Source organism: Haemaphysalis longicornis, unplaced genomic scaffold, assembly GCF_048455015.1.
Source record: "Haemaphysalis longicornis isolate Haplotype H1 unplaced genomic scaffold, Haemaphysalis longicornis Haplotype H1 scaffold_3, whole genome shotgun sequence".
Lineage (NCBI taxonomy): Eukaryota > Metazoa > Arthropoda > Arachnida > Ixodida > Ixodidae > Haemaphysalis > Haemaphysalis longicornis.
Window position 1 is genome coordinate 188,970,529 of NW_027526335.1, and position 72,089 is coordinate 189,042,617.

A 72,089-nucleotide genomic window follows, 5' to 3' on the forward strand; every position below is an offset into this window, starting at 1 on the left:
CCTTTACCACCTACAAAATGCTTGTTACCTTTCAATATCAAATCGTTGCACAGCTCTCGCTCATTTCACCACAAATTGAAAAATTGTTTTGTTGTTGTAAACCAATGAAACCATTTTTTCTTCACTTTGTGTACTTAGTACTAATGCGTACTGATAAGTTCTGATAAATACCGACGCGTTCTCGATCCTCTAGTATTCTATAATGATTTCACTTACCATGCGGTTGTGTTTGTGCCTATCTGTTTTTCAAGTATTTCCAGTTCTTGTATTATTATTGTTTCTACAATTTGTTCAACTAGCACACAGCTCTCGCTCATTTCACCACCTACTGAATTTTTTTGTTGTTGTTGTAAACCACTGAAACCATTTTTTTCTCACTGTGTACTGAGCGCTGATGCGTACTGATAAGTTCTGATAAGTACTGACGCGTTCTCGATCCGATAGTATTCTATAATGATTTCACTTACCATGCGGTTGTGTTTGTGCCTATCTTTGTTTTTCGCGTATTTACAGTTCTTGTAGTAATATTGTTTCTACGGTTTGTTCAACTAGCATCGTATTGCTGTCTTCAATTCCCAGCTGGCGTGTTATTTAGCAATGTACCATTTGTGATTTCAATATGAGGCCGCCATAAGTATTTATTTCGGAACCTCCTTGTGTACACCATGTACCATGTAAGCTTGTCTGCGAAAGTTCGTTTGAAATAAACCTGAAATCGAGAAAAACCGTGTGAAATCAGTACTCCCGCAGGGAACTAGAAATTCTCCCTTGTGGCCTTGAAAACCTCCTTTCGGAAGGCCTACAAAACACCCCAAGCTTTCGTCAAACTCCATTCAAAAGAAGTAAATGCTTCCCTTGAACCTCCTAAAAACGCCCCTAAACTAACATAAGTACTTCCAAAGGGAGCCGTAATAGGCTCCTATTTAACCGCCTAAAAATTCCATAAACATCACTTAAAAACGCCCTTCAGGATGTAAAGAATACTCCATTTTGACCTCCTTAAAATCTCCCAAACATTTCTTAACACTCCCTAAATACCTCCTTTCTATAACCTAAAAACGCCCTGTTTTGAGGAGGTAAACAAAACCTCCCTGTTCCATGTAGTAAAAAAACTCCTACAAGGAGGACCACTAGAGGACAGGCGAAAAAGAACCTCTAGGGAGTATATGGGAGGAAAAAAAGTTTATAGTGATAGTGCGAGATGCCCTGGTATTGGCTGGCAGTCCAGGCCCTCTTCACCATCATGCGCTGGGTCCCAGGGTCCGGAATTTTCAGGCAGGCCACCCCCTGCTCGTAAGAGGGGGAAAGGTTGGGGGGCAGGTCTGGGGCAGGTCTGTGGCTGATGGTATAGGGCGTCGGGTAAGGGACAGAATTTACAGGTGGCCGGGTATATGATGGGGTAGACGGCGTGAAGAAGGGTGCGATGAGTTTAGGAGTTTGTATTCTTCGGAGGCTGGTGCTTGTCTCGATAACTCGGGATGTGGAGCCTGGAATATTCGTCTGGTTTGGCGATCGCGGGCCAGAATATCTTCATAATCTATGATAGGTTCTGTTTTGGGAACAGCAGGCGATGTTTGTCCCTTTTAGATAATGGCCCGGCGTACGTGCGCGCGGCCAGCGGCATGGGCCGCCTCATTACCAGCGAGGGATGTGTGTCCGGGTACACAGCCGATTTTTAGATGCGACTGCATCTCATTCACTCGCCTTGTCTCTCCATATGGCGTTGTTGTTGTCCGTCCACACCCCTACCCCATTCTCCTCGCCGCGCGAGCTGCGCTCTTCGCCGCTCACCCCCTCTCCTCTCCGATAGCGAACACTCTCTCGCGAGGGGCATTGGTTTGGATTCGATTGGATTGGCTTGGCTTGGATTGGATTTGGATTGGATTAAAGTGAATTGTGTTGGATTGTGTTGCGTCATAGCCACGCCACGTTGCGTCATAGCCGCGGCAGGGGGTTCACGGCGCGTTTCACGCGATGGGAGAATCAACCTAACGGAAACAACAACGGAAACCCCTATGCGTCGCATCTACACAGGGGTTCCCGCGAGGGGAGGTGGGAGAAATTTTGTCTCAGGTAGCTGACCCTTGGTTTCGAGGATGAGGAGGGCTGTTTTGGAGATGCGTTCCCATAGATAACTGCGGCACGCTGCTTGCGAATGCGTCAGCACTGTAATGGCGTCCTCACTAGTCGTGGCGTCTACGGCCTCGCTCCGTGTCTACGGCAAGCCACTCCCTCTGCGGTTTCCGTCTGTGTTGTACGGACGGTGAGGGAGATCATTTCTTAACCTGTCGAAATGGCGTACGACAGCAGCCCACGCATACTGCGTGGGCTGCCCGCTGAAGATAAGGAGACGCGTCAATGTACCTTGTAGTCGGGTTTTGGCATTAGTTAAATTTTAATCGACAACAGGGCAAAGACTGAAGACGCATTCGAAAAGGAACAGTGTGAAGGACAGCGATTAAAATTATTTCTCTTGATAGGCATAACGTACACGCATTCGGAGACGCAGCTAGTAACAAAACGAAGAAAGTGAATGAGAACAAAAACAAAAAAGGTTTCCCGCACATTAGTTGGTTATCAATGTTCGGAGAAGAAACATAATGGAAAGACGACTTTGGTTTGTGGAGGGCCAGCACTAACTATAGATAAGTGAGAGGAGGCGCTCGAAGCCCCAGAAAGTGAGAGAATAAATGGAGATTCCGTAATGAATGGCGCCGATGTTGCACTAGGAAAGCTTGCAAGACATTTATAACGGCGCTTCAGGACTGTAAGGTGCCACTAACCTTGCAAAACCATTCAACCAACGGGCCTGGCACAGCTGCTTCATCAACTGTTTCTACCGCTGCTTCAAGCCGAAGAACAGCACTACCAAGCACAAGAGCAACATTTCCGGCGTCAACATGAACTCCTTCAGCGGCTTGTCGCGTCCCGCGCTTAGTTACGCGGCCTTGGACCTGCCGCCCGGCATTCACCCCCACCTGGTGTTCGTGAGGCTATCAGGAACTGGGTACGTGACCTTCGATGAATCCACGGACTCGAAAAATACTGTTAACTGAACATGGCTCCGCCACTTATAGTGCAAGAGAACTGTCGCGGACTGCGCCGTGAAATCTCCGCTTTTAGGCTTTACCTTCAATCCCTGCCACACCCTCCATCTATCATACTCCTGATACTCCTTCAGGAAACCCATGGTGTATACAACATTGCAGGGTACGATTCATTCATACAGCCAAGTATACCGACTCGCCGCGATCCTAATCCCCGTACCTATGTTGTGACATAGGTCCTCCGCACATTACCTACTCACCAGGTAGATATTTCCTCATACAACTCGATCACGTCGGAATCGGTGATTATCGGTCCTTACTCTCCCTCAATTTCCTGGATGCCCTGCACCACTAGTTGTGAATTCGTATTGGCTTCCTAAGGCGAGACCCGCTTTGGGGTGAGTAGGTAAGCTCCTCCCCTCCTACCGCGATCATGTTGTTGTTTGGGGTGGGGATTTTAACACCCCACATCTCGATTGGCTTTACACCTACACCTCACCATCAGGTCAACTATTAAAGCGGGTAACTCAGCAACTCGATTCTCTCTGCTTAATGACCTAACCAGTCCCACACGACAAGGCAATAGTTGCCAAAGAGATACGGTTCCCGATCTCACTAGGGCGATAGGCTTACCTTCGCCTATATGGGAGGTCCAAGATAATTCTCTTGGCAGTGATCATCATATTATTCACACAACTGTAGCCTTGAATGGTGCTTCAATTCCGTCACCGGGTAGTGCTCGCCTCACGAATTAGAGTGGTTTCCGGGTCTCAATCGACACGGCTGCGATATCTGATCTAAATACCTGGAATTCGGCCATTCTTGACGCCTCTCGACAAAACACCAAGCTTATTTCTCTCCCCGACACACGTCCGGCAGGTGATTCACATCTCTTACGCCTTTGGGATCAGCATCATGCGCTCATGCGCCTATGGAAGCGGAATAATAAGCGCAATCGCTCCCTCAAAGCACGCATCGATGCCCTCACAATCGAGGCTTTAGAATATGCTCGCACTCTTGAAGCATCCAACTGGCTGTCTTTAAACGACTCTCTGAGTGGAACACCGCATACAACTCGAATTGGGCAACTTATCCGTTTTATGTCTGGACAGGCACGATGATCCACGCACATCACATCGTTGCGGTTGCAGACAGGTCTTACCTTGGCTGATTTGGCTGGCAAACTTCAAACTTCTTTCTTTCCTTTTCCTTCCTTGGCTCCTCCTCCACCTCCTGTTACTTGTCCCACTTAAAAACCTACTGACGCAGAATTTACGTTTCTGAACTGCGTGCAGCACTGACCGATCCAAACGACGCACAACACCAGGACCGGACATGATTACATATTCTCACTTGAGGAACCTTTCGGACTCCGCTCTGAAATTCTTTTACATTTCATCAATGAAGCATGGCGAACAGGCTCTATCCCCCCTGACTCCTGAGTCGGAAACTGCTAACATCCACCCCATCCCTAAACCAGGAAAATCACTTGCTTTGGACAGTCTACGCCCAATTTCACTTACGTCCTGTGTTGGAAAACTGATGGAACGTATGGTCCTGCACCGTCTCACTTGGCTTCTCGAACATAGCCAATTCTTTGATTGGGCTATGACTGGGTTCCGCGCTCACAGGTCAACACAGGATACAATGATGCGAATCCAACATGAGGTGTACGCATATCCGGGTGCAGCCCAACTTAGAGCAATCGGGAGTCAAAACTTCCAAAAGACGTTTGATGCAGTTTCTCACTCTACCATTCTTGAGCAAATCCGGATGCTTACACCTAGCTCCCTACCGTATAACTACATTCACAATTTTCTGACCACACGACTTCACTCTCTAGTGTTAGAGGACTACCGCCAAACCCCCTGGACTCCTACCAGGGGCGTTCCATAGGGATGTCTTTTCCTCTACTCTTTTCAATTTAGCACTTCGCCCCCTGCCTCGTCTGCTTCATTCCATTCCTAATCTCTCCTTTGGACTGTACGCTGACGATATAACCCTGTGGTGTTCTACAGACAGCCCAGCTGAACTGTAAGACACACTTCAGGCTGGCATTGATGCTGTCCGCTCTTTCGGGACAAGCGTAGGTCTCACACTATCTCCGCAGAAATCTGAGTACCTCGTGGTCACTGACGAGCGTTTGCGGGCTAAAGCTAGCTACCAACTTTCTCAAATAGAACTCACGATTGATGCCACCCGTCTTCCACGTAAGGCCTGGCCGCGCGTCCTCGGCTTTGACCTGTCTGCAGGATGATGGGAAGGCCTCAGAGTGGCTCAATCGATGTAAGGTTCAAATTACCCAACTCACTCACATAAGCGGCCGGCTTACCCGACGTCGCCAAGGCCTACGAGAACACGATATTACGCGACTTGTGAACTCTCTAATACATACTCGCATTCTTTCCGCCCTGCCATACGTAAAATTAACGTCATCGCAACGATCCCAGCTTGACCGGCTCCTCAGGCCTGCCACCCGTGTGGCTCTAGGGGTACCTAGATACGCCCCCCTCGCTAAATTGCAGGCTGCTCAGCGTTCGTGTCACTGTCAGAACAGTTTGATCTTCATCTGGTGTGTGTGACAATAAAGTTTATCAGCGGCAGAATTTAGCCAAGGCTTCTTCTCAACGATGGGTCATATGTGTATCCTTACACAGGTTATTGAGAAATCCGTGAAGCATCAAAACCTCGTAACACAGACATGATATCTCCAGAAAAAAAGTTCATTCAGTTCTCCCTGTTGCAGAATTAGACGCACTGTGAGACTAAGGGACAGCGAAGACTTGCATTACGTTTTTGGAAGACATACATAGCCGACGTATGCCCAAGGCAATCCTCCACGAAAAGGTGAGGAGAGTGGCAATTTCCTCATAAGGACCGGCATCAGATAACAAGGCACTAGCTTGTCAAAAAGTTCAAGAGGAGGCATAGACGAGGTATTTAGGAACCTTAATTGCAAGCAGTAAGGTAGACGAGCAACTGGAGGTTGTTTGAGCTACTTGAGACTTGCGGCCGGGAGTGATTTCTTCAGTGAGTCGAAAGCTAAGCTGCAAAAAATGCTGCGGGAGCTAATAATGTAAAATACCAGTCCTAGGAATTAAAAAAGATATAAAGAACTAGAAAGCCAAGTCCACCAGACAAGCTATTTCTAGCTTGTTAGAAATAGAAATGCAAGCTATGCACCAGACAAGCAAAAGCCTCTTCGCTTAGATGGTGAAAGACTAGAAGAGGACGATGAATGTTACTATCTTTGTCAAGCTGAAGCTGCTGATCAAAATCATGGAAAAGAAATCAGGCGCAGAATTTCGCTAAGGTACAATCGGCAGGCACTATCAACTAAATATTATTCTACAACCTCTGTAACTAAAAAGAAAGTTATTGAAACGCGGTGCACTTATGTCATGATGTGTTGGGCAGACACTTGGGGAGTTACTAGATACATCGAAACGACATCTTGGCAGCCAAACAAGCCATAAAGGTTATGGTGGTTGAACTCAGTTTGTCGGCCTTTAAAACTGGGGAGAAGGAAAATATGGGAATGGAGGCCCGGGATTTCACTCAGAATGGAAGGCCAAGCTTCGACCAGGCCTAAATCCTAGCGGGATTTTTAAATTTACACCCTTCTAGAAGTGCAACTGAGTTCAATTTTCCTGCATAGCTTAGCACTCGCAATCCCCTGAGAATTTCTGCGACCAAACGCCTCTCTCCGCATCCCGTGTGATTTATTATAAAACTGACTAATGGGTATCCTTCACGCCTACCACATAATACTTCTCATGAGTAAGGAGTCGTTTCAGAACAGCATTGTGGTACATTGGAAAAAAGCGTGATTCCCAGCCGTTGCCCATAACCACACGCCCCGGGATGAGTCTATGTATTGAGAGCAGGGGAGATTTCCTAATTGTGAACGAGTTCACGGTGAACTACGTAAATATTGAAAGTAATAGATAATTCAACAATTGTTATACATGTTCGTGCATTCAGTATACTGACCCACCCGGTATACTAAATGCACGCAACCGGGCGATGCCTCCGTAGCGGTAGTACGTGGCCATCACGCGCGCCTGGTACTACGGCTAGTTTTACTATAAAATTTGCTCATTTTGCAAAAAATAAATACATCGTGCTTTGAGCGACAGAACTGTTTCCTGCGACTAGCAAGTTAGCTGCATTTTCTGGGGCAATATGCGTCTGTAGTGCTTATTTTGTTCTTTTAGAACACAACGAGGGCAGCGGTCAGCCAAGCAAACAAAAGCTTCCCGTGTAACCTTAATTGCCGACATTTTGCGTATGCGGGTTCCAGACTAAGGTGACCTGAAACCTACTACGCGGTATCTCGTGAGGGCATGACGAATCTTTCCGGAAAAATTACTAGGCGCAGAATTCCTGATGCAACTGGTTGTTTAGGAGGGTACCGAGGAACTGTCACATTCAGTGTGGTCGCGATACATGACAAGAACACCTGGACACTCGTTTATGCATGGCGCTAGTCACACTACTAAAACACCGGGACACTGGTTTACGCCCCGCGCTAGAACGCAACGCGTACTCAAAGAACACACAGTTACACTTGTTTTTCAACGCCTCGCGCTAGAACGCTTCATCTCCGTGGCCTACCCCCGGCGGTCTCATCACCGTTGGCAAAAACGCAAAGGCGCCAAGAATATACTTAAAAGAACGCCGAGGGCAACAAACACCCCAAATATTGTAAGGCGAATAAAAGGAGTAGGGTGCAAGGGTTCACTCCCGCCATTAACCTCATAAGAAGCCCTACTAGGCGCACATGGCCTGATGTCCGCCGTAACTTTCATGCCATGCGCACAAAAAGACCCCCCCCCTCCCCTTAAATGCTGGGGCATTCACTTTTTTGGGGGGGAGAGGAATGACGTCTGGCTGCTCATTACAGACTAGAACGAGCGGAAAGCAAAGTCGATTCAGCTAAACGATCTGAGAGTGGCTTGTGTTTGTGGTTTTATTAACACAGACAACGCATTTCAATCCCCCCCCCCCCGTTCCTTAATTCACGCTAGCCTGCTCTTATAGTAAATGTGCTGTTTTAGCGAAGAAGTCCCCGTGGCTTTAAAACCCTCAATTCTGGTATAATGCTTCACAGATTCCTCACTGGCATACAGCTTCGATGTCGCTGGGCTACTCTCACGGCTGTTGGTGCACGCACGCGCTGGCACTACCAAGTGGGCGGAATTTTATGGCTGTGTCTAGAGTGCCGTCCGACGGCACTATACGAACTGTACTAAAGCGACGTCTACCGGCGTTTTGAAAATTGCCGCGCTTGGCACTACTTAGCTCTCTATTAACGCAATGTAACGCAAACTAACGTAACATAACCTAACGCACCAAAAAAACCTTTCAAAACAACGAAAACTGATCTAAGAAATTAACATTTTAATTAAAGTGAAGGTAAAGTTCGCCGGGTATCTGCTCCTTGCGTTGCATATGTCGGCAAAAGGCGATAGTCAACCGGAGCCCCTGCCAAGTAAAGGTCTCCCTTCTCTTTTCCGCTCGCCTCGCATGCTGTTCCTTTCCCGTCTCGTTCCTCCCAATATAACACGGTAGAAGTTTGCTCAAGCCCCTTTAAATTTACCCCGTTCTACTACTACAAGTCGGGTGTCTCGATGCTAGTGCTGCCGTACGGCGGAGACGCGCGTGAATTGAGGCTCCCTAGTAGAACCACGATGGCCTACTGCGCGAGCGTTCCAAGCGGAACGTGTATCCCACCTAGTGGAAGCTGTTGTTGCAATTGCCATTTGACTTCTTAAATGACGCCAGGAGGTAGCGCTGGCAACAGCAGGCGACAGTTTCCTGCCGTTCATGTAATATTTCATTTGGTATCGTAAAAACCAAGTATTTATGAATGTTTAATAAAGGAACAGTGTATTGATATTGACCTCTTGTGTATTGATTTTGTGCATTATATTTGCGTAATATCTTGTGCAACAATGGTGACAAGTATGAACACTGACACAGAACGTAGACGTTTATATTTGGCTGTAAATATATAAGACATGCACTGACACCGGACTTGGATATTTAGATTTGGCTGTGAGTATATAAGACTATTGCGCAAATATCGTTTTACTTTCGCCGGGTGGCTGAATAGAGTAACCGAAAGACAGACCAAAATTTCTGTGTGTACGTAGCCCAAGAAAGACTGTCGTCTTTAAAAAGTAAGAAGATGGCGAGAGCCGGGCTCGAACCACCGCCCTGTAAAACAAGAAGCTCAAACGGAACCTCTACACCAGAACAGGAGACACTCTGGCATGTGTCAGCTGTCTCAAAAATTCTAATGTCGTCGGACCGCACTCTAGCCAGGTCTGTAGCGTCAGCTGGAGTGCCATCCGACGGCACTCTAGACACTGCGTAATTTTATTCCGCATACCAAGGTGTAGAATCGCGGTAGTCGGCACCAGGTCGTCTTCGCTTACCCATGCTTTCTAAGGTATGAGTCGATGGTCGTCAATGAATTCCAGCAGAACCACTCGTCGGGAACAGGTTCGCTGGCAGCAGGTACGATGGGCAAGCACAAAAGATAGTAGCTGGTCCGAAGCAGAGATGTTCTTTTCCACTGGTAATGATGATTATGTTCGTTCTTTGTTACCATCCTTTTTATCGTCTTCACATTGGTGGCTCAGGACAACAAATTTTTTTTTTGTGAAACGCTGCGAGAATTGGTGTTGATTATAAACAGATTTTGCTCACAAATGGAAGTCCTCTGCGCGGTTGGTGAAAAGAGGGATTGGTAGGTACGGGGGTGTATCGTCATCAGTAGCACACATGTTAAAGCGGCTCAGCTTGTCTCCACTTCAACACCGCCGGCAAGTCGCCCGTATACGAAAATCATGCACCCCTCCGTGTAACGACGACGATGGTTGAACGTGAAGCTTACTCATGATAAATTGCTTGGTTGGCCAATCCCACACTGCGAGTATGTGCTACTGTGGAGGTACGCACCACCTTCCTAGAATACTCACAGCAACTCCCGGGTGCACTCTGTAGGCCTGAAGTTTGGGTTTGGGGTGTACGGCGCGAATCGGTACCTGCTGCTTGGCATTCGCTTCGACTATGTCGAAATAGAGCAGTTCCACCTGGTGTCAAATCCTTTTTCTTTAAATTGCACGCCGGTGTTTTACCTGCGAAAACGTGGATGCAGGAGAAGGGCCTCTTTGTCCCGTGGGGTGTGGACTGTACCCTGTGTGTGAAGCCCGAAACAATCGAACATGTGTTCCTGGATTGCTGGGACGCGGTCTTTCTGTGGGATGTGCTACAGCGTACCCTGAAAAAGGATTTCCCTCTTGATTGTCACGGCATACGGTTGCTATGTGTAGGAGACTGTAATGGTGTACCTTATGATTTATCAATGCTTTTGGTCTTGCACGGCATATGGAGGTCTCGCATGGCTTTCCGCAACAGTGATATCGATGCCAGGCCAGTGAGGCAGTACTTCTGCGAGAACGTCAGACGTATAGTAAAGCGTGGAAGGTACAGCCGTGTGTACCGGATTGGCTTTTGGAGGTGGAAAAAGTATTGAACATGCCGCGTTCTTAATTTGAGCTACGCTAGCGACCATAGCGTTAGCGGTTTTACCCTTGTTGTTCATGCCTTTTAGATGCGACGCATCTCTTGCTCTCGGGCTTGTCCCTCCTGCGTCGTCGTCGCGGCATCCGTCCGCATCCCTCCTCCGTTCTTCTCTCCCACAGCTGTGTGCAACACTCTCACTCCGGCTCATTAGCATACCACAGCTGGCGCGCTTGTTTGGCGTGCGCTTCGCTGCGTTAACAACTGCTCCGGTGCGCGGAAGTGCGCGCATGCGCGACTCTCCTCCGTTGTCTCCTCTCCATCAATCGCTGTGAATATAAAGCGGGTATCGCGCCCCGGCGGTTCAGTCAAGCGCTCGCTCTCGCACTGACGTGACCTTGCTTTGACTACTTCGTGCTTGACTTGATTCTTCCGATGAAGACGTGATGGAAGCGACGGACCCTTCAGTGAGTGGTGTGACACAATTACGCCCATCGTCCCGCGTATAGGAACACCCGCATGTGATGGAAATGCATCATACGCGTTCACAACACGTTTCACGCGATTTGGAGAATCAACCCAACGGAAACACCAATTGAACCCCCCGATGCGTCGCATCACACCAGGGTTGCCTCACGGGAAGATGGGCGTAATTTGTGTTTTAGGTGATGTCCAAACCCGGCGATAAAGAAAAAAATCGAAATAGAGCAATCGGATATACGTTGGCTCCATAACGCGAGTGACCTAGGTTCGATTCCAGCCACGGGAAGCGAAGCGTTTTTTTACCTCACCCAAGATCTCATCATCCTCAGAGAAAGTTGGCTTTTCTGTAGCGCGTACAACCGCATCAATAAGGACACTAAAGCTTCGCTTTAATTTTGTGCCTACGGTACAATGACAAAACCGGCTTGTAGCGCGAAGATTATCTTCTTCCTTCACCACGGAGGTCACGGAAGACTAATCACAACAAGAGGATGCCACCGTACTTCACCAGAACTAGCGCATTTCACAAGACTTTTTGCCTAACACCATGGTATACAATGAAATGGCTTGCCCGTCTCGATTATGGAATGCACAAGTGTTGGTGCCTTCTCATATCACCTTTTGTAACTGTGATGAGGTAGAGGGCAGTGGTGGTGTGTGCGTCAGAAGGCGTCGACGACAAGAAAGTTTCTGATAAGATCATTTAGCAGGAAGGGGACAATCACCCTCTGTAGGTATGTGCCATATAACTTTCTCCTGAAAGGGAACCGGCAAATAGCTGAGGCAATAAAGCAACGTCGGAAAAGGAAGAAGAGGAGATGGCGGCTGATGACAGCGGGGTATTCGGAGGAACATGGATGTGAGGGCTACCCACAAGACGTGGTAGCCGTGGTCTGCCGAGGCCGCCATAGAGGACGCCAGCCAGGTCACAGCGCCAGCCACACCTACCTGCTAGTCGACAGCCGCGCATTGAATCGCCGGCTTCGACTAGGCGCCGTGGTGTTCCCGGAGCCGGACTGCAGAGCCAGCATGTCTTCTAACTTCTCGATGGCCGCACGCCGGCCTCGACTGCGCGACGTAGTGTTGCCGTGACGAGCTACCAACAGCCGCCGCATCGAAGACAACGGATCGGCTCCGCATCAAGTGCAGAACAGGACGCGAGACGTTTTTATTTTCAGTTTATTTTTGAACTCAACTTAGACTGGTTAGCTTTTCTGATTTTTCTGATAGAGTTTAGTGTGGAATTGTGCTTGCAATCATAACATCAATCTCTTTAGTAGTGTTGTCTAGATAAATGTTCGTATCCGTCGTTTACGCCCACCTCAAGCGCCTGTCTCGGTTCCGTGACGCCAGTCCCGAGGACTAGCTTCCAATACCACCCCAGTAACCCTCTCCTGCTTGGGTAGCTATGCTGCCTACAGCATTTTGAAATAAATAAAATAACTAAAACAAGGAACCCGCGGTTCAGGTGAGCTAAAGATACGGCGAAAGCTTTGGCTTGAAAGGAAGGCCTTAGGCTCGAACAAAGGGAAGGCTTGAGCGGGTGGGAGGCAAACGCCATGTACTCTTCACTTTACTCTAACAAATCCCGGCTCTCCAAAATGTTCCCTCAAACACACACAGACGCATGCAATTAATGCGGAAACCCTTCCAACTTATTTCATGCAACATGGGCCTGCCCTATCATCTGGCCTTCAGTAAACAACAACACAAACAAGGTTGCGCTCTGGGAGGCAGCTCTGGCCATCTCCGACTTTGGAATTCAGAAGGACTTAAGTTCAAGCCCGGAGAGGAGCAGAAGAGTGTGGGGCCAGGAAGGGGGGCACCAACCCCAGGACAATCGCGACACCTCCTTTTTTTCCCTAATAAATGTTTCTCTCTCTTGAGTTGAAGAGAGCTTAATAGGTGTCCTGGAGTACGTAGGTGAAAACGAGGCGACGATGGTGTGGAAACTGGACACATATCTTTGGACCGATATCGTTAGATCACTGAAGAACCAAATTCTAGGATACCAAAGCGTATCTTATGATGTCGTTAGTTCCATATCATTAGTTTTGAATTTTGAAAGGATGTCGCCATATTGTGCACACCGCCATGTTTCACAGAAGCTGTTGATGCAAGCCGTGCTCAGTCTATCGCCGTATACGCAGCACCGGTGGAATTTGCGCAGTAAATATCGCGTTGAGGGCAGAGCATTTACTCTTTGCGGGATAAGGATCTGGGGGCCTAGGATGTCATGTTTCCGGGGCTGCCCGTGTCCTCTAATTTTCCTCACCATATTCTTCCCTTTGGGTTTTGGGACGTTTTCTTCGTTTTAGGTTACTCTGGCTGACAGGCTACGCCAGGCGCCGTTGAAAGCTGTACATATACACTAATAGCTGGAAATTGCGCTCTTCCTCCGCTGGTAGCTACTTGTGTGATTCCAAATTTCTCCTGTAGTGATGAACACATGTTTACGACGCACGTTTTGACGTCCCAGGCCACAAAAAAATCTACACCTTCACCTTTATTCAGCTGAAACAGTCGATCGTGGACGCTGCGGTGGCTTTGTGCTCGTCTCGCATTCCGAAGGACCTTGCATTAGATCTTTCGTAGCGCAAAGGTTACCTCGCACTGTTTGCAACTAAATTAGTTCATGTATTCATAGCGGATTCCCTGAGATATGTGGCGCCACTCCGAGGATGCCCTTACCTCATTTTTATGCTTTTGGCAGCAGGGAATTTTGTTTTATTTGTCAGTCTTTCTGTGTACCCTAAATGCCGATCTTCGACTTATGCAGGGAAACAACTCTCTCGCAAAAATCCTCCTCTGCGCCGTCTAATGACGACGGTGGGTGAACGGGAAGATTTCTTGCGATGGATTCTTAGGTTGGCCAGTCCAACTCTGCGAGTATGTGACTCGCCTGTTACGCATGGTGATGTCGAAGATGCGTACATGACAGCTAACTCCTCAGCCATAGTTGGTAAAGCCTTGCCTTTGATTAGAGCGCTTGCCAGAAATGGTTTGACAGGGCGAGGTCCGCCAAAAAGGGAGTTCACCACTCCCAAGATACGTGGCGATGGAGTAAATACACTTAATGTAGCGCAAAATGCCGCCATTTATTTCGCCAGAGTTTGTTTGTGTAACGCCGAATGGTTGAATTTAACCTTTTGAAAGCCGTCTTCCATGCGAAATCTTTCTTCCACGTAAAATGACGCTCCGCCCTTCTCCGTGCCACACATTTTTTTAAACCTTAAGTCAGGTGGCGGCAAGTTCTTCGGTACCTTGAGCACCATGGTTTCTGCTTCCTTGCTTGCTGTTATGCTGTCTAATATGTCGGCAGAAGCCGCTGCTAATTCCGGTCGGTACTTGTCCCAGTTGACAACCTGGGCAATCTTAGAAGCCCGTAGTCGATATCCTGCTGCGTCAATAAAGATAGGGTAATGTTCACTACCCATTCGGTCTGGAGCCACTGTCCATCCTAACTGAATATCAATTGAAATAAAGGTTAAGTCAATGTCACTAGTAGCACAAGGAGGCCCGAAGAATGGTGGAGTGCCATCATTTCCAACAGAGATCCAACCTATCAATGGCGTCTGCTAGATGGTTTAATCGCGCATGTGTCGCTTTATCTCGCCACAGCAGAGGGTGCGCATTAGAATCTCCACATATAATACGTGGGAGGGACAACGGCCACAGAGGTGTTCCAGGAACGCCTTCATATCAACATTTTTCCGTGGCGGCAGGTAGACCAGCCCAATTCCATTGTATAATAAAGCACTCTGATTTTGTCTTCGTGGTGACCGGTTGCTTAAGCAGAGATATCGTGCTCCGGCAGGAGCGTCGCAGAAAATCCCAATATTAGTGGTTCCAAGCTAAGCATGGTCTCAGGAAAGGTCTTTAAAAAGCTTGGTGCCATAGAAGCAAGGTGAGGCCGGACGGCTGCAAAAAGGGCTCTCACAACATTCCTTCCTTCCTCCATCTTAGTTTCCGTTGAATGAACACGGCGCTCCTTCAAGACGTTGGCATATCTTTCACGCCCCATTTAATTTCCGCAGTCTTGAAGTCTGCGCCGAGATGAGGTGATCGAAGGGGGAGCTCTAATGACCCAGTGGTTGAGCACTTGCCGGATTTGCCGTCATGTTGGATTCATTGTTTGCTTCCTGTGCGTTGAGAGCCGGGAAGCTGTCTGTGTCGGGATGTGTCAACAGTGTTGGAGATGATCTGGGTCCCTCGACGAAGGCTTTCCTCGTGTGCAGAGGGCTGACTCGAAATGGACAGCCGCTGTAACTTGCTGGGTGGTCGTCACTACAGTTGGCACAGGTGAAACCCGCAGTACATTTCCGGAAGTCATGCGGGCCACCGCGTCGCTTACAGCGCTGATCTCCTCTGCAGGATTCTGCCATATGGCCAAAACGCTTGAATTTGAAGCAACGAGGAGGCGCCTCCGTTAAGTCGGCCGTTTCATATCCTTGTAAATTCAAAGTTGATGGTTCTCGGCCGTTCAGTGTTTGGTGCCAACAACAACACCACATCGTCAGATGGAGTGGTTTTTCATCCGTTCACCGACGAGCCACTTCGACGAAGACTTCTTCTGACGTGCAGTACACCTTGAGGCCTGAGGTATAGCAGTAGGTCCTCTCGTATACCACTTGGGCACACCCCCTTCTGATGCACGTGTTCTGCACGTAGGAGTGAAGGAGTCGAGCAGCAATTGCGATTCCTCCTACCTGGTTGATTCTTCAACAATACCTTAGCCTCCTTCTCCGTGATTACGTCGAGGAGCAAGACACCCTGAGCAGCGAACCTACTGAGAAAAGGCGCCTGCCCAAGCAAAGTCTTGAAGGCCCAGAATAGGACTATGGGCTTCACCTTCCTGAGGTCTTGATCACTTTTAGCCGGCAACACAACCACTGGTATACCGACTGAGCGTTTTTTGCTTTTTTTGCGATGACTCACGGCCTTACAGCCTTCCTCGTCGACGTCAGTTATCCCTACGGCAAGTTCGCTGCCCCCAACAATCGTGTCAGCGTCTCTTTTAGAAGTAGCATCAATGGCATTGTCTCTTTTAGAAGTAGCTTCACTTGCATTCTCTTCGCCACCGATTACAACCGGTGAGCGCTCCATTGAGGCCGCGGGGCGCTCCTCGGCAGGGGAACTATGTCAGGATCGCCGGTACCAGTGTCACCCGATCTTCGAGGCCCTGTCAGGGCGGCAGACTGCGAAGAGGACCCGGGAGGAGCATACGGAGAAAACTTCCATAACGAGGCAGGTGTTCTGGCTGAAATGGTTGTAAAACTCGCAAAATTATCGCAAAAAGAAGGGACGAAATACCAGGCAGATTACGAACGAGCTTCTTCATCTTCTTCCTCTCCTATCGCCTTTTCCGTCTCCCCTCCTCCTTCCTCCGCCGAGTAGCATGTCGGTGTCGAAATTCTGGCAAACATCTCGGCTTTGTCTTGTAATAAAGAGCCTTCTCTCTCTCTATAAGGACCCGCTCATGACCGGTTGCCAATTTATGCGTGCACGGGTTGGGAGTGGAGGTACGGGGGGAAGGGGGGAGGCGGGGCACCCGTAGCTATAGATCATTCCGACGAGGGCACCGCCATCTTGCGTGCGCAGCGCCCTCTCGTAGCTGGCCGATTCGCTGGCTTAGGCGTTCGCTCTGCGGCGCATGGGCTCCTGCGGGAGCTCGGTGAATTTTTCGTTGTAGCGCGTTGTGCGTTCATTTCCGTAATATACTTTATCTGGGAAAGTTGTTGCATAGAACAAGTTTAAACGATCTGGCTTAAATTGGCGGCTTTTTGGGCCGCGGGGGAGCTGAAATTCGCCTCGAGGTAGCGTGGTCCGCGAATGTCTGCAATACTTCGTAACAATTTTTTTTTGTTTGCGTGTGTGTCCGGGATCGCGTATAGGGGTATTTTGATCGCTTTACTGCAAAAACTGATGTTGGATAAAACGATCTAACCGTGATAAGACCGGCGCCCATGGGCAACAAGCAGAACCGTGTGCCAGTGTAACAGACTTCAGGCTACATATCTCTGCAGGGGTTAATACAGGCATTTTGCCACATCAATAGTTTGTATTAAATCTTATCGATATATAGACACTTTACCCTCACCTATAAACAAAACTTCTTCTTTCTAAAATTTCGAGCTGCTCTGCAGCATAATGTAGCCGTGTAACTAATATACAACATAAATAAAATAAACGACACAGCTCCTGGAGAGCGTCATATAAGGACATATTAAGTGTCTGCCACCGGGCAACCAGACATGCGTTCGCTTTTGCGTTGCTTAGTTTGATGTAGCCGACAGAGACATCACATTTGAGTAACAGACTGAACTGTTGGCTGGAGTGAGTGAGTGAACAACTTTATTTTGCCCTCATCGGGGATGCGGGAAGAATGGAGGTAGAATCCCCTTCAGTAGCCCCCTTCCGCTTCCCGTCAGACTTTCCGGGGAAAGGGACAACCTAGGGAGGTGTCACTGTGAAAATCGCCAAGGCCAGCCCACGCAAAACTTGGAGCTGAGTTTACCGCAATGTGACCGCAGCAACGGTGGAGATGTTACTAATACCATCTGCGGCAGAGGTAAGTTTTAGTGACCTATTTTAGTTTGGAAATAAGGTAGAATAATGTTCTGCAACTACTCCAAAGTAACTGTACAGAAAGAGCTGAGCAGAACAAAATTGCCTAAAATCCTGCCTGTAAAGCACACAAGCAACTCAAATGAACTCAGTCTGGCTCATTTATTAACATTTCCCTAAAATAATGCGTAAAGTAAGGGTAAACCCGCACCCGCGATGCCTACAGAGCGTAGTCAAGGCAAAGAAGCAGCCGCGCCAGGCCCGCTGTGATCGGGCGCACACTCCAGAGAGGGGGAAAGGCGGCCCGCACCCCGCGACCGCTGCGTGCGAGAGTACGTTTCCCCCTCGCCCGATGGAACGGTCTATAGGCCTTATTTCCTTATTGATGACACCTCCGTTGTGTTGGCGTGAGGTCAAAACGCGGCCGTCTAACAGCCCAGTACGTCCGGTGCGGTGTCCTGAGTGGTAGAGTGGATTGGGTTGGCGTGTTACACGAACAGTAAGATACCTACGCCACGGGAGGAAAAGAGACAGCTCTAAGTTTGTGGACTAGGATACAGCTCGGGTATTTCGAAATCTCTTTCAGGTAATTGGCTAGGACGTATGCTCAGTCATAAATTACAAACAAACGTGTTTTTGGTGCACTCCGTGGAGGGCATGCAGCTTCGCAGATCATCCGTTTCCACAGCGTGGAAGGGCACTAATTTTTCCTTTCACTTCACCCACGATCATTCATCATCATTGTCAGAGAAAGTTGTCCTGACTAGAGGCCGTATTGGAGCACAGCGGCATCAGTAAGGGGACTAAAGCTTCGCTTTAATACTCTCAACGTCCCCGCGTATCACACTTACGATGATCCAGACGGGGAGGTGCATGCCCTTTGGCTCTGCGTTCCTGTCACGGCATGACATCATTCTAAGTAGCGTGAGTGTTTTTAAACTTTTGTCTTGCGTGCTAGGCTAAGTACCATATTTTACCAGAAGAGCGGAATCCTCCTCGAGAACGTACCTGGAGGAGGAGGAAAGTTTTCCAATGCACATTCCTTGTCTACTATGGCTCCAGCAAATGCGTTACTCTGGTAAGGCGTCACTCTTTCTCGGACCATATTCCCAATCGCCATTGTCAACCTTAAAACCAGCCCGTTCTGAGCCACAAGGGTCAATTCTGCGCAGGGATTGATAGCCGCCCGTTCCGTCCATGAAGTGATTCGTGAGCCATCGCCGTTAAGCAGGCGGCAGCCATGGATATTCACGTGCAACCGAGGGCAGTGGAACAAGGCATTCGAGCGGTTCTCAAGGAGGCGATGTTCAAACAGCTCCTCTTCGTCGAGACCGTGAAGCTTCACATCACCCTCTACAGCTTCAACCCTCGCGAGGACAAAGGCTTCGGCGGTGCTATAAGGCTCAAGCACGCCCCCAAATTCAGCTTCCAGGTGTGCGTTCTTGGGGATGATGAGCACTGCGAAGAGGCGAAGGCGATCGGCCTGTCTTGCCGGACAAAAGAGTCAATTCTGAGAATGAGCAAGAACAAGAAAAGGCTGAGGATGTTTCCGAAAAAGTACGACGCCTTCCTAGCATCACCTTCGCTATACGAAGAAATTCCCGCCGAGGTGCAGAAATATCTGGCCGCGTCGCGCAGGGAACCGGTGCTGATTACCCACGAAGAGTCAATGCAGGCCAAGGTGGAAGAGGTTAAGCATGTCGTCTTCTTCACGCCAATAGAACGTTCTGTCATCACAGCAACCGTGGGAAATGTGAAGATGACACGGGACAAGCTGCTGGAGAACGTTTGCACCGTTGTCGAAAGCCTGGATGCTCACCTAAATGGCAAGTGGGCAAACGTCCAGAACCTGCACATCAAGTCTTGCAAAGGAAACGCGTGCCAAATTTACTAAGCCGCTTTCTGTGTGATTGGATTTTTAAGATGCCCACAGTTGGATTTTTAAGATGCCCACCTTCGCAGCAGTGGATGGCCTGCTTGGGTCAACACGGAATAATTACTGCTGAAGAGCAAATTGTGGACACTGGTTGCTGAGAATTTATAAACGGGTATTGCGTAGTAAATGTTCGCTTGTGGTATCGATGTTCTTTCCAATGTGTTTTGTTCACCTTTTGGGATCTGCACCAAAATCTTTCTTAGAATTTGCTCTCGGGCAAATCTCTCTAGATATCTGGACGAGCTGGGGTAATTTCGCGTCAGTTTTGGTGATTGGGAGTAGCTCGAGATGACCAATTCACCATGCAGTGCATTGATGTGCAAAAACATTAGAGGCACATTTAAGACTGGGAGTGGGAATCATTGCGAAGGCAAGGAATTGTCCTATGAACTAAAAACTCAAGGCCGTTCTGAGCTGCGAATGTGGGTAACCAACAGAGCTCTAAGAACCCGGTATTGTATAGGTATCCATATGTAGAACAGAGCTGGGGCACAGCACTACAGCAAGAGATAAGAACCCCTCCTGTGTGTCCTAAATCTGCGTCGTCGCCTATTTCCCCCTTTTTTCAAAGGAATACTTGAACGCCATGCAAACTTGTCTTTTCGGCCATGTCGGCCTTTCTAAGAAAGGCACTTTGTGGAACGTCCATGGCATGTTCAGACTTCGTGTCGTATGATAATGTGATAATTGTTTTTCGTGTGCGAAAGACACGAGGCATGCTGTCCTTGGAGACAGTTTGTGTTAGGCTGGCATTGTCACGTTTGCTGACCTTGTCGTTGTCGCCTTGGACCACAGTCGCTGATACAGCCTTGTCAGCGACACGAGCATCCTAGTGCTCGTTAGACCTTTCGTCGTCTGTTTGGATATTTGACGCTACCAGGTTCTTGGCATTCCCTGGCGCGTATTTGCGTTCAGCTTCATGAGGTTGAGCTGAGACGAGGGCTCCTTCTTTATCAGATACTTGACGTACGTTTGCAAGTTTGTAATTCGAAGCATTGGTCACGGCAATCTTACCGCGTTCCTGAAAACACATCCGGTCAACATCTATGGACTGGTCCCCGCCGACTCGGTCAAGGGACAGATTTACGATGTACCAGTGCACTACAACATGCAGCAAGTCCTCGACGACCTCTACTCACCAGGGCATGAGCTTCTGATGTGCCGCCGCCTCGGCAATACCGGGACTGTGGTTATCCCCTTACAAGCACACAAGGTACCTTTTCATGTGTACTACATTAGTGTTGAAGTTAAACGGTACTTATACAGGATGACTGTGACAGTGTGTGGTGTCTGCCATGTGTTGGGATATCATGCTTATGTGTACGCAAATCCCAACGTTGGGGCTTGTGACTCCTGCGGGACACGGGAACCGACACCGGCGCACGTCTGCAAGCCGCAGCGTGCCCCAAGGTTCCCCAAGAGGTGCCCCAAGAGGTTTTGCGAGCCTTTCGTCTTGCGCCAGAAAGGACTGGCGAGGGATCGTGAAACCCGGCGTGTGTTCGCGCAATATAGGCCCTCGCGGAGCAGGTCTCGTGGACGCAGCTCATCCCGTCACGCGTCCCGTGGACAATCCCGCTCCAGATCCAGATCCAAGAAGCCGTGCACCTCCCACCCAGGACAGGTGAGCTGGGCAAGCAATGCTTCTCCCTCTGCTCATACCCCTCCACCTAGCCAACCCCACTGCGCCGAGTGCACAAGGATCAAAGCAGAAAATGAAAGACTAGAGGCCGAATGCGCGAAAGTTTAGGCAGAGCTAAGGAGTCTTAGGGATGAGTTCGCTGCCCTCAAGGAAGCAATAACTACGCAGACCAACGAGAAACGCAGAAAGATGGTGGTAAAGACAGATCTCCCAATTGACCCGGAAGAGCCTAGAGTTGAGCCAAGAAAAGAAAATACACAAATAGTTGAAATAATCACCACGACAATCGAAGCGCACCTGAAAGAGGCTACAGCGAGTATCACAGAGCAGCTTGGCACACTTACAGAACGGGTAGATTCAATGTACACGGAATCAGGTGCCTTGCAAAAAAGGATCGAGATGATGGAAAAGTCGCAGAGTAGGCGCCCAGAGAAGCCGTACGACATACTAAACACGCAAGATCCCCAGGAAGGCTTCTCCAGTAGTAGCAATGGCCCGTAACCACAAATCGAAGGAAAGAACAACAATATGACAGTGGAACTGCAGGAATATTAAACCTAAAGTCGGATCCCTACAGCAGTATATAGGAACCGTGAGTATTCTACCCGACGTAATTGCCCTCCGAGAAACGAATGCGCCTGTCAAACTACCGGGCTACATGACTCATGGCAATTTCCAAATCAATAATTCAGCTACACTCATTAGAAATGAAATTGCAGCCATACAGCATTCATTAACCCAGCATGAACAAATCGGAGTGCTCTCCGAACTGATGCCAGAAAATCTGGAAGAGCCCAGAACCTGTTCGTCCTCAAAGTGTACTGTCGCCCCAAGAGGAAACAGGCGGCGATAAAGCAAATAATTCAACAGGCGGTGCGAGTAGCGGCTGATAACCCGCTCCTCATTGTACACGACTTCAACGCCGCTCACCCACTGTGGGTATACGGTTACACCAATAAAATAGGCACGGAACTCAGTCTTGTCATGGAGGAAGAGGGCCTCACCCTTGTCACTGACCACTTGGTCCCCATACGAATGGGTAACGGCGTCTCCAGGGATACTTGCCCTGACCTGACTTTAGTCAAGAATATTAATGAGGTCAGCTGGACCAACACAGGTGAAAATCTAGTGTCTGACCGTTATATATTATCGGCAGTCATCCTAGGTCCCGAGTACCGAGCCCACCTAGGTGAGGCCAGAATCACTGATTCGCGCCAATTTCCCGAACGCCGGAAAGCGCAAGGACTATCTAGCGAGATTACAAGCATACAGGAATGGGCCAGAGGATTATGGGAGAACATGAGATCCACGACCCAGAAAGTGCCTAGCGTCAATAAAAAGCTGCTTCAGTTACGGGAGGCTAGAAGAGGACAGACCCGCAGGTGGAAAATGCAACGCTACAAGAGGAAGTTGAAAACGCGCATAGCCGGACTGACAGCGGAGGCTACGAGATACCCAGCGCAACTGAGTCGAGAGAATTGGCTCTCCCTTTGCGACGGTCTAAAGGGGACTCCCAGTAGCTCAAAAACGTGGAGGCTGCTGAGATATTTGATAGACCCGGCCAACAGCAAAGGCCAATCTCGCCGCACAATGACAACGGTTCTGCACTCAATCCCTGGTACGCAGTCAGACCCACGAATAAAATTTCACATCAAATACCTGCCCCCGTCCACCGTTACGATTATCCCAGACTACGCGGGAAGGCCGAATCCTGATCTGAACAGGGACATACAGCTATGCGAAGTGGAAGCTGCAATGGCAAAACTTAGACGAAATATCACTCCGGGACGAAATGAGATTAGTAAGAAAGCGCTAGCGAACCTCGAGCCTTCCTCGGTAACTGCTCTCACCGCATACATGAGCACCTGCTGGAAGAGCGGAACCCTCCCACCGGAATGGAAGACCACAGAAGTGCGATTCATCCCAAAACCTGGCAAAGAACCAGGCATTGAAAACCACCGTCCCATCTCTCTGACTTCTTGCGTGGGGGAGAGAGAGAGAGAGAGAGAGAGAGAGAGAGAGAGAGAGAGAGAGAGAGAGAGAGAAAGCTCCTTATTAGAGAAGAAAGCCGAGAGGTTTGCCGGAATCATAACACCGACATGCTACTTGGCAGGGGAATGGGTAGGGGAGGGTAGAAAAGGCCCTATAGATAATAGGGCAGCAGGAAGAGAAGAAAAGAAGTAAAAAAAACAGGCATCATGGAGTTTGTAGGAACAGTTGGACGAACGTCGCATTCTCAGTAGTAGTTTAAATCAGTTCAGTGACGCCGATGTCGTTCAGGTAATAAAACAACGCCACTAGTCCTTTGCGTTGAGCTGATGGGGTGAGCCATGGACCAAGCAGTACTTTTAGGCTGACTGTTCCTGGGCGTAGGTGCTTGATCAACTGCTTTAAACAGTACCTTGCGAGCACGTAAGCGGAGCACTCTAACAGTACGTGTTCAGGAGTTTTCGGCGATCCGCAGTTATCACAGTAAGGATTCGAGGTGGCGCCAAGTCGAAAAAGGTACGTTTTTCTAAGCGCTATATTGAGGCGTAATCGGTGGTACAAAGTTCCTAGTCGGCGCGGAAGTCGCTCTGGCAGCTTAATCCTGAGCTCGGGGTCTATGTAGTGCAAGAACGGTTAATGGTGCTCTGGAAGGAAGCTTATGAAACACATTGTCCTCACGATGATGCCGAAATACCTAGAAAGCACTGAAAAACTACCATCCACCATGTTTGGCTTTAGGCCGCATTTTTCAACTGATATCCTTTTACAACTGAAACAAGATATCATGATGCAAGCCAACAGCCACACGCCAAAAGCCATAGTGGCCCTCGACCTAAAGTGAGCATTTGATAATGTCACCCATCACGCTATCTTAGTCAACCTCAATGGTCTACACTGTGGGAACAAGACTTACAACTATGTCCGAGACTTTCTGTAAGGACGAAAAGCCGTTATTAAGATAGGAGACATTGCTTTGGACCCCAAGTAACGGTGAAGTAACTATGGCAAGTAACTACCAAATCAACATGTACTTGTAGAGAGATATGAAGCAAAACTGTTTATTTCAAAGCTTTCAGTTCTGTAAACTCCACGTCGAGAGGGCGATCAAGCTAGAACTTAACAAAATGGTAGCATTCAGAGCCTGGCCACCTATTTCTTGAGGGAGAGAACGATATGTATGGGCACAACTAGGATTGCCCACACCCCTGAATTAGGTTATATTTTTGCAATGGCGAATGCCTGTAGCACTGGAGTTTGGATAGCGTTATCGCATCCAAGACGCCTCATCTTCCACGGTACGTTTCTGCGAGCAGAAAAACTTAATTCACTTGGATGTCTGGTACAGCTCGATCAGCCAAGCTAGAAGCGCAGTTGAAGGCGGGGAAGGAGAAATGCGGCTGCGAGCACGAACAGGAAGGCGAAGGCGTACAGGAACGTCGACTGGGCCTGGCCCTTGCGCTCGAATGAGCAGCTCTGGTCGTTGAGTGGGTACAACACTCTCTGGTGCGATTCGAGGATGGCCTGGCGGGCGCCGTGCCACCGGTGCGGGCCCTCCAGCCGGTACTGGTAGGGCACGGCCGGGCCGAGCAGCACGCGGAACAGCTCGTTGTCGGTGAAGAAGTACTTCAGCAGGTTAGGACGGGCGCCGATCTGGCTGGCGAGTTCATCCATGTAGTTGATCAAGTCCACCTGGATGGTGTGGCGCGGGGAGTCGACTTTGCGCCGTCTCAGGGCCTCATGCCTTTGCTGGATGTCCTGTTGCATGGCCTTTGCCGAGGGCAGGGAGCACCTCTTGGACAGGATTTCGGCCATCCAGCGGCTCTGTACGAACACGTAGAAAAAAACGTGGTTACGCGCGGCGCATTGGCCAATCCTGCCCAATTCACTATCACTCTACAGTGACGAACGGTGGAGGCAAGAGAAAAGTTGTCAGACAAAAGGCACATGTAATCTGTGGGGAATGAGAGAGAGAACTCTTTAATGTGGCCTGGAGAGGTCAGCTCTGCTAGCAGCAGTGCTTGCTACGCCAGATGGGGATGATTACAATGAAGTGAAGTGAATGTGAGAGATCGGGAAAGCAGCAATAGAGAGAAAACATCAGTTAAATAAAAATGGCACGCAATGAAGCGCAAGGGAAACACTCGAAATAAAGTTAAGTAAAAGAAAAAAAAATTGAGCGAATGGAGCCCAGGAAGCGCAGAAGCTTTGCATGATGTGTGTGCCCAAATTTGTCGATATTCGAGCATAAACACTGCGTGCGCAGTAGTTTCTGGCGTACACAAAATCCCTCACTGTTTAGACACACCTTTACTGCATGGTAACGCTCCCGTAGCTGGTCAGGGTAAAGACGACGTGATATTTATGCCAATGCGCCAGACATGTTAATATGCGTAGGCGTGTATGCTTCACTTCTTTGCTTTCGTCTTTACCTGCAAACGCGTCTTTTCGCAGTGATCACGTGATTCTGTAGTCGAAAATAAGACGAGCTCCAAACCCCGGGATACAGCCAAAGAAAGTTCCATTTGAACATGACCTTCAAAGCTCTCATATCTGTAAATGCCCTTGAACGGAAGAAATTCAGGGAAGAAAAAAATTGTACCCGCATCAAATAAACACAGAATTCTATTACTGGTGGCTTCCTGATGCCAGGCTTCGTGATGGGCATTTTCTACCGCATAGGAAGTTATACTTGAAAATCAACCATTTTTAGAGCGAAAAATTAAGAAAGCTATATAAGTCGGCGCCCATTGCCGCACATATACAGCTGGGGCATGAACTTGAAGAGCTGCGCAAATTCTGAGTTTCATATGATATGCAATGCTGGCACAACAGGAGCGTTCCCCCTGCTCACTACTGGTATGCAGCCCCCTGCCGGTAGGGTAAAAAACTTTCGAACTAAATTCGACACGTGTGCGAGGACGAGACCAAGAAGCTGATGCACTTACATAGGAGGTAATATAAATTACATGTAATGAGGAAATATTCATGGGCTTTCACGGCCTCATGCCTATCGGATGTACTTATTCATGTCCGACGAGCTTAATAAAAAACCGCCGTGAACCAACACAAAACGTCCTACAAGCCCATGGATATTTTCTTACCGGCGCAGCTTGCTTATTTCGGAAATGTATAACTTATCTAATAAAATAAACCAACATTTTGCTTGGTTGACAGGTAGCGCCATTCAGTGCGAACAAACGAAACGACCTGTGATTTATTTGTTTTATTTAAGTAGAAGAGTCATGCATTCCTAAAATGAGCACACTATGACATTGCGTACATCTCCATAGGCCCGTAAAACGTTTTGTATTAGTGCATGATGGTTTTTAAGCCCGTGGGTCATGACTTCGTAAGCCCAAGGAATGTGATCAGGTGAGCCCCCTTAGGTTTCAACTTTTCCCGAAAGTTCTTGTACAGTCATTACTCCAGTGTGCACGCATCGGGAGCGCCGGCAGGACTTACTCGCTACACCAGTACTACGGCCAGGTTGCTTTTATGGCGGGATTAGTAACGAAGTGTTTACTGATTATCATCGTGGTAGGCCGTTGCCGCCGATCGCTGGGTAGGTATTTCCACGATGGTGAGCGTGATGAGAGCTTCATATCGTCTTCCCGCTGTCCACAAGGCCTGTCCCCTGTATTTTGACCTTTCGCGGTAGGCGCTTTGCTGCGTGGAGCTCAAGAGTGTTAAGCCACAGCTTGCCAGTATCTCACTATTTCTCCAGTCACTAAGGGGTGGAGCCCGCCAGGGATTGTTCATCTCTGTATATCAAGCTTGCCTAGGCGCATCACAGCTCCCATCGCGACTCACCTCCCGTGTGCAACCCGGGGCCAACACTGTATATGTTGTGTTTTCGTGCAGACACGAAATTAGGTAAACCCCTCTACCTGCTTTTCTGTCCACCCTATTCTGCCCTTTATTAGTTAGTGCCGAATTGGATGCCGCTGTACTCCACTAGGACCGGAACGCCCCCTGTTTGTCAAGCCGAATCACAACACGCGGCAAATGACCATGCATAACCGAGCGGATGCCGATGAGCTCGGCTGCACGGGCCGTCGTTTACAAAAGTGCACTATGGAGATTCGCACCTGCAACTCGGAAACAGGGAATATGGGGCCGACAGGCTGGATGAGTCCGATGATCGCCAAGGTTGGGTGCGGCAGTTGTGGTGGGAAGACGTACTTGTAGAGCTTCACATGGTTGTCCACCACCGGTACCATATCTTTGGGAAGGAAGGGGAACTTGATCTTGTAGCCCGTGGCCAGAATCACGTCGTCCAGCTGTGTCACCTGCGCCGGCACGTCAGGTCAAAATCAATCACCCATCTCGCACACCACTGTGTGCTGTAGGGCAGCCAAGGGGGGATAAAAGTCGTTCTAGAATGACCCAGTACAGGTACGCGCTGCGTCACGAAGAAAGGAATGAAGGAAAGGAAGGCAAAAAAACTCACCGTCCATAAAGGAGCCAAACAACACTGACGGTATGCAGAGGCTGTCTCATAATCTCACAAAAAACAAAAGCTCTTCAGGGTAGTTGCACAGATGCATGAACGAGGCTCTGATCTCAAAGAGTAGAACACAAGTAGAACACAACTGCGATTCCAGTATTAAGGCGAAAACCCTCCACCTCTGTTTTGTGAAGACCTGAGAGCCTGGAAAAGTGTTGTGAGGTACGCAGAATCGCACGAAAATGAGAGCGTCAGGCGCGAGGTCTGAGCTAGGGTTCACACGCCAAGAAACAGCGGTGTCGGAAAAGAGTCGGTAGAGAGGTCCGAGAAATGGCGATGCAGTCCGCGTGTGGAGGTGGTGGGTAGCCCGCTGCCGCACATGCCAAACTAGACGCCTTTGCAAGTAAGGGCAACCACCGGTAGAACAGTTGGATCTCATTCATATTCTTTGGAAGTTCTAACTATACCCCGTTCCTGTCGGGCATGCTTTATGCACACTGTCTATGCTATGTTCCGTCACCATCCAGCAACCCCACAAAAAGTGCATTAAAGGTGGAATGGGACGCTATCTGGAAACTGTAAAAGGGGGTGGTTAGTGTTACCTTCATAATAGAACATATAAATGGAAACTGAGCTCCGAAGCCTTTGAATTTTTCAATTCGGTCTAAATTATTTCACCAGTTTTCAGCGCTCGTTTTTTCTCGTATGCTGGCAACAACATAAGAGTGAAACATGAAAATGTTTCTGCCACAATTCTCGCATTCTTGTTTCCTTGAAACGTGGGATATATCTAAGTTGGTGGTAATACCTGAAACCGACACTCCTACCTAAAAGCACGTGTTACTCGAACCGATAGATTCTCAAACGGTAAAGCATAGCTGCTAGCAATGAGGTATCCCCTGCGCATACCTATCAGGGTGCCTGATAGGTGACGTAAAACGTCAGCACACAAACGAGACCAGGAAAAAGAACAGGTTCAAAAAAACAAAAGGAAAAGACATGCGAAATGTGACAGCGACGTTTGCAACAAGAAAGCCGTGGCAGCTGTGACAGCACCATATTTGTATCGCTTGCTCTGTGAAAAGAAACGAATTTTGACTGGGACAGGAAATAGTGAAAACCTCGCCTTGATTCATTTGCACAAGTATGTTTTCTCCATTTTCTTCACTGAACAGTACCTAACTTAGGACAAGAAGTTTAACAAAAAAATCGACACCTTTTCAAAAGAAAGATGGTCAAAACGCGAATCTTTCTCCTACGCAACCTGAGTCAAGTCCGAAATCCTAACTCCTTCGAGTGTGCAGGAATGGCGCGATCGGATAGAAGTAGGCTTCATAACGCGGGAGACACAAGTTCCGGTCAGGCCACTGGAAGCGTTTTTTTAAAGCGCTTAATGTGCCTTCGCTTATCATCGTCACCGTTTTATAACACCAGTTGTTTAAATTTGGTGTTCGTGCAGTGCGTCTTGCGTGACCAACGATGTCATCAGTGAAGTATGGAACGCTCCGATGTAAAATTATTAGTTGTTCCCATCGCGTGTGCCCTGTATCCTCAGTGCTGCAATCGACGCATCAAGAAGCCCGGAACCTCGTGTCGCCCCTGACTCACCTTGTCGTCACCATCGAACAGGACTCCGTCTTCGGTGAACTCGACGATGTTTTTCTTGACGCGCACCCTCCCACTCAGGATTAGGTTGGGCAGCGCGTCGTTGACCGTCGGGTGCTGGGAGCTGTAGCGGTGCTTGGGCTTAAGTCCGTAGGCTTCGTGGTTGAAAGAGGCGTTCAGGATGCCCTCCACAAAGTCGTCGCTCACCGACTGAGGCAAAATTTTCTTGAGGTAATTCTTAAGCCGCGTCGCCAAGAACATGTCAATCGGCATTCCGTTGGGACCAACGCGCTTCGACACCCATGCACCCCTCCGCGTGGACAGGTACACCTGCGTAGTAGCAATTCATGACAGGTTTTTTTCTTATGCGTGTGAAAAACGTGAATAAGGATGCAACTTTGCAGTCATGCCAGAATAGGTATTGCAATGAGTGATTCTGCCAGAACAATCAACAGTTTTGGGGGGGTGAAAATTTTCGGGCCCGTGCAATTTGTTTTTTTGCCTTGGTAAAAACAGCTATAGGTAATTTTTATCACATAATGTACAACGGATGGTTGGCTGCATTCTAACATTTGCCCATACATGATAACGTTCGTGCCTCAAGACAATGTAATGAACATCGTTACTGCCGTCATCATCACTTTAGATGCTGAAGAATCCGCCTCCTCAAAACAGGTTTTCCTGCGGATAATTTCCCCGTTGAGATCTCCACAAGGCTTTGTTGTAAGTTTCCAATAGAACTTCAGCGATTAGCAAAATTTGGTTTGGGGGAAGAGGCCAGTTCAAAATGTCTTTTATAGGGCAGTAGCAGTGGGATTAAAGGGGCAATGAAGATAAAATGCAAGTCTGGCTCATTCGCAAGATTGCCCCGTTAGAATAACACTGACGCCACTTTAACACTAACTTCACTCAAATACGCTATGTAATCAGGAAAACAGAGAATAACCATGCAACCCACTAGCTCATTTCCCGTACTGCAACCTATGACGTAATATGGGCACTTGTGCGATTGGAGGAGGCTGACAAAAGCAAACGCAAGTTAGGCAGGCCTTATAAGCTTGGAGAACGAGCTATTTGTGCTTAAATATAATGCATATTGCCTTCATACTACTAATAATGGTAAGGAAAACAGTTACGAACGAACACGTAAACATCGAGCCAGTTAGTGCGGCACTTTCTTGGCTGACACAGCCTAACATTGCCGTCGGACGTGTTGGACTTCTTTGACACACCCGGCACGGGGCACCTTGAGTATTCATGGTGAAGGTATTGGCGACACCGCGAATCCCGAGGTCCCGTATTCGCGCTGTATCCTACAGGCGCAAGGAGTGTAAACGTGGAGGGCAGAGGTTGTCATGTTGAACGAGGTAACGTAAGTCTCTTTGCCAGTCGGAGAAAATTGCGCTGTCGAGCTGGAAGCAGGGTGTGAGAATCGTGCTCTTATGCGAGGGAATCGCGTACTCTTCAAGGGAGGTTGATTAGGGTGTGGGAAGAAAAAAAGCCGAGCTAGTGTCTCAAGACGGGTGTTGGAAAAATTTAGATGTGCCTGTTAGGTTACAGGGGATCTTGTTGGCGTCACTAAAATAAATAACAGAACAGTGAGAAAGTGCAAAATCAGGCAGCTTGACGATCGCCTGAACGCGCATAGTTGGTTTCGAACACGGTTCCTTTTGCGGGGAAAAACTCAACACAAACATTAGGCAAGGTGGCCCAGGGAGGGAGTTTAAGCTTTTAGGGGCAGCGCCGAATTGGGGAAAATAAGGTGGGTCGCGATTAGATCGAAATTTGGGCCGAAGTCTGCACGCGCTCGCGTTGGGCCTAGCTACGACACCAGATGCACTCTTTAAGGGTAATATAAATTCTGAGTTGCCTAAGGGTACGCTGGAGTTGTAGAAGTGTATTCCGAAAGCGATGCGATAGTGCGCGGAATCAGGCCTTGAGTGATGGTAACTGAGAAGGCGCGGGTTGTAAATACTGAATAACACCGAGTATACCGGACATAAAGGTGATGTTCGTACAGTCCAGATTCTTTTGTTAGCTAACCATTTCAGGAGATGGGAAAGCTTGGTGATCTGCGTGGGGAGTGCCAGCGGCATTTCTACCGAGCTAGCGTACCCCGAGGACCAGGACAGTATAAACGTGCGGTATACTTGAGGAAGCAAGCGACTGTGCGGCTGCTGCTGACCACCAGGTGATCGGATTTCGCAGGCTAAATCGAGAGGCCGACAGATGCGACGTACTTTTGGAGGACATCGCATTGTCACGGGAGAGTCCTGATCAGTTGTGTTGCTCGAGAAGGAGCTTGGCGTCTAGTAGATCTGAAAGCCGGGCATAAGCAATGGTGAAAAGTGGGAGTGACAATTTGGAGTCCTGAGGGGTACCCAATTCTAGATATAAATGGGCAGAATTAGAGCCATGTACCTTAAAAAAGTTACGGGTGAAGGAAGAAGTGGATGTAGGCATACATTTAAAGATCCGCACTTCGTTTGCCAAGGTGACCGGAATAACAGTGGGCCGAAAATTATCGGCGGGCTTATGAATCTCAACAGCAATTTGATATGGGAAGACGTAAAGGTCGTGGTAAATGTGGATGAGGATGTCCTCTGTGGATATGTTGTGGCGAAATCCAGTTCGCATAAAAGGGGTGGCAGATGTCTAAGAAAGGTGCCATTCAAAGCCCATCAGTGCCCCTCGTTGAAGCAGTTTACCAACACAAGAGGTAAGATAGATGGGGCGAAGGCAATAGGTAGCAGAGATGGGGCAAAGACGGCCGTAAGCCAGATGTGGTGACGGAGCCAAGAGGTGAGAAGGTGGTGTATCGGGAAGGTGGCGTAAGTGTTTATTTTGATTTTGCGTTCAGCATGCGTTGTACGGCGACGAAGTGTGTTGTGTGAAAGGTGAAGTTCTGTTATGCTCCGAGGCTGGTCGAAAACAGACAGAGGAACGTCTTGGAATAAAACCACAGAAGTAGGGTTGTAAATAGAAGTGGGGTACAGGACTTCGCACACGTGCTCAGCTAGAGAGTTGGGATGTTGTGTACAAAGGAGAATGGGGTGAGCCCGATGGACCATTGTCGAAAGTAGAACGAAGTAACGGGCAAAATGCTTTGATCGATTGACTGATTGATTGACTGATTGTGCGGTGTAACGCGCCGAAGCTACAACAGGGCTATGAGGCATGCCACAGTGGAGCGTTCCGTGTTAATTTTGACAACCTTGGGGTCTTTAACGTGCGCCAACATTTCGGCACATCGGCGTTTCAGCTTTTCGGCTACATCAGAAAAGCAGCCACAGGGAGCGGAATCGAACCACCGTACTTTGATACTAAGCCTCTTTTGCGTTCGTTGCTTGATTAAGAGCGTTACAAAAATCGCATTAGTTCGAGCATGCCAACGAGGGGGTTTATTAGACGGCAGAGACAAAAATGGCTGCGGCTTACCTCAGCTAACCTTGGATGTGCAAAGCAAAAGCTTCGCTTAGTCTGGTTGAGTCTTGGTTTTGCTTGGTTAACCGTTGATTTAGCTGTATTTCCGACCACGTCTCATAGCCGTTCGGTTCCGTGCAACGCTCACAGGAGGCTTAGCGAACGCGGCGAACACGGCTTTCATTCACGGCAAACGCACCGTCGCCGGGCGCGAGACGAGTCACATCGCTCGAGACGACCCAGCGCTGCATGCACGGGAAGCTGAGGGGGTGGTCAGCTGCCTCGGTCGTAGCGGCGGCGGCGACCGCTGCTCGTTCTGCGCAGAACGACTGAAAACGTGGCCTTGTGTGCAGCACCGACCACGGGCCCGGCGAATCACGCGATGCGCTTCGAAGGGTGTGTCGCCGGAGGTGTGTCTCCAGTCAAAAGGTCACATTGCACACCCTCCACGATATCACCGGACGAAAGTAGTAAAGCTTTGCTTTAAAAGCTTGTTTTTTTTTTCACACCGGCATGAGCGAGGCACTGGCACCCATCCGAAAAGTGTAAAAGACGGGGTTCGATGAAAGCGGCGTTGTCTACCGGGGTGGCACATTCGGTGTGAATATCATGAATGCGGCTAAGGGCACCCAGCCATGCCTACGGATTGGTAGGTTGAACTGTGGCGAGCTCTGAATGAAAGTACCAATGCCAGTAGGTAAGAGACACTCGAGAGAGAGAGGTAAGGCGTGGAGGAAAGAAAGGCGCATAGCAAGAATAGAATAAATGGGTGCAACCGACATTCTCCTAAAGGTGCGACAACGAAGGGTTGAGGACCTGTAATCTGGGAAGGAGTCACGTTCGACCGAGCTTCTGAGGCATGTTGTTAATTACGGCGGGATCATTCAGGAGTCAAAACGACCTATATTGATTGGGCGGCTATTGTTCGAGACGTTTAGTTGGCTTTTGAATAACCTAACGCGGGTGGGATCAGTTGAAGTCCCCCAACAGAATGCGCCTTCTCCTTGGGTGGAGAGTAGACAAAATAAGATGGGAGAGGGAAGTAGTTGTTAGCCATGTGAGAGACGAATATTTTTGTGTGTGGACAGAACTGGTCAGGTTTGATGAGGACGCCATGGAAAAGAAAATGTGGGGTTCTGTCGGAGCTAAGCTTCGCGAAATGTGAATTAGGTGCTCTGCGATAAGCCTGACGAGGTTGAGTTTGAACAGAATTAACTGTAGCTGCAATAACGAACTGTGCACTTGGTAGATGGAGGAGGAGCTCACTGTCCAAGCCTCTGAAATAAATATCAGTTAAAATTCGTGCAACTGCCCAAGATCTTTGCGAGTGGGCTCACGATAGCTGATCGCATGCTCCCGCTGTCGAAGTCGGGTCAAGAGCAAACAGTCTTGCTTCTACGTGCACCCTTGGTGATTGAATGTATAAAGCACCCTGAGCTGCAGGAAAAGGCTGTGTTGATTTTCGACCGCGGGCACTTGGGAGAAGACGAGAAAGAAGTGCGCGGTGCTGGGCTCGCGCCCGTGCTTGATCGTGAGGAGAAATAAAAATGGAATGTGTTCCGAACGGTAGCGCGGAGTCGGGTCTTCTCGAGTTAATAGGCTACAAAAATAGGAAAGAAGCAAGCTTTAGAGAACCCCATACCTCGGATGCCACGTAGCTTACGTTGACGACTGCATCGACGCCAGAGTTGCCGATGCCCACAACGGCGACCCGGCGGTCTCGGAAACTGTCGGCGTTTTTGATACTGTGCGTGTGCACTATGTTGCCGCGGAACTTCTCCTGCCCCTTGAAGGTGGGCACGTTTGGGTACACGTGGTGCCCCACACAGACGGCCACGGCATCGAACTTCTCCCGCCGCTCGCTGTTCGTGTCGAGGTCCCGCACGAGAACCTCCCAGCGGCCCGTCTTCTCGTAGTCGGCGCTGGGTTCAGCCTGCACCACATCGTGTCTCGTCTTCACGAGCGGTGTCACGCCGAAGGTGTCGGCGTAGCTTCGGAAGTAGGACACCATCTTGGAGTGGTGCATGTAGTTCGGATAGTCCTTGGGTGGCGGGAAGTCACTGCGCAAAGAGGCACCGATCAAACACGTATACCAGCGGGATTGTTATCACGGATGTGCATATGGCGCGGTAAACACATGAACTAGAGTACACTCGACTCTCCATAATTCGAAGTCGCCTGACTGGAATTTTCAATTAGAAGTTATGTGGCGATCCCGGCAATTTTACTTGCAATTAAACGGAAAAAAATGCTGGGTAATTTGAAGCTAAAACCAATTACACCGGTTAATTAGAAGGTATGTCAAATAAAAAGAATCAAGATGATCGTCAGTTTTCCATAAATTGAAAATTTTGAAGAGCGAAAACAGCGCCGCGTTCCATATTGATGTAGGCGCCATTGAGCGCACCGTTGATAAAGCAGCAGACCAGTTGAGACTCGCTCCACCATTCCGCATCTCTCTCGTTTGAGGTCATCAGCCATTTTTTTTTGTGCGCAGCGTCGTGTGAGCACTTTGTGTGGCGTACGCTTCAATTTCACTTATTAGTATTAACTATCAGGTGAGCCGGTGTCGTGTGCTCGAATTGGCAACGAAAGTCGAGATTATGAAGAAAACAAAAAGGGGGGACCTATTGCGGACTAATAACAGGGCTGTTCTTGTTCTTTTTGTTGCTTTGGACTTTTGCTTAATTCGAAGTGTTTTTCAGTCCCGCTGGACTTCGTAATAACTGGAGTCCACAGCATATTGATTAGGGTGGATACACTGTGATAGCATATGCTCCAGTATAAAAATATGGGTTATGGCGTGCCCTGTGTTTCCGCGGGCTCTGTGCCGCTGATGGGATTCCCATGCTTATATACCTGAGGTAGGGATATCACGCGAAAATATGTACATTTAGTGCTACTCACTAGGATCAGGCGCCACAGCTTTTGATCCCCACGCTGTTACGTAGGCGCGGTGCTGCTAAAGCATAACCGGCATTAAAATTTATCATTATACGTAATGTCCTAGGACAACTTCAGTCCAATACTGCGAATACGTTCATTCGAGATTGTCTGCCTCCTTAGTTTGTTTAAATGCTGGGATATTCAGTCCAATACTGCGAATACGTTCATTCGCGATTGTCTGTCTCCTCAGTTTGTTTAAATGCTGGGATAGGCTCGCTGAACTGCAACTTGCTGCTCTAAACTCGTGTGCGAGGTCCGGGTAGTGTCCCTGTCATTTTGCAATCATTTTCTTCGGCGCAAACTGCGACACCCACAGTTGTTTACCAGTTGCCATACTCAAGCGCGGTCGCTGAGGCAAAACCTTGCAGTTGCGATGGCGTGTTTGACAAACCTAGCCGCCTAGACGGACCCCCACTTTGGCTATCTCCTGGTTTACTTTGTAACACTCCTCCTATTCTTATAACTGCCAATAGGGCGTTCTTGTTCGGCCTCAGTGGCCTTGGGTAGGGTCGGGGGTCTTCACATGAATGGCGTAGATTTACTTTCCAGTTCGCCTGTATTGTTATTACGGAGAAACGAGTAAATACTATTCTGCAGCATGTTCTCTTGGGTCAATTCTTCTGCAGAACGTTCTGTTGAGAATAAGGCTAGTTTATATTCTTTTCCTCGGTTTAGCATACCAGCACGTTTATTAGTTCTACATTTCTTCTAATACGACGCGAAAAGGAGAATCACTCCATGTGCGTCAAGGTGGTCAGGATCGTCATTTACACGTTCCGGTAAAGGATTCTTCATGGTCGCATTATCGTTGAATCTGTGAACAGGTCATTGCTTCCAATATTCGACCAGTCCGTTTATTAGCCCCCCACCCCCCCCCCCGTGTTCAGGTTCCAGCTATTTTGTGTACCCCACTTGTCGTAATTGAAAATGCTACACTGCAAGAGCTGCAAGCGTTGTAGCCAGCGTATACCTGAAGGCACTCATCTCCTTGCTCGTGTTGATGGTGGTGGTGCGCATGACCGAGGCCTGCCCGTCGACGTTGTCCTCGTGGTAGGCCCAGAGGCCCCCGATGTGCGCGGACCGCTCGTACAGCGCCACGTCGAAACCATAGTCGAGCATCTGGCGTGCGCACGCCAGGCCGCTTGACCCGGCCCCCACAACGCACACACGACGCCGGGAGGCGTTCAACATCGACATGGCTGTTGCTTGCTTGTGCTCAGTCGCCACCGAAGATCTGCACCGACCTCTGCAAAGTAACAAGGATTCTGATGGCACAAACTCTGCGTGACACGTTCTGCTGCTTAGCGTGAGGGCGAGGTACCATTCCCGTCCCGGTGACTGCGCGAATACCCTAGTGCCCGAACTTTTTAAGCCTGTTTATTAACATTTCGTACTCAAGCGAAGATCTCTGTCCCTCAAGGACGGCGAACGCCGCCCCAAAACGCACTGCGGGAAACCCAACTTTCTCTGACGACGTTAATGATCGTGGGTGAATTGAAAGATCGTTGAAAAGCGAAACTTTCTCTGGTCAAAAGCCAATGTCTTCAAAGTTCAACGTCAGAGTCCAAAATCCAAGTCGTTGCACCAGAGAAGCAATGCAGGAAGCACAACTTCCACAATGGCCTTCCACAAAGACACAGCAAGTGGCACAAGAGAGAAAAAGCGCTTCCCGTGGTCGGTATGGAACCTGGGTACTGAAATTCGAAACAGCGCGAAAAGACGGGACAAGGAAACGACGACACAAGGCGCTGTCGTCGTTTCCTTGTCCCGTCTTTTCGCGCTGTTTCGAATTTCAGTATGCACCACCAACTAGTTCCAAAACCATCGTTCTAACGGAACCTGGGTCTCTCGCGTTGTGGAAGCCGACGTCTATCAGATTGCCCCATAGCGACACGGTCAAAGCAGTTTGGTTAGTTGAATCTGACTCACTCAGGTTCCGTGGGAGGCAGCTTCGCGTTTTAACCATATTTCTCTTAAGAACTGGGCTGTGATTTTTTTTGGTAAGCAAGAAAATAGTGCTCTCCCGGGTGCAGAGAAGGGTTTTAGCTGCAAATTGTTTCCTTCCTTTTTGACAGTAGATTTCCCGAAATGCCTTCACGAACCCTTTCTGTATATCTTTTTTCTAAGTGAAACTCAAATTCCTGCATTTTGCATGGCTTTTCTCGGTTCGGAGGAAGTGCAAAAGGTAAGAAGTGGCGGCTACTTTTATGATGCAGGCGAAGAGCAAGAACGCGCGTCTGTACGGGATCGCGGCACACGTTAAAGATCTCCAAGTGGCCAGAATTACTCCGGCGCCCTCCACTACGCTGGGCCGGTGCATTAAACCCTACGATCAATCAAACAATCAATCAATCAAGTGTTAGGAGTGCAAGTTCGGCTATTGGTTAAGTTGAGTCGCCATTCTTTTAGTGGCACTAGTTGCGTGTTTTTCTTTTTGTTACAAAGATTATGCTCATTCAGTTTTTTTTTTATTCAGAGCTTGTGTTCTTGGGTGAAGTTAGGGGCTCATGAGGCGTGGACTCAATCTCCAGTTAGACCCTCCAACTCTTCCCATCCGCCTGCTGCAACGGTTCCAGTCACCCCACCTCCCGTTCCAGGATCCAGTTGGGGCTACGGCGGTAGGCGGTATAGCAGTCCGTAATTCCTCTCAAGACGCTGGGTGCCGGTATACTATCAGCTACCATAACGTCTTCCCAGCTTTTGCAACCTTAGGGAACTCTAAGGACAAGATGAATCGCGCCCCACAAGCAACAAGCTACGAAGCTTTGCGAAGACGCATTCAACATCAACCACATGATTGAAACAGCGCTGGCTGGAGAAACGTCGCCCCAAAAGCATCTCTATTGCGTTCTCTAACATTTTAATAATGAATGTCACTGGAGTTGCCCGTAAAAGAGGCCAAACATGAGTGTTTGCGACCGACAAAAATCCCAGGCCATCTACACTAATGTGAAACCTGGGGAGGGGCGAAGGATTAGGGTTATGTGCATTCCTGGCGCCTTGGCGTTTTTTCCTACGGAGATGAAACCGTTGGCGGGTCGAAGTATACAGGTATGCTTAAGGCACGAAGCGTTCTAGCGCGAGGCACAAACGTGCGTCCCGGTGTTTTAGTACCGTGACTACATGAGACGACGACATGGGACGCCGACAACCCGAGCCACTAAGGAGCTTCACCACTAAAAAAGCTGCCAGGACATGCGTGTTCCGCACTTAACGTAATATGCGTGGCCCCGCCGTCGCGCCGATAGGAACTGAGTTGCGATAGGAAGTGAACTCAGTTACTAACTCCAGACGATGATGCTGCCCTCACTATTGACATCGCGCCCCTTATAGGGTTTTTTTCAAAACTCTTGGGGGCGGGGGAACGTGCAGCATGGGAGATAAGCTATATGCCGACACCGGCCTATCTAGAGGAGACCCTATTAGTTTCGGTTTGCCCTCGCACCCATTTGCCCGCACCCGTTCGCACCCGTTTCGGTTTGCACTCGCACCCTCGCACCCGATGTACACTTTTTTGCAGGTCAAAGGAATTTTGTTGACAACGCTTGAAACGCAGTGCGTGTAGCGTTTTTTTTTGTCTTTTTTCACACACCCTCTTTTTTCGTTTTTCGTTTAGACACTAACGGGCACAGTTTTGGCTAACTTACATGCAGCTGAAAAAACCATTTTTTCATTGTAACGGCCAGCTAATTTTTTTAATTCTGTGCCCCACTCTGTGGATGTAAGGCATGACGTGCGGATTGTTATGTTTACCTTTCTGCAGTTCCTTTTTGTTAGATGCTCGCGTGTTTTTTCTTGCAAAAGTGATTCGCATAAATTACTGATAAAAAATGAAAGGTAACCTGCTAACCAGTGTTGTACCCTCTAAAACAGGAAGGGAAGCTCGTTCGTCGTTTCTTCCCAATTTTGAAACGAGTTCCCGTTAAAAGTTCCTATATTGAGAAAGGAGCTGGTCCAATTACACTGCGAACATTGTAACGTGTCGTTACATTAACGTGACATTTGATTTTTGAAATTAAAATATAGTGTCGGATAATCCCGAGGCGAAATAACGGGAGCAACCTAACACTCAATCTAACTACGTATATTGTACGAATATGAACACCAGCGGTAACAGATTATCTGGGGATAAAAAATAAATAACGAAACGTTCCTAGACGTTTTTTAAACAGCACCGGACGTATTCCAGACATGCCTCAGTCCAACTGTAATGCTGATCTATAACAAATGCAACACATGTGGCGCTTTCCACTTGGGTCTTCAAATGCGCAGTCAGGATACTGCGTTTCAGATGTGCAAATAGAAATTTGCTCACATGCACAAACATAAATGTCTTGCTCAAGAAACCGCATCGAAAGGAACAATACATACGCGCCTAATGAACGCTGGTTCAATATTACAGTATGAGTGCAAAAAAATCTCTAGAACACATTTTCTCAACTTAGAAGAGTCCTTTGTTTGAACTCAGCAAGAGTTGCATCTCAATGGTAGTGTAGGACAGAAGAACCCGTTTTTTCATCAACACTTCCTTGGCAATGCTGAAGAGTTTTACTTGAGCATCAGTTAGTTCAGCCCCTCAGGCTCAGGAGACGCCTCCGCATGTGCTGACAGGCGTGCGCTAGCATGCAACCCGCGCTCTCCACGGACAGTGGTTGTTTTGTTCATATTTTGTTTGATGGCTGTTAAAGCACTATGGTGCCGTGCCCATATCTTTGACCGTTGTCGTGTGCTTCTTAGGTTTTAGCACGCGCGAGCATCAGAGCCAGTGCGCCAACAAAAGAGCTGCATAGTGTTACTCTGCCGAATTGAGATTCCATGTACGCCTTTTTGTCGCAGACTTGTCTCCTGTTACTTTATGCTATTCATTTTCCATGCATTAATAAGTTTCTAAGTTTGGCCTCCGTCTTTTCGTCGTCGGAACGGAGGAGCTCTGCGCACGGCAGCAGCCACCAGCTACGCTACCGAGACTCGACTCTCAATCGGTGCCCGGCTAAAGCACTGGTCAGAACCGGTCCGTAACAATACACCAAAGTCGTCGCACGGCTATGAAGCTAAGGAAAGGTGGCGCAATAACTCCCGCCAAAATTTGAAAAAACCAATCGTCAAAGCAAACCTGGCTCATCACGAAACCGTAAGTCCTCTCTGTTCGTGAGAAAGTTTGCGGCGGCGCGTTCGAGCGCCTTGACCGTGCCGCGGGGCGATAAAACGCTGGCAGCCCTCGGGGTGGTTGCTGTTGCGCATAAGATCAGATAGCTCCCGCCTCGATTTGGGCAGCAGCGGCAATGTTTCAAGAATCCGAGGCTGAGAACTTGACGCCTTGATTTTACACGTGGTTAGAACAACGCTTGCGACACAGCAGACACGTCTCGTACATACCCTTCGGCTGGCTCGGCTGCCTGTACTGTAGAGAACACGCCGCGTACGATAGACACTGTGCAGTCACATCTTCACCTGCTCGGCTTGCACATTACACTCTTATGTACCGAAGAAAGCTCGCGGCAGAAGATGAATCAAAGAAGCGCCGGAGCACCTGTCTCATGCACACAGTCGACGTAGCGACATGGCCGTGCGCACCCACTGCAGCCTGTCAGACAGGCGGCGGCCCGGTGCGTGGTTATTCTTCCGCCTTCGAAATTGGGCAACTTATAGGAAGATAAACACAGTAGTGGTCTGTGGCTTTTTGTAGTAGCTCCATCCCTAAAGCCTTGGAATCAAAAACATCCAAATACTAGCGATGGAACGTTTACAGAAGTAACGACGTACCCTCTGCCATTCCTTCGTAAACGTAACGAGTTACCGTTACAGTTACACACACTCTTAATGGAACAGTGGCGTTCCTCTGTGCCTCCCAAGTTGAATTATTTCCAGGAACGCCGTTCCGTCCAACAGTGCTCCTAACTGAAGGTGTGACACTTGAGCTTTGAAGCTTTCAGACTATGCTGGAATGACTTAAAAATAGAACAGTGACAACAGCTCATAACGATGGCCCTTTCGACTGGGCGAGCGAAATTGTCCAGCATTTTATTTCAAACTCTGATGGACTTAATTTTATCCACAACATTCCACAACACAACCGTCTGCAATTTTTAGATTTAAACCGTACTATCTCAAGTAGTCACATTTGCTTCCAACATGAGCCAAGATGAAAGAAGGACTTTTGCGATTCGACAGTGCACATTCAAAGTTGGTCAAAAGAGGCATCGTTATAAATTGTTGTAACTCTGCTATTTCAAAGTAATGCCAGCACAAACAATCTGCAAGCTTCAAAAATCAAGTGTCACGCCTTCAGTTAGCAAATTACCCTTCATTCTTCATGAGTAGTGTATGTGAATCACTTGTAAAAACAAAGCGAGCATCTAATAAAAAGGCACGCAAGGAAAGGAATTAAAAATCGGCACGTTAGGCCTTACATCTACAGAGTGCGGCACAACATTAAAAAATTAGCCAGCCGTTACAATGTAAAAATGTTTTTTCCAGCTCCATGTAAGTCAGCCAAAACTGTGCCCGTTTTCAATGCGTTTCAAGCGTATTCTACAAAATTCATTTAACCTGCAAAACAGTATACACCGGTAAACCTGGACGCTGTTTTAATCATAGGATGCGGGAGCACAATCTTTCTGTTAAAAATAAATCGGGGGAATCTGGCTATGCTTGCAAAACCTGCAACTGCGTGCCATAGTTTGAAGATGCCGAATTCCTGGAACGAGATAAAAATGAAACCGAGAAAGAAATTATTGAGAAAATATGGGGAGTTAATGAGAGAATATGGGGATGATTGCGTCAGCACTCCCTCGGTAACCCTGTTTCCTACAGAGTGAACCTTCTGAGAAGGTCAGGTTTAAAAGAACTTCAATTATTTTCGAAATTTTTAGACTTTTGTTAAAAGTTGGAAAAGCACCCTCAGTTTTGGTAACCACTTCCATTCTCCCACCCCTGTTATTTTTTAGTGGTTTTATGCCTTTTGGCTATGATTTTATGCTTTTATTCTTACATCTTCTCTTTAAGATTTGACACGTGTTGATTTTAAAAGCCGTGTGTAGTATCAAAGTCCGATCTGTTTTCGGTTCTCGTAAGTCTTGAAAACGCAACCTCTGTGTTGTTCATTACTTCGATTCTCCCGCCCCTGTTGTCATTTTATTCTTAGTGGTTTTATGCAATTTTGGAGCTGATTTTACACTTTCATCTTTGATTTTAAGTGCGACACGTGTTAATTTTGGAAGACGTGTACACTGTCTTAGTTGGATGTGTTACCTGGTGCGTACTGCTTGGTTACGTGCTTTTGTTGAACTGTTTTGTTTGTTGTATTTGACATGTGATTCTTGTTACGCCGAATTGGGTGGTGCGGCTGTTGATAGGATTGGGGGTGGTACCGGTGCGAGCTGTATATTTGTGTGTTGTTATTTCATGCAAAATAAAGTTGGAATTTGCGCTCGTCTTGTCCTCTCTATCTTCGTCCTCGTCTTTTGCGCAAACATTCCTTCGTATGTCATGAACCAACTAGCCAGCAATCAAGTCCTACGACGTTTTGGCTTTATTTTGTCCGAAATATTCGTTATTCATATACCGTAGTTACTCGCATAATGATCCCACTCGCGTAATGATCGCACCCCTGAAGTTCGTGGTCAAAATATGACTTTTTTTTATTTCCCGCGCAATGATAGCACCCTGAACTTGCGGCAGCCATATGTCGTTGTGTGCCACGTCTAGACGACGATGGTCCTGCTTACGTTAGTTTGGTCATCTTTCAAACGGACATGGCTACGTTATTGCCGCGGACTTGATGATATTAGCGATATCGGCAAGCATGCATGAGTTCATTATTGGTACGGAAGAAACTCTCACTAAATGCACTTAATGTACTCACAAAACATAAAAAAACGCACTCGGCTTGCTGCGTCGGCAGCCGTGTTTTGATGTCCCACACTGTGACATCAGCAGCCGCTTGGTCGACCTGTTCTCACCTCACAGCAAACTCGTTCTGGCGCGTTCTGTAATTCCATAATTCCGGCGCGTTCCGTAATGAAAAACTGCATTTTGCATCACTCGGTGGTCATTCGATGGTCAGTGGAGTTTTTGTTATGTTTTTATTTGTTATGTTTATTATGTTCATGAGACGTATTGTAAACATTCTGACCTGCAACTTGCATTTTCGGCGCTGAAACTTTTTCCGGAAAAATTTACCTCGCGTAATGATCGCACCTCTAACTTCGCATCGTATTTTTGGAAAAAAAAAGTGCGATCATTACGCGAGTAAATACGGTACATTAATCCTATGCCACAACTGCCGGTTCCTCGAGAAGGCCCTGAACATCCAGAAAGTCCGAATTTTTAGGAGTTCCGAAAAACTGCCGGCTAGTGTATTCCGGCTCGAGTAGGACTTGCTTGACTCTGATGATGCCTGGGTAGCCTCCCTGGAGGGCGTGTAAGACTGTAGCAGTGTACAGTGAATGTGGAGCTTCAAATTCACCTGTCCGTATGTGGCTTCGATGTAAGTCCGTGATACGAACAAAATTTTGCCGTACTAAACGCCCTCCAGACGTAGGCTTCCTTGAGGGCAGAGGACGAGTTTGAAGTCGACGCGGAGGCAGCGGCGGGGGACGTTTCCCCGTTGAGATGGCTGCAGGCATTAAACCCTGCGGTGGGCATACTGCTACAGCTTTGCCCCTTTGCTGCTGGCCTTTAGTTTTCGAGATGACTCCAACGAAGTATTGGCGATTTTCGGTTGTTCAACCTTGCTTCGTGACATCGTGTGCAATGTCCTTGTTTGGGGGTCAATGCCTGAGGCGGCTGCAGGGCCTTCTTCAATGCTCTATACGCCTTGCCTATGAGGGCGTGCGGTGATCCTACCGGCGAAGCATGGAGGGATAGTCTAGGCGCGCTAATTGAGAGTTACGCTGATCGCTTCAATCGTTTTGCAAATGGTAAAGCTTCAATTAAATGAGGCAGTACCCGCGAAGCATGGGACTGGAGTTGGTATTATCAGTGCCAAAAAACCTTGCAAAACACTCCAGAACTTTCGAACACTTGATAGAAGTCAAATTCAAAAGGTGTATCATAAACAGAAGTTCGCAGTACATAGTTAAGTTATACAGAACAAGGCCATGATTTAGAAACTGTCACGGAACCGCTTATAAAAATACATGTTCGTGAATTATTGAAGTTCAGCGTTCAGACAAAATTATAGTCAAAATAACTGATTTAACACAAGCGTATTGACTTCTTCATTAGAAATACCACTGAAAACATTGGGTTGATAACTAACAAAAGTCCGTGAAGATAAAGTTAGGTAAAGCCCTAGACCGATAGTCCCTAACAAAAACAGAATAAAATTCGAATCAATATTATCTTTTAAGCATAGCCCGAGACAGACGAATAACACTTTGATTTGAACGGGAGATGAGGGTACGTCAATGGGTTCAATGAATTCGCCGGAAACTGACGCGGATAATTATTTACTATCATTGCTCCACTTAGACGAGCAACTACAGTACATAGTGCCAAATTTATTAATTTATTCCATGAAATGGAGCTTCAACGTTGTTTGACAGAATGTACTGTCGAATTATTGATGGCGGAGATCAACGCACCGAAGGTACACGTGGGCTATGTGGCGCGCCGTAGTGAAAGGCGCCGGATTAATTTTGACCACCTGGGGACTTTTAGGCGCGCCGAAAATTCGACAGATGGGTGTTTTCGCCTCTCGCGTCCACAAGAAAAGCAGCTACCGCGGCCAGCACGGAAAATGCGTTCTTGGGCTCAGCAGAACAATGGCGAATTATGAGAAATGGGCAGCTGGCTTGCGTATTTATTCAAAATGTAGGCAGGAATAAATTACCATTAGCCGAAAGGTTAATCGACTCGTGGCTTAAAATCGTCAAAACAAAAGAAGCACGACTTCAGAAAGTAGGACAGTAATACGCTGGACACGTGAAAATGCAAACTCTATGCATGGTAGCACCTGTAAAATTATGGTTGGTCTCCACTGTTGCTGAGAGGCGAGCCAAGCACGGACACGATGTGATTTTCTAAAGGCTAGATTTTGGATTTTTTGGAATTACCTGAGACGGCTCCAGCATACTACAGGGTTACCACAAGGTCCTAGATGCTACAACGACTCACTGCAGTCCTAGTTACTACAGGGACTTATACAATAAATAATGTGAATGGGAGACAAAAATTATAAAAGCGTGAAATCTGCGGAATCAAATAGGTTGGAGCATCGTTGTTGACAAGTCTGGCATATCTCATTTTCTTTAAGCAGCGGATATGTTGTACAAGCAGTAAGTTCGCCGTTGCAGGAAAAAATACCAAGAAAATGCCGAGAGCTGTGAGCCCGTGCCTAACGACGACCGTCGAGCGTCCAAGACACGCGTAGTGGCTTTAGCAAAAGTAAACCGGCAAAAACCGCAAGCTTCCCTGAATATTTTTTTTATTTTCAGCAGCATATAGACAATATTTGAAGTGTAGTTTAAGACCTTAACTTATTGAACGGTTGGTCCTGTTACAGAAGGCTGTGCAATATAATTCCAAGGACTCCAAGTGGTGGCCTAATAAATACAGTTAAATTTAAGGAAGTTGGTTTTTGACGGATTAATTTGTAACACTTGTTAGCACACCAATACCTATATTGTTCAAGTTATTGTGTTATTTTGTGAGTAGCGTCATCACACGTTTGCCTCAAGTGAATGTGTCTTCACAAGAGTCATTTGGAAGAAGAAAGGCAGTTTGGTAAATGCCTAAGGTAGAATAGAAATAACACTTCCCTTAGAATACAGTCTTGCGGCACTCCCTCGATTGAAATAGCAGGATCAGAGTAAATGCCAGAAATGGAGGTAACCTTAATCCTATCAGCCAATTAGAATATCAGAAATCGCAAAGGTGGATTAGTAACGCCAATAGCTTCTAGTAACCCGAAAATAACTTTATCTTTAATTGTGTCAAACGCCTTCATTAGATCTACAACTATAGGTCCTGGGTAACATCCATTGTCAATGTCACTTGAACAGCACTGACATAAGCCAAATCGGCCAAGGGAGATCTCATCACATTTGCTCAGGTATTATTAAGAGGTACAAGACTAAGTTCATTAATTACTTGATGGAGCTAAGGCAAACCGCATATAGACCTTTAGTTCGGCATTAGGCTCGGTCACTTTGATTTTTCTTAACTTCTATCGGTAGTACCGTTGTCGGACATCTTCTTTATCCGATTAGGGTTAATGGCATGGCAATGAAATGTCATTTAGGGCTCAATAGGGAGACCTCTCGGAAAGGCAGATTTGCGGCTCATCACACGCCTCGAGCAAGAGAAGAGAGAAGTAAACGGTCCGGACGACAGAGAAACGATGAATCATGGGGAAAATCGTTAGCTCTCCGACGACAAATGGCGGTGGCAGAGGATACAGTAGCTGCGTAATTATAAGAGGTCGGAGACATTCAGTGGAGCCCGCATGCTGTACGAAGGGCATTCGCGATGTACGCCTTTCAGCAATTGACGCAGCTGCTGCACGCAAACGCACCTGGCCTGCCGACGTTCGCCGGGGATGGTTTCGCAGCTGATGATGTTCGGGGGACCAGTGCAGCTGGACCGGGCACGGAGCGTTGCTCTTGTGGGACCCTGAAATGCACAGGCAAAAAGCGCACCTGGCACCCCGGAGACACGCGTATATATACAGGTCTGCCGACTTGGCGATAGCGGGAGGGGCGGTTATCTATGGGGGAGGGAATGGGCTTCCCCGATCCTGAGCCGCTGATTATTAGTTTCGTTTTGAGCACGCGTACTGCGGGTCACGCGAGTACGATTATTGCATCAGACGCAGTTGAACCTGAGCAGCATGTTGAGCTTCGCACAACTCACATGCATTTGCGGCCAATTAGTTGAACTTTACGGGTATTCTCTTCGGGTATTCTCTTCGCCCACTCCCCCCCTTCACTTCACCTTCACTACGCCTTCCTTTTATTGAAATGTTCATTTAATTTGTGGCCACGTCTATACGCTGTTTGATATTGAATTGCATCATCTCATAGAAGCACTCCTTATCTTTGTACGTCTGTCACGAACGAGAGGGTCGTCCTGCTGGTATCTCTGAGTAGTTTGGGGCGCCGTAGATCTCCTATGCTTTCCTCCTCCCTCAACGCCAAGGGCGGCTCACGCAGGGGGAGGCGGGCGGTGGTGCCGCGGGCGCCCCCGCAACCGCAATTACTGAGCTGGGAAGATACAGGATTCTACTAAATCTTCATATAATATACTTACTACCAATAGATATTTTGTATCTAAAGCTACTGCCGAACCTACGCTACGAAGCTTCGCTTTCATAGCCGTAATACGCCAATCTGTAATAGCCATGAAATAACACAAATGTAAATGAAAGAATCAATCGCAACCTTATGCTGACTGGATGAACGGGATGGGATTTTTTTATTTCGATTGCTTGTTCGTCTGAAGTTTTTCTTTTATGCTAACCTGTCCTGCGCCTGTATAATTCGTCGTCTCCCCGTTTAAGAAGGGGAGGGGCGTGGCAGCACCTCGAATGAAATCCCGCGTACGCCATTAACTGCAAGAATGCACGTTCTCCTCGTACACTCCGGCCCGAGTTTGAGTAAGTCTTCCTTTCATTATTATATTGCTTATATTTGCGGTTATTTCCCTGTGCATTTTGTTCAGTTTCACCGTGCAATGTCGCAATGAAATTGCGTCATCTAGCAGTGGCGTGCCTTATCGTTGTGCGTACGTCACGAATGAGAGCCTGAGAGGACTACCCGGAGAGTAACAGCGTATTATTTTGCACGGTGTCCAGGCAAGCAACACTTACGTTTTAGTGTATTGGGTATTCGTTAGGTGCGCCGTTAGAATACCATTAGAAATAAAACCATCTCCTTCGGGTTTTGGCTGTACCCCGTTCGCATCAGCTTTCCGTCTTTCCGAGGGAAAAAAAAGATGGCGGCGTTCACGCCATGCTCTCAGCATCGCCGGCGTGAGAGTCGTCTCTAGCACGATCGCCAGTTTGTTCCTTCACAGGCACTGCGCGTCAAGTTTCACAAACAAAAGTTGCCGAAACAGACCTGCCAACTGTTTTGAAATGTCCACGCGCACGTCTTGTTGTGACATACCGGCGCGTGACTTATTCGGGCGAGCGCTGCCAGCCCATTAAAGTCGGAAATGCTCTTTGAGAGGGCGGACGTCATCGTGTGATCGTGCAAATACCTACTGACCACCCGGGAAATGCGCAACTACAAACGCTACGTTTTGTTGCGGAAACGTCTTTGAAAGTTTGGTTCCGAGAAGGCAAGCCAAGCGGGAATGTGTATGAAAGGTAACGTGCGGCAACGTTATCGCACTGTGCCACTGCGCGATTTCCGTAGAAAAAACGCCTGGTGTACTGAATGCTACTCCTGCCCTTGTCTTTATTTTACCGCCCTCCGCATCAACGGACGACCCGAGCTTGCAAGTCCGCGTCGGCGGTGGCTGCTCCAGGCTCGCACGAATCGTAGCTACGTCGTGAAGGAGTCCATGCCTGCGCGCTCGGTTATCGTGGTTCAGCGCTATCAACTGTAAGCCTCCTGCGAAGAAATGAAATGTAGCAAATGCGTATCTCGACCGCTGATACCGACACCGAAACCAGTTGAACGGGAACTGCAGCAGAGTCCCGTTAAAACGAACTCGTTTCAGCAGAATTTCATGGTTCAGACGAACAACACTTCTGCTCTCTTGTAACGTGCACAATACAAATACATCCGCTTAAGATGAAATTCTGATAATACCAACACATATTCGCGGAACGTTCAACTTTACCTTCACGGGAGTTCACTGTACTTGGACGCAGCAACACAGTGGTGCCCCCCCCCCGCATCCCCATCCTCGTAGCTTTCTCTTGATTGCCTCGGGAAGTTGCCCCGGGTGTAGTAACCCAGACTTTCCAGGACTGCGCTAAAGCGATGAGTATTAGCCGAGGTATTGTAAATAACAGCAGGGCAATTTCGCCGCGGCATCTCGCCTGCTCCGTTTTTCATTCTCCCACCACGCCAGCGTCCCCTAAAGACGGCCCATGATGCTCGGCTTCGCGCTGGCGTCTCCAACCACGTTCGGTTACGCTTCGCTAACTGACGTGTCTGCTACTACGTCGCATGCATTGCATTTAGACGGGCTCCTCCAGCTTTCTTCATTCGGTTCCTGCCGTTTCTACAGACGATATTCTTCTTTGGGCTACTTAAACTCGAAAATTTTGCTCTGTCTATCTCTTTGATTTTGCCGTCCGGCCAACAGTTAACAGCATTCTTGAACGAGACGTTTTTATAAGCAAAGCACTTCCTAACTATTATCTGGTTGCAATATTTATCCCTGTCAACACTGTTGCGCAAAAAGAAAACATTAGGCATATTAGAGGCAAAACATCCATGCACAACTGGTTTTCACTGTTAGAGCACTGCACGGGCCCGATTTAAAGGCCCGGGCCCACCCTAGCCTGCTTTATGAAGCCCGGGCCCGGTCCGGGCGTCCATTACTAAGCCTGACCTCGGCCCTTGCCAGGTCCTGTCATTTATTTTGAAGCCTCGGGAGGGCCTGCGTGTGTGCGACCACGCTCGGATTTAGTCGCCGAAGAAAATTTGTGTATTATACTTCGTTGAGTGTCTTCGTAAGCGGGAGATTAGACGGATCATCTATAGACTGTACAAGAACGTCATGAACTAAAATACAAGAAATTAGGGTTCGCTAGTAGTCGCTTCGAGGTTGCTGGCTAGGCACATGGCGGAGAAGTCCCCTCAAAATCTCCAACCCGTGCTCCGCATACTTTTTGTTTCACCTGTACTTTAGCTTATACCTGTGCTACACGAGTGCTTGAAAGGACGTTTGAGTCAAATGGCCTTCGATATTTTACATGGCATTCGAACTGTCGAGGGTTAATCTGGTGTTAATCGACCAGGTGTTAATCTGGTCGATTAACACCTGTCCTTCACTTCGAGTTGTTTATAAATTTCCTCTCGCGGTACAAACGACTAGCCTCCTGCTTATCTCAGTTGGTAGAGCGACCGCTCCGGTTAAGCAGTGGTACCGGGTTCGAATCCGGGACCACGACGAATTTTTCTTCAACTGCGAAGTTTCTGAGAAAGCTGTATAGCTTTCCTTTGTAGCCGTATGGCTGCATTTAGGTGGATGTCAAACTTTCCTTCACAGAAACTTACTCCACCTTGGGGATTTCCCCTAAATGTGGTCGAATAATTCTCGAAGGCAGTTGAAAGTTTCCTCGTTCACCCGCCATGTTTTGGTGTCGCCCCGGTTGCCCAGTTTCATTCCCGTACAATCACAACACGTTTAATTTTACAGTTTAAATGGGCCAAAAAACCCACTTATTACCGATCAAATTGAATATAACCTACACGCACGAGCAAAACTTGCACAACGTAGGCAGATTTTTTTCTTTATTTGCCCCAACGGTGTTGGCAGTACCAAGCTACTTTGTAATCGTAGATTAAGTGGTAGCATACAAAAACAACAGAAAAGTGATTATGAACGAGCTCGTTACTTGTAAATAATTATTTTTGTCAGTACGGCATCCAGAAACTGCATCCGATAGTACAAGCGTTGATGTTTCAAAGGCCTTTGCGATTCCAAAAGGTCGGTTGTCCCGCTCTTTCGTCTCAAACTGCCTTTCATCCAAGTGACTTTGAAAAAACTTCGTTTATAAGCTCGAAGGTGGCATTTGAGTCAAATGTATTCTGTTCAAAGGCCTTCAAAGCGCTTGTGTAGCATGGGTATTACACCGTCTGCAGTTGACGCCACATATGCTTAAAAATAGCTGTTATTTTTACACGAGCGGCACCATTACCTTTGATGACCAGATTCTTAGCAGCTTCAGGTGGTTGCCTCGGCCACAAGTTGGAATTGCCGAAATGTTTTGCTCCGGGTTTGAATCCACGGATTTGTTACGTTGCTTGTACGTGGATGTGTACGCGGAGTTGCTCAGCGGTTGTGTTTCCTAGCACGTGAGTTTGATTCCCGGCCACGGCAGCCGCATTTGATGGGTGTGACATCTAAAACACCCGTGTACATAGACATAGGTGCCGAGCTCCAAGTTGTCTGAATTATTCCCTTCCTCGCTAAGGCATTCCTTGTAATCGTATCTTTCTTTCAAGCATTCAAGGATTTTATTAAACATTTTTCGGTAGATACACACTGCACGTAGTTATTAGTACAGAAGGAGGTCCCAAAGTAAAACTGTCGGGGGGACCTCCTGTAAATAAATGCGAAAATGTTAAAAAATATGTAGGTAGTCGAGGTACGGGTCAGTTTAGCACGCTTATTGAATATGCAAACCCTATAACAAGAAATTCTGCAATATTATCTCAGGGAAAAAAAGGTTTGAGTACTATAAACAGGGGGAAGCACAAAAAGTATTATTCAGAAAAAAAAAATTAAAAAATGTTAGCAAGCATGGTCTTAGATTACCGTACAATGAAGAAGCAATATTTTGTACAAGTACTAAAATTTAGCAGTTAGGTACGGATCAGAGTAACACGCCAATGAAATATGGAAGCACTAGAACAGAAATTATACAATATTACATCTGGAAAAACAGGATTAACTACTATACGAGACTTTATTATTCGGAAAGATTGTTAAGCAAAAACGATCTTAAACTACTGTTGAATGAACGCATAGAATAAGACCATTTATTTGTTATTGGTAATGAATTCTATAGTTGAATGGCTGCGAAAATGGCTGTTTGTTTGCCGTAGTTAGTGTAGACCTTAGCCAGCAGTAGGTTAAGGCCTTGTGCAAATCTTGTGGGGTTGGTGTTTGTTAGGTGGGAATCTAAGAAGCTACTAATAATTATGCCATGTGTGCGAGCCCGAAAGATGATAGCACCCAGTTTTAGTTGAAAAGCAAGTTTTAGCGGTGGAATCTTCAGACTGGTGTAGATGGGAAGCGCCGATGCGTTGTAAGGGCTGAATATAATTAGGCGAACTGCTTGGTTTTGTAAATGATGGAGACATGACAAATGAGTAGAACATGTGTTTCCCCATGACGATACACAGTAATTAAGATGACTGTGAACAAATGCATAGTATACTGAAAATAGCTTCGAGATCTAATTAGTACGCGTATGCCAAAACGAATTTTTGTTTGTAAGTGATTTCACGTGGAGATTAAATTTCAGATGAGTGTCGAGTAGAACTCTGAGGAATGTAACTGTGCGTGACACAGGAATGGCGGTGCGTCCAAAGCAAAAGGCTTGGAGCTGAAACTGGATGCGTATTAGAGGTGTGAAATAATAAATATTTTGTTTTAAATGAAGAGCATTTCAGTAACTCACGATGTCACCCGCGTTGACGTCCGTAGTCGTAGTCCGCACCCCTCCCCCTACACTATATAAAAAAAAAACACTATCCGGCGCCTGGTTTCGATCCCTCGACCCTGCGGGCGGAACGCAATGTACATGGTGCTCTACCCACTGCGCCACAAAGCCGACACAGAATGGGAGGCTACGAACGCGCCTTATATCCTTGACTCATTCAAACTACTTCAAGAAGTTGCTGATACAACGCATTCACTACCACCAACTCCCCAAACACTAAACTTTAACGCAATACACCCACCCCCTATGCGACGCATTTACTCGAGTCCCCCTCGCGGGGAGATGGGCCCAATTTTGTGTGGGGTTTATCTGGAGTGCGTTTTTATTACACCATGCCGCAATATTTTCGAGGTTTTTGTTTAGCCTTGCTGTTAGGGCGTCTAGATTAGGATCACCTGTTAGTATTGTTGTGTCATCGGCGTAAAGAATACAAGTTGTGTTATTTAGGCACGTAGGCAAGTCATTAATATACACTAAGAAGAGAAGTGGACCTAAAATTGACCCTTGCGGAACGCCTTGATTTACAGTTATAGTTTGGGAAGTTGCGTCTAAAAGGCGTACCACTTGGGTCCTGTCTGCCTAAGAGCTCCGCAAAAGTGTTAGAGGTGGCCCACAAATTCCGAGTGATTCTAATCTAGAAAAAAAGAATTTCATGATTAATGGTATCGAATGCTTTCGTGAAATCTATAAATACTGCTCCAGCCCAGTGCCCTTTGTCAATGAGCTGTTTAATCTTATCTGTAAATTCTATAAGCGCAAGTTCTGCTGAAAGATTAGGGCGAAAGCCAAACTGGCAGTTGGTTAAAAAGTTGAATTTAGCAAAATATGCCATTAGACGATCTGAAATAAGCTTCTCGATTAATTTACTAAAGAACGGAAGAATAGTTATAGAGCGGTAATTAGCTAAAAAATTATGCTCTCCTTTTTTGAAGACTGGAACAATTTTTCCACGTTTAAGTTCAGACGGAAAAACGCCGGTCGTAAATATGTTATTGACTATGCTAGCAAGTACGGCTGACACGTCACGAGAAACTAGCTTTATTTTAAAACGTTGAAATAAATCTAACCCGGGGCCAGTGTTTTTTAAATTTTGAATTACATTATGGACTTCGCCAGCTGAGGTAGGACGCAGGTAAAAATTATAGGGACATCTAGGGAGGCATAAAACGTTACTAGTCTGTGTTACATTCACTTTAGAAAAGAAAGTGTTAAATGAGTCAGCAATGTCCATAAGATTCGTTAAAGTCTGCATACCATCGTTAATTTCAGTTATAGAGGAGTGCTCGTCACCCAGCTTAAGGAATTCTCTGATTAGTTGCCAGTTCTTATGGGTGTTGTTACCATTATGAAGAATTTTATTTTGGTAGTACTTCTTTTTAGCTTGCTTCAACGTTGCATCGAGGGTTTGCGAATACTTTTTATGATGAATTTTAAGAGGAATATTGAAGGGCCGAGCTTTACCTTTCTTGTAAAGGTTGTCTCTTTTACGAATGCTGCGTAGGGGACCATTCGTTATCCATGGGTTCTTGGGGGCAGAGTATCGCTTATGAACGGGAGTAGTGACGTGCATAGGTTAATTGATTCTACTATTTTAGAAGAGAATAAGTTGAATGCCGCTTCTGGGCAATGTTCCTCCAACATGTCCCTCCAGTCAATAAGCGATATGATTTCGGTAAATTTACTGGAGTCAAACGAGTGTCTTGTTATGGTCTGAGGTTTAGATTGGGTACGACTTTTGAGCAGTAAAAAAATAGGGTAATGGTCTGTGATATCAAAGTCGACAATTCCAGGAACTCGAGGAGAAACTAAGTTAGATAAGATGTGCTCAATAAGCGTGTGCGGACCATTTGGCACGCACCGAGTAGCTGATTGTATTAAAGATTCTAAACCGTTACCAACGAAGCAGTTATTGTACTCTGAGCATGCGCCATCTGTTACGTCAGTGATGTCAATGTTTATGTCACCTACAATAATGATGTTTTTGTTTTCTAGATTTAATTTGTTTAAGATTTGTTCGAGTTCTTTGCAGAAGTCAATGTAACAGGCGGACGGTGAGCGCTAGATGGATGCTATGATACTATTTCTTGCAAATGGAAAGGCAACGCGGTCGAATTCAATCCAGACTAATTGAATTTTTGCTGTGCTAAAACTTATGTCATTGCGACGTTTGTAAGATAATGTGTTTGAAATGAATACAGCTGAACCGCCATGATGGTCATTCGGGCGGGGATTAAATTCAGCATGGTGATTCGGCAAAGAAAACAGCCTGTCATCACTAGGTGATAACCAGGTTTCCGACATGCAAATAACATAAAAGTTGTGGTTGGAGAGAGTTAAAAAGTTGACGAGATCGTCGTAATGTTTAGGTAGGCTACAGATGTTAAAGTGTATAACGGATATGAGGGATGTGGCTGAATTTTTTAGTAGGGTATTTAGCTGGTGTACAGTGTAATACATGATTGCATTAGCGACTTTATGCGCGATTGCGTTCATGCAAAGACGGCAAGATCGCTGGCCCCCGAGATTCGATAGACATGGCTATCCTTCGTCTTGCGCGCTTTGATTTTGCAGTTTTCGACCCAGATGAACTGCCATTCTTTTTCTTTTTTGAGAGCCAATGCTTGCGCGAAGAGTCGTTTGTTCTCTGGAGTCAGGTAATCGTTGACGAAGACCGGCTTGAGGCTGTTATTTTCTTACGTGAATCCAATAGAGCCAGCCGTGAGTCGTGCCTTTCTTGCTTTCGCTATGAACTCCGCTTTCTTTGTCCGCAAGCAGAACCGAGCGAGAATGTGCGGACCGTCTTTTGCGGGCATGCGATGAACAACCTCAATATCGGACGCTGTAACAGGGCACTCAATTTTTTCTCCAATTTTCTCGAGTATTTCTGCGCAATCTTCCCCCTGCGTCGAGAGTACGCCTTCGATTTCCACATTGTTAATGCGGGAGTACTGTTCCAGATCTGCGACGCGCCGCGTTAGCTGGTGGTTTTCGCGAGCAAGTTCTTTGTTTTCTTTTATTAGCATAGCTTGCTGTGCTTTCATTGTTTCTACGATGGTGTTGAACATGCTGGGGCTAGATTTCATGCTTTCAACTTCTTTGTGTAATTCAGCAACATCCTTCGCTAACTCTGCATTAGTTACCATCGCGACAACACAATGCGTCAGAAGAGGGCAGCAGTGGAAGCGACAGTAATGAAAAGCAACCAACTCAAATCCAAGTACTCAAAACAGACCTGCGTACGGTAGGATGTCTGGATTAGGTGCTGTCACACCGCCGCAACCACAGCTGCCAAGTCTTTGGTACGTTATACCCCAGAATATAAAATCTTTACGCAGTACTTAAAATGCTATTAAAATTGCAGTACAGCGACATCAGACCTAACACCACCGTTTTTAAAACAATGCGGGCAACTAAAATCAAGAAGAGAGTAAAAATAAACCCCGAACATTCCTTTGAAGGCTCTTTTCTGCACTTCACGTCGGAACCGTTCACGGCCTGGCACATGAACTCAAGCCCGAGACCGACCCTAGCCCGCCGATAATCGACTTCGGGCGGCCCAGCCCTGCATGCTCGCGGACCGGGCAGGGCCCGGGCTTTCAGGTCAGGTCGGGCCTGGCCTTTCGTGTCAAGCCGGGACCGGGCTTTCGGGGCAGCCCGGTCCCGGGCCTTCAAGTCAGTCCGGGCCCGTGCAGTGGTCTAGTCACAACACTCTGTGTTCTTTTAATTTAAATAAATCAGTGCGTGGAACTGATACAAAAATGTATGTGTGTATGTATGTATGTACGTATGTATCGTATGTATGTATGTATGTATGTATGTATGTATGTGTTTATGGCACATGGGCATCGAGGCCAAAGAGCGCCATGTCAGAGTGTGTGATCTATCACTCAGTAAAATACACTTTGAAAGGACGTGAGGAGGCTAAAAAATAAATCACTGGTATGGGGTGCAAAAGGCCCTCAGCCTAAAACGTCAGAATTCAAAGATCCTGGCCCATACTAGGCTGGAATTAAGTGCTGTAGGTAATATGTTTTTAAAATCCGATACCGTGAATGTGAGTTAAAAGGCGATTTCTGGTAAACATAGGTTCATCCGTGTGAGGCCGCATGTTAAGCAGGCGGGCGTGTGGCTCGCGGAGGAGGATCAACGACAAGTGATGCCATGGGTTCAGCACAACTAAAGAAACATATATTCTTTTGAGGACACAGAACACTCGGGAAAAGAACTGGTGACTTGATCAGCAACAAAAAGCAGCACACGCGCAACGCGGAGGAAAGAAGAAAGAAGAAGTCCGAACCAAAGTTCGCGCGAAAGGAAAATACGAGGGGACACGCTGACGTTCCAGTCTATTCGACGCTGGGCGGGATTACGTCGATGGAACGTGTGGAACGTCGGTGGAACGTCGCCTGTTGAGACGTGGTGGTCGAAGGTACAGAATGTCGATGCTCGCGCTAACTCTTGGCACTCTAGGCCTCGCCCCGAATCTTGGCCCGGAACATGCCTCCGGATCTCGCCAGCGGTAACAGGCACACCGTGTTGCAGCAGAGGGACCCCGGAGCAGCTCCCGGGACGACTCTCGGAGCACGGCGCACGCACGCTCCTGGGTTGCCCTCGAACCGCCTCCCGGGAGGAATCCTTGCGCCCGTTCTCTTTCGCTGTCTGGTAGCTAGCCTCCGCGGCACACTCCCCTCTCGTGCTCCTCGCAAAGTGTGGACCCGCTCGTCGTCGTCTTCTCTTCCACCGCCGGCTAGTTTCCCTCATCTTTTGGCGCGCTCTCGCGGCCCGGGGATGTCAATCATTACATTCACCCCCCTGCCCGAGAGGTTTGTTTGGTGTCCGAAACAGTCCAAAACAGTCCCTAACCTAATGGAAGAGAAACCAACAAAAGAAACACCATTTGCCACTCTTTTAAAACCACTCTCTAGACTCAACTGTCCACTTAAAAGTTGGAAAAAGGTGCCCTGTTCCGTGCCTACTCTGTCAGGGGCTGGGAAATATACAGGTTAATCGGCACGAGTAGTCGGTAATAGTGCAGGAGTTGGAGGAAATGACACACCCACAACTTCCTCGTTGGATGCTTGTGGCATCTTGAACCCTGTGGAGGGGTTTTCCTTCTAGGCGCTGGGCGAGAGGTGGACGACCTGATCGATGGCAACACGCCAAAATGCCTCGATCTCCGCCACGATCTCCCGTTGCAATTCGGTATTTAGGCGCAGCCCTCTGACAGATTCGACGCAACTTTACGAAGCGTGCAGTGTCAGCTTGCATCCAAGACCAGTAGCAGTCCTGGCAGACTCGCTCCATGGTTCGCTTGATACCTCTGTGACTGCCGACGGTTCCTTGATAGGCCTTGTCCAAGACGATGCCTCGTAGTTTCTGGGGGACGACGAGTTGCTTTCTTCCTTTTCCGGAGGGCGACTGATGCCGTCGATAAAGAATACCAGCAGTCTTCACGAACTCGATCACCGCTGCGTTGAATGTCACCTTTCTGCCGACCTCGCCGAAAAACTTTCGAGAAGGGTCTTGCTGCTGTAGCACACATAAGTCAGCAGAGGTGATAGTGCAGGGGCTGTCAGCAACGGCAGGTACCTGCGGCATTGTTCTTGGAGCCTCGCGTTTTGCTGCGTTGGCGCGCATGTGGGTCTTCCACACTGCGGCAGCTGGCGAAGACGACGGCAGATTCTGACCAGGCAGGTCTTCTGGGACACGGACTCTGCCTTCTCCAAGAACCGTGCTTACTATTATCGTGTTCCTTTCGTGAGACACCTTACGTCTCTTTCCGCAGTTATATTCTGGCGGAGCCTGGCGTCCTTGAAACTTGGTCGGCACTTCCATCTCAAAGGAATTGGGTCCACACAATGACCTTGCTGCTTGACCCTCGTTCTCTGGCAGGTTTGCGCCAGCTTCAGCCTGGTGTCCGAGATTGCGGCCCGTCAAGCAGAAGGCATTCTTCTTTCTGGGCTGGCTGGAACCCGGAGACGTTGACTTCGTCCAACAGTCTGCTGGCCGATGGCCCTGCTTATTCCAGAACAAGGAATGAGGCCTCGTCTTAGGATAATCCTGGTCAGAAGGCCTGTCAAATTCAGGCTGCCAGACCCTCTCGTCTTCTCGGCTTCTTGCCAATTTGGTGAGACCTTGGGCTTCAAGGTAGTGGTCGGCGGTTTGGACTAGCTGGTCCAGATTTTTGTAGCCCCTCTCCTTCAGAAAAATGGCTACCTTCTTGTGCCAGCTGTACAGGAATTGCTTAGCCACTATTTTGTCTCGGAGCGCGGCGTACATCTGCTCCGTTTTCGCCAGCTCCTGCCAATTGTGAAAGTAGCCGAGTAGGCGACCCGCAAATTGACGTCCTGTCTCCGAGTTCTGTGGCCTAGACTCCCTAAACTTGCACCTGTAGCTCTCCTCGGTGTACCTGAACCTCTGTAGCAGGGTCTGTTTTATTTTAGGGTAATTCATGGCATCATCGGAAGACATGCGACCAACGGCACTGAGCGCTTCACCAGTCAAGCACAAGTGTAGAGACAGCGCCCACTTGCCTGAGGGCAACCCTTGACTAGTTACCACCCTCTCAAAACGGTAATGTTTGCGTCAAGCTCATCTCGATTCTCGTTAAAGGCAGGAATGAACTTGTGAGGGCTGTGGACGCCTTGTGCTGCTTTAGGCGCGGGGTCGCCTCCCACATCGTTAGAACTCTGCCACCCTTCCTGAAGCCGCAGCTTATGTTCTACCAGGGCCCGTTCAGCCTCAATGCGAGCTCTGGTTTCAGGCTCTCTCTTCTGGGCTAGTATTGCCGCTTCTTTAGCCGCCTCGCGTTCAATTGCGCGCCGGTCCCTTTCTTTCGTGCGTTCCTCATCGATCCATTCCTTAAGAGCTGGTCCGGACAGTCCTAACACCTTCCCAATGGACATCAACTTTTCTAGATTCATCCTCGCTTGCCACACCCACTTGCCTGCTTAGTCTCAAGATTGCAGGACTTGCACGCTGTCCTGTCGCGGACACCAGAAATTGAGCCGCGTGTTACGCAGGCGGGCGTGTGGCTCACGGAGGAGGATCACCGGCAAGTGATGCCATGGGTTCAGCACAACTAAGAAAACATTCTCTTTTGAGGACACAGGAACACTCGGGAAAAGAACTGATGACTTGATCGGCAACAAAAAGCAGCTTTCTTCTTCTTTCCTCCGCGCGACGCGGAGTAAAGAAGAACACTCAAGTCCGAACCAAAGTTCGCGCGGAAGGGAAAAACGAGGGGACACGCTCACGTTCCAGTCTATTCGACGCTGGGCGGGATGACGTCGACGGAACGTGTGAAACGTCGGTGGAACGTCGTCTGTTGAGATGTGGTGGTCGCAGGTACAGAATGTCGATGCCCGCGCAAGTTCTTGGCCACTCTAAGCCTCGCCCCGAATCTTGGCCCGGAACATGCCTCGGAATCTCGCCAGCGGGAACAGGCACCCGTGCTACAGCAGAGGGACCCCGGAGCAGCTCCCGGGACGATTCTCGGAGCACGGCGCACGCACGCTCCTGGCTTGCCCTCGAACCGCCTCCCGAGAGGAATCCTTGCGCCCGTTCTTTTTCGCTGTCTGGTAGCTAGCCACAGCGGCACACTACCCTCTCGTGCTCCCCGCTCAGTGTGGACCCGCTCGTCGTCGTCTTCTCTTCCACCGCCGGCTAGTTTCCCTCATCTGTTGGCGCGCTCTCGCAGCCCGGGGATGTCAATCATCACAATCTGCTACAAATAGCGAGGGGTGTAGGGGTATGACATATCTATAAATCTCGGGAAAGTGACGGCGTCTAGCGTCTTCAAATACTGAACATTCAATTAAGATATACAGAACCGGGAGTCATCCTCCAAATCTGTTGCATACTGGTGGTTCGGTGCTTTTTAATAGATAAGAATGAGTACCATACGTGTGGCCAATTCTCTGCCTGCACATAGATATTTCAATAAACCTGTTTTGTTTTTCTGGAGTATATCGGCCCAACTGTGGTTTGTTAAGGATTTGTTAAGGATTTGTTCACCCCATTCCCGTTGCCATTGTTGCCGGTGTTTCTTTGTAGAAGTGGCTTCTTGTCCTGGTGTGGGACGTGTGATATGTGTATGCCACTTTGTAGTGCGGCCTTACCAGCCAATCTATTAGCAATTTAATTTCCCCGAATGTCACTGTGTCGAGATACCCAGCAAATTATAATTAGGATGTTGTCAGAATAGGCCAAAATATTGCATTTGATGCGATTATTTAGAACCATGTTTCTACTAGTTCTCCCTGTCTTCAACGCTGTGACAACGTTCAAAGAGTCTGTAAGAACAATTGGTTGTTGTGTTTTGGTTTTTATAATGTGGGTTACTGCAAGTAAAATTCCATGTGCTTCCGCCGTAAAAATGCTGGTGTTAATGTTCATTGTTTTTGTGCTGCTAAAGTTCGGCCCTTGAGCGCGCATGGCACTACGGAAGTAGACTTCTAGGCATCTGTGTAAACCCAATTGTATGGATACTTGTCCTGTAAATACAAAAATGTTGTGGAACCACTTCTCTGGGCGCATTCTTTTTGCTGAAACCTTTAAAGGACATATCACAAGCAACTGCAAGTCCCAAGGTGCAACAATATCTCCAATACCGTTTTTGTAAGTTTCTTTGAATGAGATCCCTAATTGTTCAGCCTGCAGGCAGACTTGAAATGAGAAAGGTCTAGGAATTAACGGACAGTTTAAGAACAAGTTTTTAGCAGTCGTGTCATTTAAAATATTACCACATGGGTAATTTTCAATCGAGGAGACTTTTAAATCATACCTTAAACCAGTGTAGATTCGCCGACGTTCCAAGCTCCACTGATCTCACTCCACGTACAAAGCCTGCGCAGGGCTCGTCCGGAAAGCACTGGACGCAAGTCGGAGCCCCAAGTGTGGCACTCGGTCTAACCTTTTTAGCGAAGTTTTTCGTGCTAAGCTGTACACCCCACTACCATAGTCTAAACAAGATCTTACTAGACTATTAAAAGGCCTCAGAAGGCATGCCTTGTCCGCCCCATATTTGGGGTGAGAAATTACTTTTACCACATTAATTATTTTCGTACATTTCATTTTCAGTTTTTTATGTGTGGAATAGCAGTGAGTTTTCGATCCAGGAGAACACCAAGAAACTTGTGTTCAATTTTCACCGGTATGTCTACTTCCTTGAGTTGAACACTAGGCTGAGGTTGGACGGCACGCTGCCTAGAAAACAGAACGCAGGTGCTGTGTTCAGGATTCAGTTTAAATCCGTGTTCTTCTGCCCACTTCGAAACTTTGTTAACACATAGTTGTATCTGACGTACGCAAACAGATTTTAGAAGCTTTATAGGTGATTTGTACATCATGTACGTATACAGAGTAAAAAAATTGAAGGTGGCAGTGCCTTACCCAGTGCGTTCATTTTTATAATAAACAGAGTGCAGCTCAGAACTTCACCCTGAGGAACACCATTTTCTTGAATGCATCTTTTTGATAGTCCTGTACCAACTCTTGTAATGTTCGTTCTAATAAGTGTCTCCATTGCATTAAGCATGAAACCCGATATACCGCAAGCTTTTAGGTCGAGGAGGATGCCATAACACCACGTTGTGTCATATGCCTTCTTTGAATAAGAAACACAGACACGCAATGCTGCCTGTGTATAAAAGCGTCTTTCACATAGGATACGAACTCAATCAGCTGATCAGTTGTTGACCAGTTGATCAGTTGTTGTTGATCGAAAACCCGTGTGACAACTGTCAAGTATGCCATTGTATTCAAGATAATACGTTAACCTTCTATTAATCATTTTTTAAAGACTTTACTAAGACAACTGGTCAGAGCTGTTGGGCGGTAACTAGATGGCATTGAGGAATCTTTTCCCTCTTTCAGTATGACAGTTACAGTTGCTTCCCTCCAAACCTTAGGAAAGTATCTCCGCTGCCGAATTTTGTTGTATAGGTAAAGGAGGGTTTCGAGGGTGTCTGAGTGCAGGTGTAAGTCTTCTGCGCCAGGCGCAGAAGACTTACATGTGTCCAAAGAAAACATCAGCTCCCTTGGGGAGAATTTAGAGTTGTAGGACTCATCGGATTGTTTATTATCTCGAATCGATTTTCTCTCTACGGCTTTTTTGTGTTGTAGGAAGGTGTGCGTGTAGTGGGAAGAGCATAAGACGTATGCAAAGTGTTTGGCTAGTGCGTTCCCTTGATCCTCAATGATGTCACCTGTGGTACTGAGTAATGGTAGGTTGAAAGTTTTTGTCCACTTAATTTCGTAATTCTGTTCCAGACCATGCATGTATGAATTTTTTTAATTTACAAAACACAGCCAGTTGCTCCTTTTTGCCTGTCGACGAAAGCGCCTTCCCCCTGCTTTAGCACGCTTAAACGTAATGAGGTTTTGTGCAGTTGGGTATCTTCGAAGGACACCCCAGCCCTTGTTCTGAATCGTGCCCATCTGCACTCATTCCACCAGTGCTTTCTAATGTTGCGTGTGTTACCAGAGCACTGGGGAATGGAGTATTCAGCAGCGTACGTCAGGTGTGACCTCTCCTGAAATTTCTTCGTCAGCCTCGGTTTATTTGAATCTTTTTATTGAAACACAAGTCTTGGGGTTTTTATGTATGCGTTTTAAGAATACTGGGAAATGGTCACTTCCGTAAGGACTGGCATCAACCACCCACTCAATCAGAGGTGAAAGAATTCCTTCACCAACTGCCAAGCCTATGTATGAATATGTACCGGGAGTAATATTATAATACTTTGGCTGTTTTTTGTTAAATAAACAAGCCCCAGACGACACAAGGAGGAGGAATAAACTTTATTTCAATATTAAATTTTCAAATAAACGACCTCGAGCATCGGTTCATTCAGAGCCCCAAAGCTTGTTATGAGCAGTAAGGTCGCCTAACAAAATCAATGGTGCAGGAAGTTCATCTAGTAGAGATTCGGATTCAGAACTAGATAAGCACCAGTCTGGTGAAATGTGCTATTATGAGCAATATCAACGGGATAGAGGAACGCGTGGCAAACAGCCTCGAAACAGATTCGGAGCGATACGCGGATGGCGCTGTGAAAAACAAAGGCGGGAGAGGAGTGCGCTCCTAGCACGCTGGCATATCTACAAAGCAGCAACTTGCGCTGAAAATATATCGTCCGACAGACGATAAGACGCATGGAGGGAATGGGAACAGTTGTTGGAACAGCGACCCCCTTTACACTTTGTTTCCGAAGGCGGCCGCTGCGTATCACTCATAGCTGGATCTGAGGGTGTTTTCTATGGGTTCCTGTGTTTCCTTTCATATTGCTCATAATAGTACAAAGAGCACACTGTTATCCGCTTGTTAAAAATTATTACCCGTACCGCAACTGCTTCCAGTCTAATGAGTAACTGAAGGCTCTGGCACGGAATAGATTTTTGTGTAACGATGGCTACTCCACCTGAAGAGATGACTGAACTATCTCTGTATTTCCTGAAACCAGTGTATTGTGTAAGAAAATTGGTATGTTTGGAATTTAGATGTGTCTCTGTAGGCAGACAATGCTTGATTGGCAATAAAACGTTTTTCTTAAACCGATCAAACAAGCGATGTGGTGGTGTCGCTATCTTGATGAAAAATAACCTAGGCTGTGACATTATACCTTAGTTGTCTTGCTCATCCGATGATATAGAATGTTTAACATCAATAACCCAAAACCAAGTTTTTGCTGTTATGTACAGACCACCAGATTCCAACATAAGTGCTTTCTTTAGCCACATTGATAAGTATTTTAAGTTACGTAAATGACAACCAATTGAAGTTAATCCTAGGAGGGGATTTCAACATTGACGTTTCGAAGCCATCCACAACGAAAATTCAGCTTCTATCAGCGATAAGTTAAACTGGCCACGAGATTGCAACCATAGCGACGCGTGTCACTGCGCACACTGCAACCCTCATTGAGTTCTTTATATCTAACATTATTGGGAGCAATACGCTATCAGGAGCACTATGCTGCGACATCAGCGACCACTTTCCAATTTATATGCTTGTCACAAGTACGCTTAGGCGAAAATCTAAAACAGTCTTTCCGATAAAAACCCAGCGTGTTACACCATCTGCCTTAGACGCTTTTCACTGCTCAATTTCCGCTGCACATGGGAAAGTGTATTTTCCGCTAAAACGGCAAATGAGGCCTACGAAGAATTCATGGTCATTTTTAAGCGCATTTACAAACACCATTTCAAAGAAACAATTATAAAGCGCTTGAACAAGACCCGTAAACCCCCGCACGGGGCACCTTGAGCAATCTTGGTGACGGTACTGGCGATACCACGGACCCCGAGCCCCCAAACATAAGCTGGATCCAACCGTGGCGATGTGTTTATAGGTGGAGGGTTAGAAACCACGAACGGTGGCCGTCGGAGCCCAGGTCAAGCTCCGGCGGATGGGCTCCCTGTCTGTTTACCAGGCAGGGAGCTCCGGGACCTCTCAGGCTATCAGGGTAAGGTTTGAGAAGAAAGAACCCCCGTCCCCTGCTTCTATACTATGATGTATGGCATTCTCTAAACCCCCCCCCCAAACGTGATCGGTCCCTGAAAAGGGGCCGCACCGAAGTATCTTTTCCTTTATTGCCATCTTTGACATTTCCTGAACCAGATAATTTTTCTCAATTTCTTGTCATGGAATCCATCAATCCAACCCACCCTCTTGCATCTCAGTCAGTCTTCTTGATTGCCAAGTATCTTGAAGCCATAGTAGGAAAATCGTATAAGTGCAAAAAACAAAAGTCTGGTGAACTCCTAATTGAAATAAATGACAAGCAGCAGTCTGCAAAGCTTCTTGCTCAGACTAGACTGGCTGATCTCGACATCCGGGTCACACCCCATCGGAGCCTCAACAGCTCGCAGGGTGTGATATCCGAGACAGACCTCCTGAACGAAACGGATGCGGATCTCCTTGCCGGCTTGAAGGATCAGGGCGTCACTGCCGTGAGACGCATCACTATCCGCAGAGACGACAGGGAGATTCCGACCAAACACATTATCTTGACTTTCGACCGCGCAGTTCTTCCACAATACATAAACGCAGGTTTCATCCGTTGCTCCATCCGTCCCTACATCCCGAACCCGCGGCGCTGTTTTAAGTGCCAGAGGTTCGGGCACGGTACGAACTCTTGCCGTGGCCGAACGACGTGTGCAAAATGCGCGGCGCACGATCATCCGAGCGAGAACTGCCCATCCGAAACTCTCACTTGTGTAAACTGCGGGGGGCCGCATGCAGCGTACTCCCGCAAGTGTGAAAAATTCCAAATGGAAAAAAAGATAATTAACATCAAGGTCACGGAGAACATCACCTTCCCAGAGGCGCGAAAGAGATTCGCCTCTTTCCCTCTGGGGAGGTACGCAGACGCGGCTCGCCGGGGGGCGGAGCGGCGTCTGGTTTCCACAGGGACCCAGTTCAGCGAGTCTGACCTGGTCCCGCCCCCGCCCCCCGCTGGGTTGCCTCACGCAGCCCAACCCGGCACTACGCCGCTTGCTGAGGCAGCAGCGGTTGTGGTGCAAACCACTTCTGTCGGGACCGGTGCCGCTCCCGCCTCTGTCTCCCCGTCCTCCAGTCCGTTGGAGGGTACCGAGGTGATGGACACCACGGGCCCCGCACCGGCTCCTACCATCACCGCACCGCCCGTGCCACCTCTGGTGCCCCGGACGCCCTCGGCGGTGGCGGCTCAAACGAAGGGCTCCCGAGGGGGGGCCAAGTCCGGGGGGCCCGGTCCGTCGGGCACCCCTCGGACATCCGACGACGAGATGGATGTCGGGCCGTTCCTGCTTGCAACGCAGCGCAAGGAGCGGCCACCGACTTCCAAGCCTACAGACAGGCCTAAAAAGCCTAACCCCAGAGTAACAGCCCCGAAAGACGACACATGAACACATACACACACTCCATTCATTCTTAAACCTAAATTATGGGAACAGAAAACATAATTCAATGGAACTGCAGAGGCCTCCTTAAAAATCTTGATGATGTGTATGATATCCTGCATGCCAATCAGCCAAGTCTCATGTGTCTCCAAGAGACTCACCTCAATTCCAAACAGACAAATTTCTTAAATAGGTACATGGTATTCAGAAAGGACAGGGTTGGCTGCACACACTCTTCAGGAGGTGTGGCAATTGTCGCCCGGAAATCCTTAGCCTGCCACCCTGTCACTCTGAACACTGTCCTCGAGGCTGTAGCAATTCGAACAATAATATTTAATAAGTTGGTAACGGTGTGCTCCATTTACATTCCTCCTGATCATGCACTTTCGAGCTCTGATTTCGAGGCGCTGGTCGACCAGCTGCCCGAACCATACATCATAACAGGCGACCTTAATGCGCACAACTCTCTTTGGGGCTCCTCCAGAACGGATGCCCGAGGTCGCCTGATAGAGAAATTTCTTACATCTTCAGGAGCATGCCTTTTCAACAAAAAACAGCCTACATACCATAACTTAGGACATAATACGTACTCACATCTCGACTTGGCTATTGGTTCTGCAATTCTCTTTCCATGTCTTGAGTGGGGCGTGGGCACGGACCCATATGGTAGTGACCACTTCCCTACATCCCTAACATACAGAGGTAAAGGCCCATGCAGTCCATCTGCCCATAACAGGTTTAATGAAACAAAAGCAAACTGGAGTACATTCACAGAAACATCTAAACTACACCACACAACCATAAAACACCTACACGTGGAGGAAGCAGCCCAACTCGTCACGGCGCACATAGTCGACGCCGCCGAAAAGTCCATGCCCCAGGCCTCCAGTGCGTCCCGCAACCCAAGGAGGCCCTGGTGGAACGAGGACTGCAGGCGGGCGCGAGAGGCCCAGAACAAGGCGTGGGGTGTCCTTCGCCGGTACCCCACGTCAGATAGCCTAATTTCTTTTAAACGGGCAAAGGCTTTGGGTAAGCGAGTGCGTCGTGAGGCAAAAAGGGAGAGTTGGCGCACCTTCCTCACTTCCATCAACTCATACACTGACACACACAGAGTCTGGACACGAATACGAAAACTAAAAGGACAACAGACACACAGCCTGCGCCTGGTTAGTACAACAGGGGACACTCTGGAAGACCAGGCTGACACACTCGCACAACACTTCCAACACGTGTCCAGTTCAGCACACTACACAAACACTTTCCTGAAACACAAACAAATGGCCGAAAAGAAGCCTTTACATGACAATGACAGGTCAGCCACTTCTTATAACTCTGAGTTCACACTTCATGAGCTGAGGGCTGCTCTGAGCACGTGTAAACCCTCAGCTCCAGGCCCAGACAACATCACATACACAATGTTACAACACTTACACGCAGACACACTCGAAGCACTTCTTCATCTATATAATAAAATATGGCTTTCGGGGCACATTCCAAAGTCTTGGAGGGAGGCCGTAGTAGTGGCTTTTTTGAAGGAGGGAAAGGACCCGTCGTCCCCCTCAAGTTACCGCCCTATAGCCCTGACGAGCTGCCTGTGCAAGCTTTTCGAGAAGATGATCAATCGCAGGCTCGTGTACTTCCTTGAGTACAACGGTCTTCTCGAGAGCTGCCAGGCAGGCTTCAGGGCGGGGCGCTCCACCAATGATCAGCTTGTTGCGTTGGAATCCTACATAAAAGATGCCTTCATTCACAAACAGTTCTGTATAACAGTCTTCTTTGATATGGAAAAGGCCTACGACACGGCATGGCGATACGGCATCTTGAGTGACTTGAAGTCATTCGGTGTTTCGGGCAACATGCTCAGCACACTTTGTAGCTACATGTCTGAACGAACTTTCCGTGTAAGAATTGGTAGTGCACTTTCTAATGTACATGTTCAGGAAAATGGCGTGCCTCAGGGAGGTGTTTTGAGCTGCACACTCTTCATAGTTAAGATGAACTCACTCCGTAAGGTATTGCCACCAACCATTTCTTGTTCAGTTTATGTAGATGATGTACAAATATCTTTTAAATCATGTAATATGTCAATCTGTGAACGTCAAGTCCAGCTCGGCGTGAACAAACTTGCTGGCTGGGCGGACACAAACGGCTTTAAGCTGAACCCCGTAAAAAGTACTTGTGTTGTGTTCACCCGTGTTCGTGGGATCCATGTGGACCCTGACATTACTCTAAACGGCGTGTCGATTCCTGTAGAAAAGGAGCACAAGTTTTTAGGCCTAATATTCGACAACAAATTAACATTTCTTCCTCATCTGAAAATGCTTAAACAAAAATGCCTAAAAACTATGAATATCCTTAAAGTCGTCTCTCACCAATCGTACGGTGCAGACAAGCAGCTACTCCTGCGTCTGTATACTGCACTGGTAGGATCTCGCTTGGACTACGGCAGCGTCGTATATGGGTCTGCAACGAAAACGGCACTTAAAATGCTTGACCCAGTTCTGCATTTGGGGCTTCGCCTTGCTTGTGGCGCCTTTCGCACCAGCCCTGTCGAAAGCCTCTATGCAGAGTGCCACAAATGGTCCCTCTATCACCAGAGGATATACACTGACCTTTTGTATGCCTCTAAAATCATGTCTCTGACAAATCATCCTCTTAACTCGACCATTCATGATGCATCCTCACAGCAGCTCTTTTTAAACCGTCCATCTATTCCCATGCCGTTCCCTCTCAGAGTGAGAGCAGAAGCTTCTGAGCTAGCAGTGTCATTCTCATATATCCACAAGACACCGATCATTGATTTTATTGCACCATGGCAGGCCAGGGATGTTTCCTGTGACCTGTCTTTTGTGCAGTTCGACAAAAACCGGGCACCAAGGGCAGCTATTATGCAGCATTTCCTCTTCCTGCAGGATAAGTACCAGTGTGCAGAGTTTTACTCCGACGCATCAAAGACAGCTGATGCTGTGTCTTGTGCTGCCCATGGACTGAACTTTAACATGGCAAAAAGAATGAACTCACACAACAGCATTTTTACAGCTGAAGCACACGGCATTTTACTTATTTTAGACCACATTGTCCAACATCAAATTCCAAAGTCCATAGTTTTTACAGATTCTCTTAGTGTCGTACGTGCACTTTTGTCCAGAAAACGCTCAAAAAATTATGTAATCAATCTTGTTTTTAAGGCCCTTATGGCGGCATACACATCAAGTCTTGAAATAACAATATGTTGGGTTCCTGGCCATTGTGGAATAGCCGGGAATGAAAGGGCAGATGAAATGGCCACTGCTGCTACACTCTTGAATTTAGTTGGCATAGCAACACTGCCGTACACAGATATGAAGCCACACATCAGACACCAACTTCGCAACACATGGCAAACACACTGGAGTGAACAGACAGATAACAAGTTACACGTAATAAAACCACACTTGGGACCATACGCTACTGACTCACACAACAGACACATTGAAGTTACCTTAGCTAGGTTGCGGATAGGCCACACACATGTAACACACTCACACCTGCTCACTAGCTCTCCAAGACCTGTGTGTAGCAGGTGTGGGGAGGGCCTATCCGTAGTCCACATCCTAATAACATGCAAGGCACTCGACACAACAAGACACACACACTTCAAGGAACTATACAGACAACACTTTCCGCTACACCCTTCCTTGTTTTTGGGTGACAATGCCATGGTCTCTGTGCAACGCGTTTTTAAATATTTGTCTGACGTTAAGTTTTTAAACCTCATTTCCTATCATGCGTAATCAAAACTGGCTGTATACACCAGCCATCACCATTGCCGTTGATTGATTTTACTGCTGTTATTTTGGCTTCAGTAGCCACTATTTTCTTTTACATACTTTTGTTTGGCGCTCTTTGCCCCAGGTGGCCTTGCGCCAAAAAACTCCAACCATCATCATCATCATCAAGACCCGTAAACCCTGGATAAATAGTGACTGCTTGAAAATGATAAAAAGGAAGAAGAAACTTTTCAAAACATTTCTTAAAACAAAGTCGATGGATGATCTTGCTATATTTAAACAATATAGAAACAAAGTAATATTTTAAAAAGTGAAAGAAATGCGTTCTTGGTGCAGCAATTTCAGACGGAACACTGCGATGTCAGTGCTGAAAAAGCTGAGCACTCTGCTTAATCAGGGAGAAACCTCGCCTTGTGTTACGGAACTGAATATACATGGTCGCTGTATCCGCGAGAATGAATTGGTCGAACACTTCAGCATATTTTTAAATGATGTCGTGAAAGGGAAACCTAGAAATCAGAATCGTTTTTGTTCAGCTCCCAGCCCAAATAATCTTTATGAAAATAAGAGGAAAGACCATGGGCCGAGACGTCCCGGTGATGCGGTGGTGTTCTATTATCAAGATGGCGGATGATGAAAGACGAAGCAGCTCGAGCGGGAGCTGCCCCCGCGTGATAGCAGGCACCGATGATGATAATCTCATCGGTGCCGCGATGATGATAAAGTTTCAACATCTTCCCCGGCCACAAAGAAGCCCTGGTCATTCCGCGTTCAGCTGGTACAGTTAGGTCGATCTTGTCGATCCGGTGAGGCAGTCAGAAGGCGAAACTGCCACTGGGGCCACCGTTTGAACACACGCAGTGTGTGTCTTTGCAGTCCACGTCGCCACCCTGAAATCCGTATCCTGTCTTCGACGGTCTTGTACACGGATAGGAGTTTTTCAAGATTTTGCCCTGCGGCGTGAGATCTGTGTCTTGAAAGCTCGCGCTTCTTTTTCGAGCTCTTTACTTTTATTATTCGAGCATCGTTGTCGGAGGCCTTCTTGTACTTGGAACGGTGACTTCCGCGAATTGTTCCCTTTACATTGCGTTGTCCGGTCAATGCAACGTCAGTTTTTTCCTGTTGGAAAACCGTCCGGATCCCTTTCTTTGGTGCTCTGGATCACTTGGTTGTTCAGTTCAAATACTTCTGTTTCATCTTGCGCTTTTAGTAATTCAGGTGAAACAAGCGTGATCTGCTGCTCGAGACGTTCTCCCCAGGGAGATTGTACTGTTGCTTTGGGATTCAATGTGCAGCTTTTGCTACTTGCGGTCATCTCGACAGACCCTTCGAATGCATACGAGAGCATGGCATCTTCTGTCCGAATGTCACGCCCGACCAACGAAGCTGCCTCAATCTCATGCTGTGGCTGCGGCTGGAAATCTGATGGATGCGAAGTTTCTGTCATCGAGTCTTCTTGGGAGTTCT

The 72,089-nt window shown here is 47.7% G+C and overlaps 1 protein-coding gene and 1 pseudogene across 1 annotated transcript; one reads left to right on the top strand and one right to left on the bottom strand.

The window, feature by feature from the left end:
• Window positions 1–18,870: 18,870 nt before the first annotated feature.
• On the top strand, window positions 18,871–19,524 carry LOC144175604 (large ribosomal subunit protein uL1 pseudogene; annotated as a pseudogene).
• A 4,714-nt stretch (window positions 19,525–24,238) lies between these two features.
• LOC144173626 (flavin-containing monooxygenase 5-like) lies at window positions 24,239–47,249 on the bottom strand. The gene is made up of 6 exons (XM_077701969.1): window positions 47,134–47,249; window positions 36,586–36,861; window positions 34,312–34,729; window positions 29,250–29,576; window positions 27,283–27,483; window positions 24,239–25,015 (listed from the first exon to the last, which is right to left on the bottom strand). Exons 2-6 carry the CDS (start codon window positions 36,810–36,812, stop codon window positions 24,554–24,556), a joined length of 1,635 nt encoding a protein of 544 aa, XP_077558095.1. The 5' UTR covers window positions 36,813–36,861; window positions 47,134–47,249; the 3' UTR covers window positions 24,239–24,553.
• Window positions 47,250–72,089: the final 24,840 nt, after the last annotated feature.

Coding starts and splice junctions, on each gene's coding strand:
- LOC144173626 (XM_077701969.1), bottom strand. CDS start 36,812: ATGTCGATGTTGAACGCCTCCCGGCGTCGTGTGTGCGTTGTGGGGGCC. Junction 34,730..36,585: donor AAGGAGATGAGTGCCTTCAG/GTATACGCTGGC, acceptor CTCTTTGCGCAG/TGACTTCCCGCCACCCAAGG. Junction 29,577..34,311: donor TAAGCTACGTGGCATCCGAG/GTATGGGGTTCT, acceptor GCTACTACGCAG/GTGTACCTGTCCACGCGGAG.